We start from the raw sequence: 72,089 nt of genomic DNA, 5'->3' as shown, positions 1-72,089 counted from the left end.
AACATAAAATTAGATATCTATCTAATACAAAACTAAATAAAAAGATATTATATCTTTTGGAAGAATTCTGTCTATATCATTATAAACTTTCATAATTACAATTGTATCTTTATAAAACTTCGAAGTACATGTATATCTTTATAAAACCTATAACCTCGCATATATACTCAAATACCTAATTAAATCATAATTAATTTGTTTAAAATATAAAAATGTTATTTTTAAGTTAAATTATAACTAAATTACTAAATTACTTATATGCAATCATTCCCACAATCAATATCATTATTTTCTATATGGTTATTCAGTACCTGATTCTTTACCGTTTCATATTTTACATAATCGATTAATAAAATCTGTTGATTCTATATTCCTAGTTGATTGCTAGACAATATATTTCATCTTATACAATTGAGTTGGGACACCTACGATTATAATCCTCTAAACAATTTGTTATGGAATGAATTTGTAATTGATTGTTATGCAATTGAGATTTTCATATTCAAACATGTGAAATCAATCGATCCTAAGTCTATTATTGATCTACATCTTAGAAGTAACTATCAATGTTGACATTAGATTTTGGTTGATGGTAGCTCTAACTCGTATTTTGAATTTGGGACCAAAGCTATGTTCAAGTGGTCGATATTATTGCGTGAGTTCATAAAGGAGATATCAACCCTAACTCTATTTTTAATCCGCTACTATTACGATCGATATTTTTGGGATTCTTGGGAGAAAATGTAATGTTATAATGTTACAAGTTAATTAGTTTTTTTAATAATAAGAAATCAATTTAAATATAGCGTTTTTATTATTTAAATAAATTAATTATGATTAAATTAAGTATTTGGGTATATATATATATATATATATATATATATATATATATATATATATATATATATATATATATATATAAGTTTATAAGTTTTATAATATACATTTCAATTAAATTTTAACAATGATATATGCATAATTATAAAAGTTTCTAAGAACATAATTTTTTTTATTTTATGTGAACATAAAGGTCAGACAAGACCACACCCGATTATACATTATCAAATATTTACTGTAATTGCTTAAGTAATCACACTTTAGTATAATTGCAAACAAACCCGACAGTTTCTTAGATATGATTACAAAACTATATTATTATACTCATAATTTGTTTATAATTTAGAATATATATATATATATATATATATATATATATATATATATATATATATATATATATATATATATATATATATATATTCTCTCGAACCACTCTTAAAATACGAACTTTTTTGTGTGATAAATTTTTTTCAAAAAAAGTGAGATAAAACACCAAATCAGTCCTATACTCCTATAGAAACATACTCACAAAAAAAATCTCAAAAAAATGTGCATATACGACTTGTACGTATGTACATTTTTTACAAACTTTGTGAATTTCTGACATTTATGCACATATGCACCTATCATATATACACATTTTTTTCGAGAATTTTTTTGTGAATATGCTTCTATAGGACCGAGTTAGTGCTTTATGTCACTGTTTATGAAAAAAAATATCACACAAAAAAGTTCACATTTTAAGAGTAGTTTTGCGGAAAAAAATGAGTTCGCAAAAAATCCTGACCTATATATATATATATATATATATATATATTATATATATATATATATATAATATTGTATTTTGGCAATTTTTAATCCGTTTAACTTGTCCAATCTATTTGTAGGTCGGTCCAAGTCGATTTGAGGCATGTAATAAAAGCAATTATGAGACTTAAAAATACAGAAAATTATAACTAAATAACTAAAGTTGAAGTATAATATAACTGAACATTTGTAACAATGTATCAATATTGAAGTGGAATCTATAAGATCTCATTCCAATCTTCAAAAAATCTCTTCGATGCTTTTACCCATCTCTTTTCCAATTACATGCCTCACCATATTCGATGAGATTTTAGGATCTTGATCACATAAACTTATTAACTTTTGTATCTATTCAGTTGGGGGCTAAATCAAGCTTCCGAACAACTTGATCAACCTAATCATAATCAAACTTCACATTGCCTTTAGTAAAACAAAAACATAATTATACAATCAACTTTGCATATCCAAATTGAATTGTAATTTATAGTCCATAAATGGAATAAAGAACAATATCTATCAAACAAAATTTTGAAATCATATCAAATTCAAAACTATTATACCATTTCACCTTTTACTGCCCTTCAATCTTACAAATATTCATATGTTTAGTAAGTGACCATGCAACATAAATCAAGAAAACTACAATGCAGACATGGAGCTATAAATAATTATATACCCATGAAATAAAAATTGAAATTAAACTAGTATTCAATAAGAATCCATTAATATCATGTTCATCGTGTCTCTTCCACATTGCCTCTGTCTTTTCTATTTTTAATTCTTTTTTAAAACTAATACAAAGTTGAAATACCTAAAAACTTATCAGGGGAGAGAATACAAATTAAGTGATTGACATATACTTCACTTACTATCATATTCAACCTTAGAGAGGAGCAAATATAGTCACAAAGATCGAGAAATCAGTTTTAGATGCCAATTGAACTTTAGAACTTCATATTTCATAAATCGGTATCTAGAACTTGTAGAACTTCAGAAATTAGAAATTAGATATCATGTTAGAAACAGATTAGCAAATCAGTTGACGAACTGGACAATGAAAAATCAGAAAAATCAAAGAGTAGGAGAGATAGAATCGCAGTCCCGTTGGGGGCTTCACTTCAACTTGATTGGTTTGTTCAATTGTTACACTCCAATACCTTTTTAACGCTCGTAGATCCGGGCTAGTCAATTTAGAGATAATAGGGGTCGAAAATGAATTTTCGACAAAAGATTATTTAGAATAAATAATCTTAACTAAGTTGTAGAATATGTCTTAAGGGTTCCATACATATAAAGAACGCCGAAATCCGAGTTATAACGAAGAAGTTATGGCCCGTCGAAGTTTTACGGCAAAACCGACATGACACCGAGAGACGTAAATAGTGAATTTATGATAAAGTGATTTTTAGCATTAGCGATCTGAATTAAAGTTGTAGAATATGTTAAACCAAGAACATCCATAAAAATAACGCCCAAATCTGACTTCGTATGAGGAAGTTATGAATTTTCTAAGATTTTGCATAACAGTGCACGACTCGAAACTCGAATTATAGTTCGAGCGGTTTTTGGCTTATGCGACCTAAATGAGAGTTGAAGATATAACTAATAGGAACTCAACGGTAAATGTACAGATGAAAACGGAGTCCGTATGAGGGAGTTACGAATTCTTCGCGGTCATTTAGCAGTCTAACCTCCTCGTACTGTTAAATTTAAGATCGGTCCAGAAGAAGCCAACGGAATCTAAATGAAAGTTGTAGATCTTGTTTTTACCTATGCGTGGAAAAAAAAAAGAAAGTCGAAAACGGAGTTCGTTTGCGAAAGTTATGAATTTTTGAAAATCGGCTGATTTCCACCCTGTGTGCGATGCCACATGTCAGCACCAGGCTGCGTCTGGCTGTAGCCAGCCTGGCTCACGACGTAAATATCAAAAATTCAGGACGTGAACCTTCCTCCAGCCTCCTATAAATAAGAGGTGAATCCCTCTTAATTCCTCACACCTCCCATCCGTAACAACTCAAATTTTCAAACAAATTTTTTCATTTATTTAAAATAAAGTATTTCCATTCAAAACAAGGCATAAATAGTTTAAGTATTCTGTCAAGTACAAATAGTCAAAATCCCAAGATCATAAAAGCATTCTTCAGTGTGTATCGATCACGCCGGCGCCTTCCCACGGTCCTCGCTAGTACCTGAAACACATACATAACCACTGTAAGCATAAATGCTTAGTGAGTTCCCCAATATACAACTTACGCACATACGCCTTTCCAGGCCCTGACCTTCCGGTCCATGTGTCTCAGGGGACTTCCGTCCCTGCTGGGTAAACCTTCCGGTCCTACCCACGCCGACCTTCCGGTCCATCACACAACATATTGCCTTCCGGCCCATAACATATTGCCTTCCGGCCCATAACATAATCGCCTTCCGGCCCATAACATACATAACAAACAGCTTACCAAATATAGCATACATATCACATATCATATCTGACCTTCCGGTCATACAGTCAAACCCTTCCGGGTACAGTATAGTGAGAAGACTCACCTCGTGAATATCGAAAGCTAGCAAATCTCGAAATCACTCGTGCTCGATCCGCCGAGCTACAGACTCCCTATAATACCATATACCCCTTATTAATACTCTTATCATTCAAGACAACTGACCCTAAGAATTTACATGCAGACCAACCCTGGTCAACGGTCAGCTTGACCGGACTCGGCGAGTGCCATGGCGACTCGGCGAGTCTAGACGTTCTCCAACTCTCTGAGAGTCCCTATCTACTCGTCGAGTATCCTCCTTGACCCGACGAGTTACTCCTGGAAGAATCGCGGGGCCATCCCGACTCCACTCGCCGAGTCTGAAGAACAGCTCAACGAGTTCCAGTCAATCTCCAAGCTACTCGCCGAGTCTGTTCATCGGACTCGGCGAGTCCATGCCATGCAGTCGATTAAACTGCTTCCTGAGATAAGTTTCGTCCCGAAATACACAAGCATGGGACCTTCTGGACCTCTAAAGGTCCTAATACAGGATTATAGTCGTTGGGTAACAAGGTACTAATTCATCTAATCACCAAATGGGTTCCATAAACCCTAAATCCATGCACACATCAACATAACAGAAGGGAATCCGAAATATTACCTGAAATATGTACTCTCTGTGTCCCCAAACCGCAGAACTCGAATCCCTTGCTGTTCCTTTAGCCAAAGCTCTTCTCCTCCTTGCATAACAATTTCTTCAAAGCCCTAATATCCTTCAATCTTGCTCTAGATGCCCACAGCCGTTTAGGGTTCTTCTCAGTCGACTAAAGACGGACAATGACGGCCTATAAGTGCATTATATACGACCCAAACCTGAACGGTTAGGGTTTTCGCTAAACAGCGTAGACACGCCGAGTCCATATCGGACTCGTCGAGTCCAGTCGCGAACCCGCGACCAAGTCTGCGATCCTACTCGGCGAGTCTAGGCTCCAACTCGCCGAGTCCCCTCTTAACTCACCCCAAAAACATAATTTAGCAATACCTGAGATTCCGGGCTGTTACACCATCACTTCCCCCTCTCTCTAGAACTTCTCTCTAGCCCCTGAAACCCCCGAAAAGCCTAGGGAACCTCCCTAGCACGAGGCGGAAGCCCCGGAGTGCCCGACGGCCCCAAGAAGAAGAGCCTTTCGGCTCGGGAACGCTGCTCCAGCGGCTCCCGTTTTTGAGAAAAACCCGATGTAAGTGAGTTATGACTACCCTATTTTTAGTATAACTTATGTTTTAATATAGTAACGTTATTAGGAACTTATAATGAATATTTGAGTTATTATTATGAGTTATATAAGAGTGTTTCTTAACGCTTATATAATAGTAATAATATCTAGACTATTAATTAGTCGCGGTTAACGTTAGACTAAACTCTAGTGGTAATGATACTAGGTTTTGTCTGAGGGGAATTGTTTTAACAGTAACGAAGTGCTGTCCGAGTACCGAGTCATCACCTTATCAGGTGAGTGCATAGTTACTTTCATCTTACACATTGATATGAAGTATTTTATATGAAATACATGATATGTGTGTATATTGTCTGAATACTTGTTGTCTGTGCTGGGTGAAAGATTTTCATACATGTTTTAAATTATTTAAACTGTATACGTATTTTATATCTACAAAATGTGTTTGGTAAAACATGGGTAGATGAAATAGTTTATGTGTGAAAAAAATAAAATGATGAAGAGGTGATATAGACCATGAGGTAAGGGTGAGAGGTGAACCATGAGAGAAACCTTTTACCCAAGTGATGGCCCCGTCATCCAGCAGAGTATGGATAACAATCACGGACTATTCTAGACAGTCCAGTGGACACTAGCAGGATCGCAACCTGTAGGTGTTTTGAACTTTGTATTCACCAGGTGTACTCTAAAAACCCATCGACATGTATTGTAAGTGGATTATCGGAAACGATACTGTCGATAAACGAGATAAAACCCATTGACCTGTATTGCGAGAGGAGTCTCGGAAACGATACTGTCAATAAACGAGATAAACCTTGGTAACTATGGAATTAGTGTCTGTTGAGTAAACCTTGGCAATGATGAATTTCGTGTCTATTCCTTAGGATAACCCTTAGAAATAAATAAATGAGGAATAGCTGAATTCTTAGGGTAGAATAAAGAAGATAATGGGGATGGGTAATTGGGTTGATTGTCTAAATGTTTAAACATAATAATTATATTATTGTGGGTTGAAAACCCTATGTACTCACTAGGTTTCCCAACCTGACCCACTCAGTTTATTTATATCACAGGTGTTGATATGAAGTCACATTACACTGAGAGATTAAGGAGATATAAATCACTAGTGATAATGAATGTATGTTCTGTTTATGCTTATGTTTCTGTATTGACAATGACATCCCAAATGTTTTAAAATGAATAAAAATATTTTTCTTTGGAAATGCTTTGATAACGTATTTATCATGTTTTACTGGGAAAAAAATTCGCAACATTTTTATTAAAAGAGGTACTCTGACTTTTATAAAGCATAAACAAAATCGGTCTTTTCTGACCGTGAAAATGGGGATGTCACAACCTTTATGCAGGGTCGGCCTTATGTGTTGTTGAGTTAAGTTAGGGATTAGGGGCCCATTTCCTAAAGGGCCCCAACCAATATACCTCAATGTCGATACTTCTCTTCTCCGGACTCCATTTGATGATTAGTGATATGCACGCCTCATCAAAAATAAAAGCGGCGACTTTTGTTCTTCTTCCTTCCTTCTTCACTCTCGCTGATCGATTTAGGCTTCTCCAATCTCGATTCTTGAACATTGAAACGTTGCTTGAACCGCTGATTGCTGAAATACATTCATTGTTCTTCTTCCTTCTCCATTCTCGGCTTCTTTGATCAATTTCTCTGATTCTCCATTGTTCAAAAATTTATGATGATTCAAGGTATGTGCAATGTTTGACTGTTTTCACTTGATTTTTCCATTATCAGATATTGATTTTCCCATTTCATTAGGGTTGTAATGGTAGTAGTCTTATCTTCACATTATTTTTGCAATAATAATCCTAAAACAAGGTTGTATGAAGTGTAGAATGTATCAATACACAAGCTGTATGGTTTCACGAGGAATCCTAATTTTTGTTTATCTACTTTATAGTTCTTCAATATATTTATTTTCTGATTTCTAACATAATAGATACCACTAAAGACCATATTTTTCAAAAATATGGTCCAACTTTATTGTATTCATAATAACATGTGTTTTTGTTAAACACATTGCTGCCCCAAAAAAAGGATTATTGAAATGGTTTTCGGTTGATGAAAAAATGAATTAATTGTTGCCCCCATCTACTTTGACATTGGTGAACAAAGACGATAAGGAAGATCACAGATAAAATGAACAATAAGAGAACATTAGTTCAGCTTCACATGGTATGTTTATTGTTTTAGTGTAAACTTAAATTGTTGAATTAGGTTAGTATGTGATTATTGTGTGTTAGAGTTGAAATGATTGTCCCTTTACTAGGAATGAAAAAAGAACATTGGTTCAGCTTCACATCAGTAATGCAGTTTATCTCAAATTGATAAGTGTTATTTCTTGATTCTAGTTGGACTAGACTTAATTTTTTCACATACATAATGAACTTTATCCAAATATTGCATACATAATGTGCATTCCATACATTGATTCATGCCCTATCATGTGTATACTAATGATTTTAGAATAATACAAGTCAAAGGGCCCCAAATTTTGGTTCATTTAGAGCCCCCAAAGTGATTGAGCCGCCCCTGCCTTTATGAATTTGATGAACTCGATGTAAATGATTGATATCTGGGGCTTTCAAACAAATTGGGTCGTGGACAGTCGCTTTAGTTGCCCCCTTACAGATCGGCTCTGCCCATTTGTCCGGTGCCATTTAGCAAAGATAATAATAATAAATAAATAAATAAATAAATAAATAAATAAATAAATAAGTCAACCTATTAAACACATTGGCTATCATCTATTCCAAAAAAAATCCCTTCACTAATGACAAATACTCGTTTTACAATGAATCAAAAGGTTACTATCATAAACACATGTATGATTATATGTTATAGAACCAATTATGTGTCTCTTCACATACAATCAAGACAAAAAAGTCGTAAATATGACTCATTATGTATATTTTTTTTCACGACAAAATTGCAAAAATGGTCCCTGTAGTTGGCAAATTTCTGTAGTTTTGGTCCAAAACGATACCTTGGTGCACTACTGGTCCAATATTGGATATTTTATTGTTTTTGGTCCCTACACACTTGAAACGACGATTATGCCCTTATAATTTATATTTTTCATTTTTTTAATTGCTGAAATATATAAATTAATTTAATTTATATTTTATTTGTTTTTTCTCCCTCAAAAAAACACACACCACTAAAAGAAACGAAGAAAGAAACAAGGACGACCAAGGATTGCCACCCTCAACCACCCACCGGTGACCCCTCACCGCCATGAACCACCACAAACGGCCACTCTCTATCCCCCTCTTGTATTGTAGAATCCATTGCACCACCCACCCTTCACGTTTTCTGTTTTCCTTCTCCTTTCACTGCCAAGAACAACCACCACCAACGAGTGGTGTTGTTGTTGTTGTTGTGATCACCGAACATCACTAGGAACCACCTCATCTCACCAGTTTTACCAATCAGCAACAACCCAAACACACCCTTTGACCACTGTCACCTCCCCTCTCTCTCCCTTGCTTATTTTCTCATATGACAATAGCCCCACCAGAGGTGGCATCAACCTCCCAAAAACCATCGACTGCCACCCCGTCTTTCCCCCTATGATGATGAGCAAACACCAATCCTCACTATGAGATCTTGAAAAAATGAAAACAATTTGTTTCTTATTGCTATCGATCAAAAGCACAAAGCATCATCCAAAATGATTTGTAACTGTTGCACACACCAACTGTTCGACAGATTGCTCCAAAGAATAATCATCTTCTAAAATGTTGTTTTTTGATTGGATTTGTTGTACAAATTGTAAACCCAAATGTGCATATCGACGCTCTGCAACATCACACAAGAAGCCATGGGAGGGGAGGTGGAGGGATTAGTAGAAGAACTGAGAAGAAATGGAGGGAAAGGGCAAATCGGAAACAACACTGTAGGAGGAGGTTCGTGGGTTTGGTCAGCAACTGAAGGGAGGTGAGAGGTTGACAACCGGTTTTTCCGAGGGGCTCTCTTCCTCGACTGTTAGCTTATCTCACCGGAGCTATGGCTTCGGGGAAAGCAGGGTTCGAGCAAAACAATAATAGAGGGTGTTTGGGGTGATGCGTCTTAATAGGAGAGAGAGAGAGAGGTTTATTATTATTTTTTTTGTTTTTCATTTTATTAAAAGAATAAGAAAATAAATAAAAGAAATTAAAATATAATTATTTAAAGGGCATATTAGTCAATTTAGGTGGGATGTGGACCAAAAACACAAGAAAATACAACTATATGGACAGAAACTACACAAGGTATCTAAAATTGGACCAGTAGTGCACCAACATTTCGTTTTGGACCAAAACTACAGAATTTTGGCAACCACAGGGACCATTTTTGCAATTTTGTCTTTTTTCAATTTTAAGGTGACATTAAACATTAAAAACTTTTACTTAGACCATAAGGTGTGGGCAACTAGATGTAACACCATTTTGGTGCCACATCACATGTCACATCATCAATGGTGTTATAACACCAAGTGGGGAAATGGACAACATGTTGTATCTTGTTATGACACCAACTTTTTTTCCATTTTATAATTTATTTTTTATTTATTTCGATTTTTTTTTTAAATTTAGACAAATATTTTTTAAATATAAATAATAAATAAAACATAATGTTTAAAAATTATAAATAACAATTACAAATTTTTAAAGATTAAAATTAACATAAAGACTAAATTACACATAATATCCAAAAACAAAAAAAGAAATAACATCCAAATTCAAAAAAAAAAAAAATATAACGCTATTCGTTATCGTTATTGTTACCATAAAAGATATAATCCGTCAAGTCCACTCGAAATTGTCTGTGTTTATTTGCGTCATGAATGTAAACAACGCGATGCAAATAATCTATTGTTCCTGGTTGAAAATGAACGTGTCTGGGGTCCGTTGGATATAGTGTGCAATATTTCGCCCTTTATCTTATACTATCATGTTATGCATTATGATACATGCATACATGATATATCGTAGAGTTTCTAATTCCAATGGTCGTGCTGCACGTTTGACTATATGCCACTTCGTCTTCAGCACTTCAAAAGCACGTTCCACATCCTTACGTGCTCCTTGTCTTCTCTTAAAAAAATTGTCTCGTTCTTCAACCGGGTGGCGGAATACCTTCACGAATGTGGAATACTGAGGATATATTCCATCTGTAAGGTAATACCCATATTTGTATTCGTTTCCATTTACCGTGAAAGGAGCATCCGGGGCTTTTCCATTCAAAAGATCGTCGAATATTGACGACTGATCAAGAACGTTGACGTCGTTGTTGGATCCCGCAACCCCAAAAAATGCATGTCAAATCCATAAATCTTGAGAAGCGATAACCTCTAACACCAACGAAAGTGATCCGTGATGACCACTTGCGTATTGCCCTTTCCATGCTACCGGAAATTTTTTTTCATTTCCAGTGTGTGCAATCAATGCTTCCGATCATTCCGGGAAACCCATAGCGTTCTTCATGCGCCGCATACAATTCTTGCAAATCATGCAACGAAGGTTTCTGCAAATACACGTCTCCAAAAGTTTCAACAACACCCCTTAACAATGTATACAAACTCTCTTTTGCAGTTCTTTCGGACATTCTCATATAATCGTCCATGGTGTCGGGTGACTCCCCCATAGCTATCAAACGAATGGCCGCAACACATTTCTGCAACCTTGTAAACCCTCGTCTACCTCTAGCATCATATCTTAATTGAAAAAATTTGTACCTAAACATAAATTTACTACAGTTTAAAAATATATTGCATATGTTGTAAAATTAAAGAAACATGTAGTACATTTTTATTTATTTTGTATACAAATATAGTAAACAAACGATGCCGGCCTTTCAAGGCGTTGACGGTTCGTAAGAACACATCCCTACTCAAAAGAAATCTTCTTTTGAAGTCCTTCGCCCCGTATACACAATTATTCGCAAAGTAATCGCGATATAGATGTTGGTGTCCTTCCTCGCGATTTCTGTTTAACATCGCACGTCTTGTTAGTAGCGGGACTGAGTCTGGTTGTAGCAGGTCGGTAGTATAATAATGATACATCATCCTAAAGAAAATATCGTCATCTGAATCATCGGACGAGTCGAAATGATCCATATTTTTTTTGAAGATAATTGAAAGTATGTAGAGAGGAGAACAGAAAGTGTGTGAAATTTTTTATAAAATGGGAGGTATTTATAGGATAAATTGTTTTTTTTAATAATTAATTTTTTTTTTCAGACCGTTGCAATTAAAAGTTTCAAACGGTAACAATTCATTCGTTTCATCCCGTTGTGACGCCAACGAGATCCACCTTCGACGAGTTGCAAGGAGCAGGGGGGGCGGTGTTCCCCCATTAAGCCGCCGTCGCCAAGCGTCACGTCACCCGCGTTGGTTCTCGTTTGGCCCATACCTATTGCTCTTAAATATATCATAACTTCAAAAATTACAAAAAGATAAATGGTTGACTTTAAATTAATGTAGTAGGTCTAAAAGACACATCGAAGTTGTATGGGGTAGGTATGGCGAGTTGGTTAGTTATAAAGGTTTGTGTTGACTAATCAAATCCAAAATAAATATACAAAGTCAAAAGATATGGTCAAATTCTCAAATCACCAGTTTTTTTAGAGTTTGTGAGTCCAAATCAATATATGATAACATGGTCAACCAAGTTTTGGTGTTGATATATAGGTTGATGCTGAATATTTACATGATTATTGTATATTTCAAACAAAAGCGTATGCATATATTGGAACTTTGGAAGCGTCGATGTTATAAATGATATTCTAATAAACATATTTGTTTAACTAATTTCTCTATAGTCTATAAATCATGAATTACAACAATTGTCCTTAGCCTTGTGTGAATTGACACTTTTAGTTTTTAAAGACGATAGCCTAGCAACCATCGATTCACTTCCTCCTTTAACATGACACTATGACATTGAAGGGGAAAATGGATAATCAAACCCTTTTTTTTTTTTTTTTTTTTTTTTTTTTTTTTTTTAATTTTTAATTTTAAAACAACAAATAAATAAGTAGCTAAAACAAAATTAAATTGTCTTTATTATAAGATATTTCATAAAAATGGGGACTTAATATTTCATATAGTAAAGTATATTTTTCTAAATAGGAATATTGATACAAAAGCTCTTAGGTTAAAATTTTGTTTAGATGATGATGACCAAGATTTTTTATTTATTTATTTATTTTTTTGACGTGCGTTAGACATAGTTTATCTATCAACATTTTCATTTGATGTAGGAATGTTAGAGACTGGATTCGAACCAAAAACCTCACTTAGAGACCCAAAATCTTATCACTAAGTTGAATCGTTTTTCAAAAATATAATGCTGGATATTATTATATATTTTGTATAACACATGATGACTTTAAATTGTATTATTATTATTATTATTATTATATTTTTTATGAGTGTATAAATATATTTTTAATTACGTTTTAAGGTATAAAGATATTTAAAAATATAAAAAATATGCTTTAAAAGGTTAAAATGCATTTTAAATGTATTTACAACTTTGAAAATGTATTTATACCTTTAAAATTTTATCTAAGTATTTAAAAATAAATTTACAATTGTAAAAATATAAATATGTATATTTATGTTTTTTGGAATTATAAAAGATATATATATATATATATATATATATATATATATATATATATATATATATATTAAACTTGCAAAAAAGTAAAAATATCTATTTATATTTTTGAAATATATAAAATATGTTTTTAAATACATAAATACATCTATCTATATTTTTCAAAAATATAAATAGATATTTTTATTTTTTTGCAAGTTTAATATATATATATATATATATATATATATATATATATATATATATATATTATAATTCCAAAAAACATTAATATGTTTTTAAATACATAACTATATCTTTTTATAAATATGTGTTTGACATGCTAAAAGACAAATATGACAAAAAGTTTGTAAAATATTAGGGATTAATGAACATAAATTTGAATTTAAAGTAAAACCGTCCGAATCGACAAACTTAAAGGATTTTGTAGCGATTTCCCTTCTAAATAAGCAAGCCTTAGGACTTTAGAAACACGTTTTCCAACATATTCTTCTTGATCAATCAAGAATGAGATGGTTATTTTTTCTTCTCTTCAACAAATGAGATGGTTATCTTTTATTCTCTTCGATCAACCCATTGAAAATCATTTTTAGGACTTAATCTAACATATTTATAAGGTCTAAACCTTAAGTCGAAGATGGTGTTTGAGATTCCTTTTCAAAATAGTTTATTGACTTGATTTTTGTTTTTAAAGTCGACAAGTAACAAAATATTTGACTATTGTATAAGTGCATTTCAAAATGACTTTTTTGGCATGTTTTAAAACGAGGTTAATAAAAATAAGGAAATTCTGACTTTTTAAATATCACACTCTCATTTTCTTCCCTCGTTTCTTTCCATGTCATTTTCAATCATTTTACAATTATACGACTTTTTCTACCATAAAAGTTAATACAAACATTTTTTTAAAACTCTTTTTGCTACCATAATAAGCATGGTTGCAGAAATCGTTAATCGGTGGACTAGCGATTATGGATTAATCGGCTAGGCGGGGATTAATCCGGGATCATTAACTATTAAGAAATCTATTCAAAAATTTATAAATCTAACTTTAATCTTACAAAATAAGCGATTAATTGGTGATTAGGTCCGACTTTGACCTTTGTTGACTAAACCCGATTAGGTCCGATTAAGTATGGTTAGGTCAAATTAATTCCTACTTTGACCTGTATTGACCAAACCCGATTATAGTGATTGATTAGCAATAATCTCATCGGTGGAGGTTCGATTAGCGATTAATCGCCGATTCTACCAAACCCGATTAGCGATCAGAGGAAATCATTGTTTCGTTGGGCTCAATCACAACTTTGTACTAGACCTATGAACTAATTTATATAACATAACACGCCTGTAATTACTTACAAAAAATCAAGGTTTTAAGAAAAAGAAAACCAGAATAGCAAGGATTCAAACCCCATACCCCTCACACACAAAGATCTACCTTACCCCTAAGCTAGAAGTACTTTTATGCATTTTTTTATGTTGAACTTCAATACATAATGTCCGTTAACCTCGAAACATTAAATAAATGTTGATTATTATTATTATTATTATTTATTTTTATGAAGGTATAAAAATATTTTTAAATATATTTTTAGATATATACATATATTTTTAAATGTAAAAATATGATTTTAAAGGTATAAATATGTTTTAAATATATTTATAAACAATCAAAACACAAATCATTCAAATATACAATGAACAATTAAGTAATTAAAATCCCAACCAAACAAACCAAGATGTATTATGAGATTACTTTATTGTTCATACTAGTGTTGGTTGTTAACCTAAATAAAAAAGAACCTTAAAAGTGTTTCAATTTTATCATTGAGCCACTACTTTAGTCCATAACGTGTAACATCTAAGTTGCTAATGTCAAAATCATTCTCGTAAACGTGTCCATATGAGGGGTACTCCCTACCCCAAATCACTTTGAGCTTTTATGGGACTTGTATATCGTGTTTGAATTCTAAAAGAAGTTCTAAAGCCAATTTATAACAAGTAGAAAGTATTTACTAGACCTTCAAAAAACAATTAACAACAATATTAATTCAAATAAAAACTAGACAAAATTGCAAAAATGGTCCCTGTCGTATGCATTTTTTGGGGGTTTTAGTCCAAACTCCGACTTTTTTGGATTGGTGGTTCTTTTAAACTATTTTGTTTGCATTTTTGGTCGCTGTCCAAACTAAAAAGACTATTATACCCTTAATGAATTTAATTTTTATTTTTCTTTCACTTTTTAAAATTATTATTGTAAACCGGACCCACCTCTCTCTCTCTCTCTCACATCGTCTTCTTCCTTATATCTGCTTCCAATATAATAAAATCACATACATATACATTGAAGTTAAAAATAATACATGTACCATCAACTCAAATACACATACACCTCTTGCCCTTCGTCTTCCTCCTTTGCCCTTCGTCTTCCTCGACAAAACATCACTATCTTATTTGAGCATTTGATTGATAACCTTACGTGCATCTTCTAAGTTTCCATAATTACCACTCAGTAGAATCATTGAGTTCCACAAGATGAGCTATTTGACAAGAATTTCATCAAATACAATGAACAAAGTTCCAACAAAAATATGCATACATTATACAGATTAAACACAACCATCACTTTTCTTGATCCAATCTAATAAAAATATGCAGACATTATACATATTAAATACAACCATCACCTTTCTTGATCCAATCTTGAAAGATAAATATTGAACAAAGATTTAGAAGGGAGATAGGAGAGTATGAGAGAGGAAAGGGGAAAGGGGAAACATGACTGTAGTGGCGGCAAGGTGGTGGTCGGAACTCCACAGCAGTGGCGTTCGGCGGCAATGGGTTGCTCCGATCAACAGAAAAAACGAGGAGGGAGGTGTTTCTCGGTGGGAAGGTGGCAGTGGGTGGCGGAGGGAGGAGCTCCGACAGCCTCTGTTGCTTCTGTTTGGTCTTCTGCTGGCGGAGACGAAGGAGGGAAGAAATGGCTCTAGTGATGGCTGGAGTGACACGACAGGAGGGGGTAGAGGGAGGTGGTGGCCGGTGTCAAGTTCTTCGTTCTTTTCCTTTGGCCGGTGAAGATACGAACGAGAGGGATTGATATTTGGGTGCGTTGTGATATATATATATATATATATATATATATATATATATATATATAAATTAGTATTTATTTTCTTTTTCTTTTAAATTAAATAAAAAAATAAAAAAAGTATATTAGAAAGGGCATTTTAGTCTTTTCAGTTTTTTGAGGGACCAAAATTACAAACAAACATGATCAAAATGACCACCAATCCAAAAAAGTCGAAGTTTCGACTAAAACCCCCCAAAAAAAATGAATACCAAAAAGACCATTTTTACAATTTTATCTAAAAACTAATGTTATAAGATAATAATTTATTTATCTCGGTACTCTTTAGCTTTTGTAGCCATCGAGGTTGGCCCATAGTGAATTTAGGGTATGAAACATAACTCAATATTTACAATGGAATATTAATTGATATGTGAAAAATGACCCGAAAATCCTTGTCAGGAAGTTTTTGTTTTTTAAAAAAACTTATATATATTTGCAATTTTGCATATTAACCACTATATCAATTGACACGGCTTCCTATTTAAGAATTCACACATATCTTCTCTGTTAATAACATCGAAACATGCACCTATAAAATGGTCCATTGCTATAAAAAACATAATTTAAAGCAGCGTGGTTTGGGAATTTGGATGTATTTACAATTGATTGGTACCAAACACTATAAATTAATTACCAATATTGATTTGAAAGGTGTATTGCCACATAACTACTTATTAAATTAACTTGTATTTGACGATTGCCTATTCTAATAAGCGCTAAAAACTAAACATTTTACGTTACTAACATATATTATAAACTTCTTAATGTCATTTTATCATAGTTTTGCTCTATAAATTCCTTCATATGCAATACAAGTATAATTCTACCCTATTTTCCCATATTCATTTACTTGTCACATATTAAGCTTAAGAACCATAAGTTACCTTTATTCGTCAATAGTGCCACATAAACTATTTTGTGAGGATGTTAACGAATTATTCATAACTATAGGGGGTCTAACTGTTATTAATCTTGTCATAAATATGTACACTCCTCTCCCCTTTCCTTTCTGATTTCTGTTTCTGGACAGTGCTATCTAGGGTTTCTTAAATTGGGTGACAATAGAGATAAATAGGCGAACAAAAGCATCACACCTGCTTCTCATCTGCGAGCAATTCTGTTTATATCCACCATGCTGTCTAATTATAGTGAAATATTCGATCGTGATTTCTGAAATTCATACTTTGAGTAGGATCCGAGGTTCTTTTTCCATAGATTCCATTGTTCGTACACGATTTGTTTTTTTTGCTTCGCTATTTAGCTTCAATCGACCGAGATTTTGTTGAAAATTGCGATTTTTGTTGCTGGCACTGAGTTATATCTAGTTCGTTGTTTCGTTGATTAAGAAGTGATCATCAGTGTATCAAAAAATCCGATCGTCGAAGTTACATGATCAGAGGCTTTATGTAGATTACTTGACTTGGGATGAAGTTTTATTTCCCAAAATAGAGTATGGCTGCCGGCACCGGTTACTCGCCGTCATATGTAATGGTAGAAGATGGTTTCACTAATGATATTATCTCCGGCGAAGAGAAATCGCAGAATTCAGAGCAATTAAATGAACTGGATATCGGAAAACCTCCAAGGCATCTTTCATTAGTCCGTCATAGCATGAGCACAGCTACACTCCTGACACCTACAGATCCGGTATTTAAATCATTTCTCCCCTTCAATACTTGCTAGTTCATATTTCACATCGTAAATTCATCATTCAGTTACTTATTGAAACCCAATTATAAGCAAATTACAAGTGTTAGAATGACTAATATTGCGCAAATCGTACTTCCCTAGGACTTTAACTTTGGGATTGTTGATGGGAAATCGGAATATATGCCTATGATTCGATCAGGAAGCTGTGCAGAGAAAGGGCCAAAGGAATACATGGAAGACGAACATATATGTATAGACAACCTTCTTCAACATTTAGACAGAACAGAAGGTTTTCCTTCCCTCGGAGCTTTCTACGGGGTATCCATCTTTCCAAAATCCATCTCTCTTCTTTTTTCTTCATCTAAACTTCCACCAATTAATTAATTCAACAGGTTTTCGATGGTCATGGTGGCACAGATGCTGCATCTTATGTTAGAAAAAACATATTAAAATTCATAGTCGAAGATCCCCAGTTCCCAGGTTGTTTAAAAAAAGCAATAAGAAACGCATACATGAAAGCCGATCAAGCATTTGCAGAAAACAGCAGCGTCGACATTTCTTCCGGAACCACTGCATTAACCACCTTCATATTCGGAAGGTAAGCTGGTTGGTTCTGAATTCTGATTCCCTTCTCCTTTTCATTCTCTTCTTCATCTGGTAAAAAGAGTAATCCGAATTCTCAAACATGATGATGATTATAGGAAGATGGTGGTTGCAAACGCGGGCGATTGTCGGGCAGTTTTAGGAAAAAGGGGCAGGGCAATCGAGCTCTCAAACGACCACAAACCAAACAGTGTGACCGAAAGACACAGAATTGAAAAACTGGGTGGTGTAATATACGACGGGTATCTAAACGGGCAGCTATCGGTTGCCCGGGCACTTGGGGATTGGCATATGAAGTTCCCAAAAGGGTCAGGGTCAGGCTGCCCGTTGAGTTCAGAACCAGAGTTGCAAGAAGTTTTGTTGATGGAAGAAGATGAGTTTGTGATCATGGGGTGTGATGGGTTATGGGATGTGATGAGTAGTCAATGCGCTGTAACAATTGCTAGAAAAGAATTGATGATTCATAATGATCCTGAGAGGTGTTCTAAAGAGCTTGTGAGGGAAGCGCTTAAGAGAAACACGTGTGATAATTTAACGGTTATTGTGGTCTGTTTCTCACCGGATCCGCCCCCCTGGATTGAGGTGCAACCGCAAGTGGGACATAGGAGGAGTATATCTTCTGAAGGGATTAATTTTCTTAAGGGCGTTTTGGATGGTAATTCGTGAGAGAGAGAGGATATGTGTAATTTGTGTTTATAACCTTTTTTTTTTTTTTTTTTTTTTTTTTTTTTTTTTTTTTTAAATGTTAATTTGTGTACTAGTTTTGGGAAATAAGACTTGAGATTATTGGTGTTTTTTGTTTTGAGATTTTGTACATTTTGGTAAGTCGAGTACTCTTGATGATTAATTAGTTTCCCCATTGTACACTATTTCTTTGAGTAAATTACAGTCTCTGCAGAAGTTTTATGAATGTACAATAGGTAAGGGTGTACTCCTAGTTTGTAGATATGAATATTTTAAAAATAAAAATAAATTTTTTCATATTTTTAGAACCTTATATTCATGAAAATAAATACGTATGTAAAAGCTGAAAGAAAACTAAATTTGAAAACGAAAAAATCTTTATAAAACATGTATCAAAATGAATTTATAAATAAATTGAATAAATTTTTTTTTTTGTAAAAAGTATTTCGTAAGTCTGTACCATGCCGATGCTTAGGAATTTTTTTTGATATACAGTGGGTTAACTTAAGACATTTTTAATCGATTAAGTTTAGCAATACATAAAAGTGCCCTTATTGTTTGTAAAAAAATATGTAAAGAAAACGAACTTTTAAATGTTTTTTCAATCCAAAAAATTAATAAACTAATTTATATATACTAGAAAACAAATATGTAAAAAAAAGGTAAAAAGGAATTCATAAAAAACTAAATTGTAAAATAAGATATAAATTTTTCATAATAAAATAATTACCAAAAATAGTAAAAATCAAAGATTTCTTAAACATGAACATTAGAACCATGTTATTATGATTTCAAAGTAGCAATGATTATATCTTTCATGATTATTATGAATTCGAAGTAGCAATGATTATAACTTTCATACTTAATAAATCTTAAGATTAATACAAGACGGAATTCGATTTTGATTTTGAATTATTTTTTATAATTAAACTTTGATTTTGAACATACATTTTTAAATTTTATATTCGACTTAACAGATCCAATGCAATGAAGAATACATTAAGGATCACTTGTCCAACATGTTTCTTTGTTGATGATAAGCATTAATTCCAACAAAAATTTTAAGATACAAAAATAAAACAAAGTTCATCTCAATTAATATCCGTATTAGTATGCTTCCATCCCCCATCCTTGTTTGGGTTTATTCAATCAAAGTTCTTCATTAGCTTCATCATCTTCATCATCATGGGTTGACTCATGTTGACCACTACACAAAAATGTCAACATCAAACACAACACAATACAACATATTCTGTTATATCATGTCATGCGTAACAGATGAGAAATGGGATGAAATATTCAAAATTACCTTGTTTTCTTGCAATGTTTGCTAAGATCTTGACACAAAACTTTGCTCACTTCTCCTACTTTGACTGATCCTTTCTTTATCAATTCCGCTAGCTGTATTTTATTTATTTATTAGTTTTAACACTATTCTATATATTACTTAAGATAATCATATAATTTATTATTTAAAAAACTGAAAAAGATTATATAGAAGTGTAGCTCATTAAACCCTAAGTTCAAGAAAGCTTTGGCGCACCTCATCTTCGGTTTCCTCAAGTAACCTGGAAAATAAGTATACACAAATAAATACAATTGGTGTGTAGATTTTTTCAAAATAAATAAAAATACCAATACAAAATATTAAATATTTTTATGGTGTAAATTAGTTTTCTCATCTCACCTTCCACAATAAGATGATATCTCTTTCGAATGAGCACGTGATTCTTGCTTATCTGTAAAATATAAATAACAAGATTTGTCACATAAAACCTCAAACTTACTTGAAATCAGTCAACATTTTTTTACTTAACTCTTTTTAATTTTAATTAACAAATAAACCATATAAAACAAGCTTACTGAAGGAAGTTATTCACCAATACATACTACTAGTCATGTCATCCCAATCATCCACTTTAATCCATGTTTTTTTGTTTGAATCTATCTGCATAATTTCCAAAAAAATAATGAACAAAATGAAAGAATAAAGTTTTTACTTCATTATTCAGATATAAGAATAATAATACCTTCTGAAGAGTATAGTCTTGCATTTTATCACAAAGTCCATCTAAGAGGTCAACAACTCTCAGCTCACTGACTCTGTATAACAGAAATTGATTATTGTATTATGTTGTCATATAAAAAATTTTGTGTGGGAAAAGTTGATTTTAATAAATAATAAAGAAAGGTGAAAAGTTATTTAAAATTTTACCTGTAATCTATTACCTTTCCTCTGCGTTGACCTGTGGAATCCAAACGATGCCTCATATCTAGATGATTTTTTGGTTTTTCCTGGAATAATATAAAAGTAAGACATGATTGTAAAAAAAATTTACAGAATAGATAATTGAATAAGTTTTAAGTCATGATACAGGAATGAAATAATGCATTGGAGAAAAAGGAGAAAAAAAAAGTGTACCTTCATCATTTCAAGTTCCAGTTCCTCCTGCAAAATGTGAAAGTACTAATCAATTTCAAATCCATGGTAGTGATCAATTTATGTTTAGTTAGTTTATAGTTTATTGTTATTCTAAAAGAGTTCTATAAACAGTTAGCTTCCTAAATAAGAAAATTTAGTAAATGGGTTGTGTAAATGTTCATTTCATATATGATGTTTTTATAAAACAAGAAAGAAATTACAAATTACTAACATAATTTGCATTGCAATTCCTTTCAGGCTTTCACATATTTACATATCATACTGAAAAAACTTGAATTCCTTTTGATCTCCTACAAACAGAAATCTCTTCCTTCCAAAAAGTTTCTACCAACATAAAACAAAATGTTAGAAATCTAAGGGAAGATAATAAGGCGTTTGCGATAATCATATTCCTAGATATCTTTAAGATCATGTTTCTTCACATTCCTTAAACTGTATTTCCACCCTTTCCAGGGGTTTCACGAAATCAGGTGCTTGAGAATCCAAAGATTAGCACTTCCAGTCTTAGGCACAAAACTTGAAGTAAAGTACTAGAAACCGGAATCATAGTTCTTGTTTACTAGAACAAATCACAAAGGCTAATTAACATATATCCTCATAACTCTAAATTTAACAGAAAATAGCTAAACATATTTAGGTTTTCAAGCTAGGATAGAAGTTCCAATTACCCCAAAACCAGCACAGATTTCAATACATCACATATAAAATCACAAATTGGATGCACCATAGCAAACTACAGATCGAACAATTTCAAGATCAAATGATGAAAAGGTTGATTACTCACAGCTACGGCATTGCAAGCTGCGCATTTGTCATGAATGGAATGAGCTATAGATAAAGTGATAAATATAGCCGCAACGAAGATCAACCGTCGCAACGCCGCCCTCATCGTCATCTTCTGTTCTTCTCTACGGCGTACACCTACTATAAACTCCTTTGATAAGCAGCGATCTAAACTAAAATATTGACCGCTGACCGGAGAGTTTGGTTACGTGGAAGAAGAGTGTTGTGACCAATCGGGAAGAGCCGCCTGGCGCAGGCTGGAAGGGCTCCGCCACATCAGATTGATTGTATTATCCATTTGCCCCCTTTGAGATTTAGAAATTGCATATGTGCCCTTTTAAGTGTTGACTTTTGTAGAGCTTTATTATTTTTGTCTTCATAGATTGTTTACTAAATCACATGTTTAAATGTCAATCTATTTCCCAATATTTCTCCATTCAACCAAACAGTAACTATTGATTCATTGTTCTAACTAAGGATAATTCGTTATAAATATATATACATTTAATTAGTGATCACGATACAATTAATGATCACAATAACAACCAAGTTCTATAAATATTTTAGTTTGAACGGTGAACCACAAACTTCATAGTACTAACAACATAGTATGCAATGTTTTGCTCAACATAAACAATTTTTTGACAAACATCCTTTAGATACAACATGTTACCAACATATCTAAATGTTAAACTAATCATACTTATTTTAAATACCATTAAGTATTAACTTATATATTTTCATCATAGATAAGAATAAACATCTAGATAAAAATATGCATAAATGTATGCAAAAAGTGAAAAATTAATAAATAAATAAACATATAAACCATGCTAAGAGCATCCATAATGTAAATTTCAATGAGAGAGTTGAATGAAATAACATGTCTAATTGACATTTAATGGATTAAACTCTGTCATTGTGGGATGTCATGTTGGCATTCAATGGATATGGAGTTCAATGACCACTGAACTCTTCAATAGGGAACAAGAAATCTTTTAACTAATAAATATATATTATTAAACTCTATTGGGTTCAATGTATTGTAGGAAAATTAATATAAAATTGTATAGTAAGTAAATGATGATGTACTAATCCATTAAACTCTAATAAGTTTAATGCATTATGGATGCCTACAAATATAGTTTAAATAAAAGGAATCTTTATAAAAGTCTATATTTTAGACTAATTAGTGATAAAACAAAATTTTCATTTCCTTTTAACAAAAAGACAAAGTCCATAATTGTTAATGGAAAATGATAAGAAATTGAACAACCCTTTATATGTTTGAGATTTTAGTCGGTAACCTTCAAAAAGTCATTATATTCACTAATGATAAAGTAATAACTTTTTTTAACATAAAAAAGTATTATATACTATATTCTTATTATTGTATTTTTTTTTTTTTTTCTAATAGAGAATATTATATTACAGTTGTTGGTTTCTTGTAACTTTTAATCAACGATTGTTAATTTTTGTCATTTTCTTTTACATAAAAAAAGTCATGACTTTATAACCTGAATATAATAATACATAAACTTTTATAAATACTTCATTTGTAATAATGTACTAAATAAACTAGTTTTTTAGGAATAGTTTTATATTTATATAAAATGTGTCTTTAATAACTAAATTAATGATTTTTAATATAAATAATATTAACTCAAATATTTTTAACACATTTATAACTAAAATCAACTAGTCGTTTTCTTTGCAAGTCAACCTAACCTAATTGAATCAAATTAAAAAGTTTTAAGGCAACCATGTTTGACTTGTTACATAAATGAAGTTGAAGATTTTGAAAATAAATAAATAAGTTTGAATGATATATTTCCCTATATAGTTATTTTAAAAACTATAATATACTTGCAATCAAGTCGGATATCATATACTTTTGGCAAATTTTTAGAAAAAAAAAACATATTTTCATTAAATTTTAATACACATGTAAAATACATCATCTCAAAAACTTTTATTTTTAGAAAACATATTCTCAAAGTCAACTTTTAGATAATGACTTTTATGCAAGATAATACATAACTACGCTTGTTGGAAAAAAGTTACAGTTTTTAGCATCCCCTACCCCCGCTCCCGCCCCCGAAATCTCCATCATTTCCACCCCCGCACCCGCCCCCGAATTCCCCTTCTGACCCCCGCCCCCGCCCCCGTTTTATTTTGGGCTAACTTATTGGGCTAAAATAAGTTCTTGTTTGAGCTAAAAGAAACTATTTTTTTTGTAACAAATAGATATTTATAACATAATTTTACATGTTACAAACAACTTTAAAACATGTTTTTGTTGAATTTTTATATGTAAAAATCATTTTATTGTTTATTATATTTATATAATTAATATATGTCAAATTATATAATTTATTAACGGGCCCCCACGGGAGTTTCGGGACGGGACTACCAACCCCCACTCCCGCCCCCGAAATTAAAATGGGGGTTAACCTTGCCCCCACCCCCGCCCCCATCCCTGATTTTTTTCAACAAATGCCCCCATACGGGACGGGGCCCCCACGGAACTTTTTGACATCCCTATTTGTTTTTTGTCTTTTGTTTATGCAAAGACGCATAAACAAAAGAAACAAATACCCCCTCGTTTCATCATCGAACAAAGCAAATACCCCCTCGTTTCATAAACAAAAGAAACAAATACCCCCTCGTTTCATCATCGAACAGAGCACAAAAAAGCTTGTCCAATCCATTCTAAAACCAAACACAACCTTATGAACCACTATAATCAAATAATAGACAAGGTAACTACAATAGAATTGACCTTTTGGTAACCAAGTCCCATATATTATATCATAATTCGTTCATTGTTGCCTTGTTGAGTTTGGAAACACATTCACTAAAATAAAATCAACTTAAATTACATTTTTTTTATGTTACAATTCAACAACTCAAACGACATACACACGCTTCAACTTCCTCAACAAATTCTTTTAAGTAAAGACAACAAAACAACTGCACAATTTTACACCCAACATATCCTCGATTCAAACAACAAAGCAAAAAATCAATTATACACATCTAATGAAAAAAAAACATCATATCTGTTTTCTATATACACTATCCAACGTAAAAGAAATCACAAAAACGGCTAAAAGCCATTAATGTCAAAATCCCTTCACACCAACAGTGTATAATGAAAACAATATGAAGAAACAAAAAAAATAAAATAAAACATAATACAAAACCACATATCATACAACAACATCGACAATTGTTTCTAGAATCTTCCATTATGTGTTGGGAAAGATCCCCGAAAAGTTTGGAATCTTGTCAACATGTTTCAACGCCCGCTCAGCAATCTGACGTGTCCGATAATCGCCATGCTGGAACGCCTGCACAAGAGCTGTACTAACATTCGGATCACCCGAAACTTCATACGCGATATCTTCAGTCCTTAAAAGCCTTTCAACAACCCAAACAGCTCGCCTCCATAAATTATCAGTCTTTTTTTCAACTAAAACATCCAAAATCGGCTTAATCCCTTCAGACTCACATAAAGCAGCAACCCCTTGTTCTATATTCACTCCATCATCCAACAAAGTTGATAAAGCAGCCAATGCAGCTTCAATCACTAACTCATTCGTATGATCCAAAAGCGCCACAAGTCTAGCTAATCCGGGACCTTCTAGAAGACAAAAAGTATCCCTTCTAGAACACGCCCCACGGTGGACCCTACATAGCCCCGTCATCACCGGTTGTTTGCTAAAACAAGGAAACATCACCCCACAATAGCCAGGTGGCGGAATCTCAGGGAGTTGAGTCAAATTCTTCGATTCCTGAGATAAATTCTCTAAAGAAAAAGCCGAAACCATTTGCACGTTATCAAGCCCGTTGACTTGAAGTAAGTCAACAAACAACCCCGCGAGATCATGTTCACGACATAATGAAACAGCCTTCGGTTCCTCGGTCAACACAAAAGTCAACCTCGAAAGGACTCTCACAAGACCTTCTAAATACGGTGTTACAAAACGGGATCTTCTGGGTTCCCCTTGTCTTATCATTTTGATTCTAGAAACTACCATTTCAAACGCGCCTTCATCCAACATTTGTCTTGTAAGTCCCATGTCACGTTCCGGAAGGTCCGCCAACAACCCGACAGCCGCCGCTTGTTCCTCGGTACTCGCGATGTTTTCTGAAATCACTTTGATTAACCCACCGAGTTGACCGGCTGCCCCACGTAACGAACTCGCCAACTCTTGTCCCATGTTCGGGGACAAATTATGTAAAAGTTTAATCGAAGCTAAACGAAGATCTTGTTGTGGGGCCTCGATGAATTGCACTAAACTATTAATAGCACCCGAGCTTTTGATTGCTGACACAACACTTATTAAAGTAACGGGTGAGTTTGTGAGGCCCACGAGGACGTGTAAAAGTTTGCATTCGATGGCGGGGCCCGTGTTGCTGATGAGGTGGAGGAGGTTATGGATTATGTCTTCGGAGACTAAAGTTTGGTGGTTGGGGCCCACGGGAATGGAATCGAAGTCGGAATCGGAGGCTACAATGTTGGCAAGAATTGTGGCGGAGATTTCTTTGAGGCGCATCGGGAGTTGACTTTGACTTGTGAAAAGGTGTTGGACTAATGGTGAAAGGATGCCTTGGTCAACTAAGATTTTGGCACTTGGTTCGCATGAGGAGACTTGGTTTAAGGCTTTTAAGGCGGCTTCTCGTGATTGGATGTTGGTGGTTTTCATTAGGTTGATTAATGCGGGCCCCACGGATGTTGCCACGTAGACTTTTACATCGTTGCTTAATGCCAGCTCACCGAGGTATGACGCCATGGAGAGTTTCAGTTCTGGTGAACCTTCAAGAAGAAGTGTCAAAAGAGGTTGCAATCTACCATTTTCAGCCATTTGTCTCACATTATTCTCGTTATTCTCCAAATTTTCAAGAATTTTATCCGCTTTCTCAACTGTCGACACATTTTCAGATTTACTACTTGTCATTCCAACTAATATCAAGATTGCTCCATTAACAGATCCGATCTTTTCAACCATAGCTTCGGATTTTGAAAGCTCAAAGAGCAAAGATACAGCTTCTTCTCTCTCTTTAGATTGTTCATGAGACAAAAACTTCACTATTGTCCTCACGTTGTCTCCTTCCGCCATTATTTCCTGCAAATTAGCAAAAAGAATCACATACATGATACAACTTTCGTTCAAATTAACGAATTAAAAATCAAAGATTAATTAATTAGTCACCTTATTATCATCATCATCCTCCACCACAACATGAAGAGTCTTCAAAGTTGTACACCTCACTCTTCGACTACTACTCTTCAACATATCAACAATCATTGGAATCAAATCAGCATTACGAATTATATGCTTATTTGAAAGATTCCTTTTGCAAAGATCTTGAACAAATCTCAAAGCACGCAAAATATCAGTCTCGGGACAACCGATATTTAAAGATTTGCGGGCCATGTCCAGCTGGACAGCTTCGTTTCTAGCATTCCATTCTTCAATTGTGTTCCTCAAAGCAATACTTGGATTCATATCGGTTGTTTTTAGTTCTTTTAACGTTAAGGGGCAAATGAGTTTTCTGTTGTTTTCTTTACATTCGTTGAACCAATTTTCAATGGCTTCACGTTCGAATGTTTGTCCATTTTCTAGGGTTACAGGGTCTCTCATAATTTGTTTTGTAAGAGGGCATATGAATGCGTCATAAATTGGCTCTATGTGTTGTCTTTCGTATTGGAAGCTATCATCTGATTGGCTACCAAGTTCATGACTTTCATCCCAGCTCCCTGCCATTTGACTGAATGCAGCCTGTGAAAGATTTAAAAAGTCAACAATCACATTATATAAATTGCAAACCAAAATTATAAATATAGATAATTAGCTACAAACATGTAACATTTAAAAAGGAAGTTCACCTTCAAATGTTGCTAGCTTTTTGGAAATTCTGGAAGTGTGACACTTCTAGCCTTGGTATTGACACATTGATGCAAGGACGTCTTCTACAGTAATAATAAAGATCAACTATTAGTCAATTACATAAATGACCCTCCTCAAGAACGATAAAAGAGATAATCTTTTGGATTAAAATCAATGTCATCGATACTTTGTAAGGGCAAGAAGACAACTCTTATAGAAATGTTGTCAATAATGGAACTTGTTACATTCATATCAGAACATCCGAATAGGAATATAGGACATATTCCATGTTACTAATAAAGGGTAATTTAGTCCATAGATTAATAATCAAACCTTCATGTTGCAAATTTCATTACAAGCAGAAGTAATTGTGTGAATTTCAGAAAAATTTCAAAGACCACCAATTCACTTTATAATTTGACCTATCTTAGAGATGTCATCTTATAACATCAAGATTTCTACTACAATTTCCATTGGCAAAAATCAATGCAAAACCCCAATATATAAAAAGCATAAAAGTAATCTCAAAGTCAAAATGAAAAATGAAGAATCGCATATTTGGTCCAGTAGTATCCACTCTGGATCAGAAGCTCACAGCAAAACTTAATTACTAATTGCAAATCATAATCATAATAACACCTACGCATAATTTATAGAAAAACAAGCAAAATTACCTTGTATTCTGCAACTCAATTGAACTTCTGCAGAGGTGAATTCATCCTTCGACCTGTGGTATCAATTATTGACGCAAAAAGGGTTTTATCAACAATACGAATAACATATGAGAGGAGAGGATTTCTTAATTTGTTATCGGATGAAATTTGGGGTTTTTTTTTCTGACAATTTCTCCGTCGAATCGAAAGAAAAGAGAAGGAAGGTGCCCAAGTGATCAAATTGAAAGATGACAGAAATTCAAAAGTCAAAAATGAAAGTTCTGTAAAATTTTTAATACTCATACAAAGGTTTTAGAGAGAGAAAGATGAGGGAGGTTTTGAAGTCAATGATAATAGTCGTCGTATTAGACCGTAGAACATAGTGACACAATTGTGGAGTGTATGGCATACCGTTTGACTCGATAACATGGAAGGATTTTCAATATCCAAATTAAAGCGTGTCTTTTTGATGATTGATCAACCTTTTCAACTATTGTTTTTAATTTTTTTTTTTTATGCTCATAAAGATTCTTTTTATAATATGATTAAATAATATTTGACAAATATTAAATATACGATGTTTTATCATATATTTTTGAATGCATGTTATATGAAATAATATATCTATAAATATGTTCCAATGTTTTTAAGGATATTAGCTTTGAGTTTTGATTTGTATGTCGACTCTCTAAGGTTTCTTCGGACACAATTTTAAAGTACCGGTAGCATTGATTGTGTAACATCATCAATTCTATACTAAATGAGTATATTGTATTTTGTAACCGAGTGCGTTATAAACATTGTTTAATTGTAATAAAAATTCGATTGTACAAGTATGATGATATTGGTGCATTAATTTTCATCTAATTTTACTCGTAAAATTGTGAAGAGTATAAATGATAATGCATGAGCTAACAATGAAAACGTTACAAGTGCACCACAGTGTTTTTGTGCGTATTGGCTAAGAACAATCGACACAACAAAGGGCATCATGTCTAAGTCACATAGGCGAAGCAGACATACTGGCACAACATTCAAGTCATGTGGCAAGTCGTGTGACACCTATGATCACTTGTTGAGATGCACCGACTTTCATTGACCAGTAGGTTTAAATTTCACATACTTTGTTCAGTCCCATTTCTTCTCTTGAAAAGCTGAGGCGCGAACTTGGGGGCATGTAAGACGATCTATTGAGGCTTGAAGTTTAAAATCTTTTCATTCTAATTAAAGGTATAAAAATGTAAGAGTGTTGCTAAATAGACACACTATGAACATCGTTTATCAAAAGATTGACTACTTGTAACTAGTTTTTTTTTCCAAAAAATAATGCAATTTCAACAAATAAAAATAATTTAATAAATTAGCAGTGTCTATATGATAAAATAGGGTGTTTTTTAGCGAACCCCAAATGTAATCCCATGATTAATTCACTTTATGATCCATGTCATTAAACTAGGGTTTATATGATAAAATGGGGAAGATGATTATATGAGATTGATGAACTTCATGTTTGTAGTTGGTTAAGATATTATACGTATTGATTGCATATTAGTGGTTACTTAAGTTATAATACGTATTAAAGTAATTATCATATACTATGCAAGAATTGGAGATTATACTCACCCTTTTATACCAAATTGTCAAAGGATTAGAGTTAATATCCGGTGTTATTAGCTCCCTCGTGTTAGTTTTTTTTTTAGAACGATGGAATTTTATTAATCAGAAAACCTAGCAAGAAAGAAACAAACACATAAGGTAACAACTAGTTTAGGGTTTTGAAGCCACCCAAACCAATTAAGATTAAAAAAGAACTCTATTTTGACACTAGATAAGCTAATAAACATTTTATTAAAATCATAAGTTGTTTTAAATAAGCAATCCCAAATACCCTTTAAAAACATGACACTGAAGTGGAGATGGATACCGAAAAGAGCAATAAAGAGCATCATCGAGTTTAGAGAGCTCGAGAGACATCAAGGGTACAATTAATGGTACAACTGGGAAGAGGGAGTCTATATTTCTCTGGCTGTAATTTCGTTCTCGAGTTGTTCTATAACATACAGATCCCAAGGTATGAATTTTATTTAATTATAAGAAAATCTGGGTTGCCAGATATAGTGATGGCATCACCACGACATGACAATTTAATTTGTAGCTGTGTGTTTTAAGGTTGTGAGATCATCTTGGCAAGCTTGGAACTTCTGTTTGAGTATCTTCTGGATTCTTGTGAGTAATCAAGTTCAAATCTTCATGCATTAGGGCCTTGGATCTATGCTTCTTATCCATTTTCTCATATTTTGGGAATGTTTGGATAGTAGGATGTCATAAAGTTGGCAACTTTATGAATCCTTGTGGTGCATTAAAGGTTTTATTCAATGGATTTGGAGAGTTAGTGAGTTTTGGGCGTCATACATGGGATTTGATCTTATTTTCCCTTCATTTTGACATAGCTTATGTTTAAGACATGCATTGGACATACATGTCTAAATAACAATGATTTTTATCGTATTCTGAGATAAGGAATGCCTCCTAGAAAGTTTGGTTGTTTGGCTTGAAGGATTAAGAGATTAATGCATTAAGTTGCCTTTTTTGGACTCTAGAACCTCGATCTAGACTTATACGAATGTCTTAAGGGATAAAGTTAGAAACTTTATCCATTAAGACATTGGAAAGGACCAAATCTGAGCTTTGGAGCTCTTGAAATCGGAAGAAAATGGATTAAGCTTGTTTGAGCTGTTTAGACCAGTCCCCACGACGTGGCCTTAGGCTGTCACGATGTGGCGACTGGGGGATCATCGACTGTTTTGACATTTAGTGCCCATGACGTGGATGGTTGCTGATTGACAATTTTAACCTTGATTTGACTATTGACTTTGAGGATTGACTTTTGACTTGTTGACTTTTAGTCAAAGTTCTAGTTTACAAAGATAACCTAAGAGTTTATCTTGTGTGGTAATCTAGGTAGCGTTTAGTACATATTTCCTGATTGTGTGGGTTTTTGACGTTTGACTGCATTAGCGATGTGACCTCTTCACTATAGTCATGAGTCGAAGGCACCAATGCCGACCCACTGGATTGTGTTATGTAGGATGCTAGCTGTCTTTGTGACTCTTTGTCACACCCAGAAACCGATGACGGAAACGTTCCGGGGCGGAGGACATCATTAGTAGTATAACAACCATTGTACATAGTAAGCATAGTAAACACAACCATTACATTACATAAGAATATTTACATTTATTTGAAAGTGGAGAAATACATAGTTTATATACATCAGTATAAACAAGAGTAAAGACGAGACTTCTATATGCACCGTCTTCTCCAAAAGTAAGCAAGATACCTGTCTAACATTGACCTGAGAATACAAGCAGTTTTAGAAATATCAGCATAAAGCTGGTAAGTTCATAAGTATGTTTTGTAATGAAAAATTGGTTACTAAATCTTATGAAAATACTTCAGTTCCATTGATAAAGATTTCAGTAAATATCGAAAACCATTATTATTGAGTTATGAAATACATATGCATGTTTTCCCAGAAAATCCCATATTTTCTAACATGTTAGTTGATTTCCATGTTTGTCGATTCCCATTCGGTAAGAAAACCCTGGTTACCACCAGTAAGTATAGTAGTTTTACTACTTAAGATAAAACCATAAGTCGTGTCCCTAGAATACCCTCCAGTAAGTAAGTAGGTAGTTTTATTACATAAATAAAAATATAGAAGAAGGAAAGTAATCCATGAACAAAGTTAGTTTATATGTATTGTGAGTCGTATAACCATACTAATTTGACCCGTGACCTTCTTGACGTTCTTCAGGAGTCGTATGATTTCCAAAATTTGTCACCACATGCGTGCCCGCCTAACTGTAGCTAGCAGTTTAGGTGTGAGATTGTCAGTCCCGAATAGATCTATCCACAAATTTCACGCTCTCCCTCCAGGAGACTCTGGTTATACTACCGGAGAGGATTTATTGGTACCCCGTAGGGCATAACGCAGATAAGTCTCAAGTTTCGAAGTCGTTTGGAACAAAGTAGAGTATAAATAATTAAACACCAGGTAACTATTTATCATGATACTCTAGGTTAATAATGGATAAACTAAATCAGACATAGTTTATATATTGACTTTGCATGGAATTAGAATCTGAAAGCAAGTAATGAAGATCCCAAATTATTCCCATAACAATTTGAATGGTTTGATAACTTCCCATGTTGTTTAGAAAACTATGTAATTATATTTAGAAAGCGTCCCTTATGCTTTGCATAGTACAAAAGGGATAAAGGTATCTAAAAGTTTGATCGAAAATCGTTATAATTACATTAGTTTTTGAATTACGAAATCCTTTATGATATGCTTGTATTCCCCCCTGAAAACATGAAAAACTCGGAAAAGTGTAGGGGTATGAATTCACCTGACTTGGGTGATTCGGATGAACGGACTATATAGGATGCTATGTGCCAACTGAGGACTTGAACACACACTCGTATCCTATGTAACATGAAGTGATACATAATTGTATCTAATTAGCTATTTAATCACTAATTAAGTAAGTAAATACACTCTAATGCGTGAAAACACTTTATTTCAAGTGTTAGGAATGATACGGGTTGCATCTACGGAGTGTATGGCCTCATTATGGAGTTTACTCTTCAAGTGGATGACTTCTAGAGGTGTTTACAGCCCAAAGACCACTTCCCCATGAGTTTATGCCCGTAAACTCATGGCTATGGTGTGTTTGTATGCTTCAAGGTCTTATATCACTTAAGGAAGTAAGCTAGACTCAAATCTAGGGCATAGGAAGTGACTAGGGCTCCAAATGGACCCTTTTATGGAGTTTACGGCCAAAGGACCATTTTCTTTTGGGTTTATGGCCGTAAACTCTAAGAGGACTTGGTTTCTTTGATGTTTAAGGTCCCTACTTCAATGGTGGTTGATTCTATGTTGAGTTCTAGGCATAAGGAAGGAAGAAAGGGCAACTTTTCACCCTTAAAGGTAATTCACGGCCCAAGAACATTCATTGGCCGTAAACTCTCATTCATCCTTGATTCATGGTGTTTTCTAAGTCCAAAACATGTTAATCCTAGTGTACAATGAGTTAGGATAGGAATACTTACAATCTAGGAGCTTGAAAAGGGTGATTCTTGATCAAATCCGAGTTTGAAGAGAGAGAGTAGAGAGAGAGACTTCTAAGAGTGGAAAAAGAGTGAAATGGAGGACCACTCATTCCTTATATAGGGTGAGTTTACTGCCCAAGTGAGTTTACCGCCCAGAGTTTTCCGCCGTAAACTCCACGTTTACGGCCGTAAACTCCATCTTATGGAGTTTATGGCATGGTTTTTGATGTTAAGACTTTAGTGGCGGTTTTCTAACAGTTGATCCTTAAGTGTAGTCGGCTCGGAATATTAATATGGAATTTAAATTAGGCTAAAAGATGGAGGAAATGAATTTGATTTTCAAATAAAGTTATAGATTGCTGAAATTATATATACGAAATATTCGGGTTGTCACATCATCCCCCCATTAGAGGGAATTTCGTCCCGAAATTAGAGTTCAAACAACTAATATTTTACACAACAACTAAGAAAATAGATGAGGGTATGTAAGTTTCATTTGATCCTCGCGCTCCCAAGTGAACTCCGGTCCTCGTTTGGCGTTCCAGTGGACTTTCACAATTGGGATGCGGCTTTGTTTCGTACGTTTGATCTCCCGATCCATGATTTCGATTGTCTCTTCCATGAAGTTGAGGTTCTCGTTGATTTCGATCTCATCAAGAGGGATCACAAGGGTTTCATAGGATAGGCACTTCTTAAGATTAGAGACGTGGAAAACAGGGTGGATGTTGCCAAGTTCTTGAGGTAGTTGGAGTTTGTAGGCTACGGGACCGATCCTAGCGAGGATCTCGAAAGGTCCTATGTACCTTGGGTTCAATTTCCCGTGCTTTCTGAAGCGTATCATGCCTTTCCAGGGCGAGACCTTCAACAGGACACAATCTCCAACCTGGAATTCCAAGGGTTTTCGTCGTTTATCGGCGTAGCTCTTTTTTCTGTCTCGTGAAGCTTTCAGTCGGTCACAGATTTGGATGATCTTTTCGGTGGTTTCACAAATGATTTCAGGACCAGTGAGAGTACTGTCAGGGACTAGACCCTTGGCTAGCTGCGTGTCCCCTACCTCGACCCAGCATAGAGGGGATCTGCACTTGCGACCGTAGAGGGCTTCGAACGGGGCAACCTTGATACTGGTGTGGTAGCTGTTGTTATAAGAGAATTCAAAAAAGGGTAAATGAGTGTCCCACGACTTTCCGTAATCGATGACACATGTTCTCAACATGTCTTCCAAGGTCTGGATAGTTCTCTCATTCTGACTGTCTTTCTGAGGATGATAAGTTGTGCTCATGTCTAGCTTAGTTCCAAGAGCCTTCTGTAGGGACTGCCAAAATCTCGAGGTAAACCTGCTATCTCGATCGGAGATAATGGACACAAGCACACCGTGCAGTCGGACTATCTCTTGGATGTAGATTAGCGTGAGTCTTTCCATTTTAAATGTTTCTTTAATCGGTAGGAAGTGAGCAGATTTTGTCAATCGATCGACAATTACCCAAATGGTATCCTACCCACTCGGAGATTTGGGCAATTTGGTAATGAAATCCATAGAAATCATCTCCCATTTCCACACAGGTATTTCGGGCTGCTGGAGCAGACCTGAGGGTTTCTGATATTTGACCTTCACCTTGGCGCAAGTCAGACACTTGCCCATGAAGGTAGCGATTTCGGCTTTCATGTTTGGACACCAGTATAGTTTCTTGAGGTCCAGGTACATCTTATCCGAACCTGGGTGTACGGAGTATCTAGTCTTGTAAGCTTCGTTCATAACAACCTCCCTGAAACCTCCGAACTTTGGGGTCCAGATTCGATCCATGAAACAATAGACTCCATCACCTCTGGTCTCAAGATTCGTATCCATTCCCCTCAAGGCTTCATTCAACACGTTCTTTGGTTTTAGGGCTTCCAACTGAGCCTCTCTGATTTGTGCGGATAAGTGGGAATGGATGGTTATTGCCAGTGTCTTCGCCTTGTTGTTTGAGCTTTCCTTTCGGCTAAGGGCATCTGCCACCACATTGGCCTTGCCGGGATGGTAGCGGATTTCGCACTCATAGTTACTGAGCAGCTCTACCCATCGCCGTTGTCTCATGTTTAAGTCCTTCTGATCGAAGATGTGTTGTAGGCTTTTATGGTCAGTGAAAATCGTGCACTTGGTTCCGTAGAGATAATGTCTCCAAATCTTCAGTGCAAAGACCACTGCTCCCAACTCTAGGTCGTGAGTAGTATAACTGACTTCGTGTGCTTTCAGCTTTCTTGAGGCATAAGCAATAAATTTTCCTCGCTGCATGAGCACACAGCCTAAGCCCTGATTGGATGCATCACAGTAGACAACGAAGTCCTCCATTCCTTCGGGCAGGGACAGGATAGGTGCGCTACACAAGGCTCGCTTCAACGTTTGGAATGCATCATCTTGCTTTTCATTCCAACAAAAGGGTACACCTTTCTGTGTCAGAGTAGTTAAGGGTTTGGCAATTCTAGAAATTTTTTGGATGAACCTATGATAATAGCCGGCAAGACCCAAGAATTGACGGATTTCTGTGGGTGTCTTCGGTTCTGACCAATTATCTATCGCCTTGATTTTGGAAGGGTCTACGTGTATGCCCTCCTCGCTTACCACGTGACCTAGGAAAGTTACCTTCCGAATCCAGAATTCACACTTGGAGAATTTTGCGCACAACTTCTCCAATCTAAGTGTTTCCAGCAGTAATCTCAAGTGTTGTTTGTGATATTCCTCGCTTCTGGAATATATGAGTATATCGTCAATGAACACAATAAAGAACTTGTCAAGAAAAGGACAACACACCCGGTTCATCAGGTCCATGAACACTGCCGGTGCGTTGGTTAGACTGAAGGGCATCACCACAAATTCGTAGTGACATTATCGAGTCCGAAATGCTGTCTTGGAAACATCACTCTCATGAACTCGTAGCTGATGGTACCCTGATCTAAGGTCTATTTTCGAGAAGTAACTGGCTCCCTAGAGTTGATCGAAAAGTTCATCTATTTGAGGAAGAGGATAACGGTTTTTGACGGTCAGCTTGTTCAGTTCACGGTAGTCTATACACATCCGAAAGGATCCATCCTTCTTTTTCACGAATAACACCGGGGCTCCCCAGGGTGAGGAACTCGGTCTGATGAACCCTTTGCTGAGTAGCTCATTAAGCTGACTGGATAACTCTTGCATTTCTACTGGCACTAAGCGATATGGAGACTTGGCTACGGGGGTAGCTCCAGGAATTAGGTCGATGCAAAACTCGACTTGGCGTTTGGGAGGAATTCCCGGGAGCTCTTTGGGAAATACATCAGGAAAGTTGCAAACTTTGGGGATGCTCTCGAGGTCTTTAACTTCTTGTTTCTCGTTGATTACATGAGCTAGGAATGCATGACACTCCTTTCGCAGAAGTTTTTGAGTTTTGATGCATGAAATGATGCGAAGATTTGAACTAAGTTTATCGTCGTAGATCATGAGAGTCTGGCCAGAGGGAAGATTGAGACGGATAGATTTTTCGCAACAAAGGATATCAACATGATTGGGACTCAACCAATCCATGCCAATGATAACATCAAAGCTCTTTATGGAACCTGGCATAAGGTCGATGGGAAAGGAATGATCGTTTAGGGTAAGGGTGCAGTCTATGAATATATCGTTAGCGTTTTCTTTCTCACCGTTAGCCATCTCGACGGTAAACATTTTGGTTAATGGTTGAGGATTATGTTTAAGAAGATGTTTGAATGCATGAGTAACAAAACTTATTTTAGCACCAGAATCAAAAAGGATGCATGCATAAGAGTTGTCGAGAAGGAACGTACCCGTGACAACGGTGGGATCGGCGACTGCCTCCTTTTGCCCCATCGTTAGAACTCTCCCAGTATTGTTAGTCTTTGTAGCCTTGGGACAATTTCTCTTGTAATGCCCGACCTCACCACAACCATAACAGGCTTGACTGACACCTGCTCCGGATGCTTGATTAGTTGGTTGGGCTGGTGCTCTGCAGTTTCGAGCAATGTGACCCTTCTTGCCACAGTTGTTGCAAAGCATTTCACGACATGGGCCATGGATACGATGGTGGTAACTACACTTATTGCACCACGGGAGGGTACCAGTATATCCACTGGTAGGTGCTTGAGATGTAGGAGTGGCGACAGGAGTAGTAGCAGCGTGGACTGCCACAGTTTGTTGTTTCTTGGAGGATCCTTGCGAACTCTGACCCTTCCACTTGTTCCAAAATTTCTTTTTATTCTCCCTACTCTCCTTTGCTGGTTTTGAAGCGGTTGTTACTTCATCAAGATCGACTCCATGATCGATCAGAGTCTGTGCTAGGCATTTAGCGCTATCGAAGGTGTTTGGCCTAGCAGCCAAGACATTTCCTTTGGTTGGCTGGGTCACCCCCAGATGAATCTTTCAATCTTTTTGCTTTCCGGGGTGACCATTCCCGGACAAAGGAGTGCTAGGTCTTCAAACCTAGAAGTGTAAGCAGCGATATGGGAACCCTTCATCTTTAGGTTCCAGAGTTCATGCTCCAGTTTCTGCATTTCGCCCCGCGGGCAGTACTCGGCAAGCATGAGCTCCTTCAAGCTCTCCCAACCCATAGCATTTGCTACAGGCAGGGTTAAGGATTTGACTCGGCCATTCCACCAAGTCAATGCTTTGTCGGTGAAAGTGCAGGTGGCGAATTTCACCTTGTTGTCTTCCGAACAAGAACAAATTTCGAAGATAGACTCGATCTTTTCGAACCATCGAGTCAGGGTAATAACACCTCCAGTGCCATTGAAAGATGTGGGTTTCGCATTCATGAAGTCTTTATAGGACCACTCCTTCTGGTGTCCCTGACCACCTTCTTGGTTTTGGGGATGAGTACCACCTCCTGGCCCACCAGAGCCGCCAGGGTTCATCTGTGACATTGTAGCAACCACAACAGCAGTACCGGCTGCTTGGAACATGGCGGGATCAAATGGAGGAGGTGGCGGAGGAGGATTGTTGTTCTTTGAGTTGGGTCTTTTCCTTGGAGGCATCTTGATCTAAAATGATCAGGAAAGAGAGGATGGTAAGTCCTCTGGATATAATCAAGAGATATGAAACAAGAGATATCTCATTATGGCAGATAGAGTGTTCTACTAAGCGATAGAACAAGAAAAAGTTATTAAAGCAGGTAAACTATCGCTAAGGAAAGAATGAGTAACAACACTTGAAATGAATTTCTACAACGTATTCGGCTTGACTAAAATACTCCCATAGTATTTTATGTTTTGTTTTGACGATGACTTGTTGTATGGATATTTGGTAAGTTTTAGGCCTGCTGTACACTATAGTCACTCCCAAGCACATGTTGGCCGCGTCTCAAATGAATATAGTTGATCAGGCTATATTGACCCTAGACACGACTACATAACTGCCCAGGTTTAACCGCAGTTCCCAACACCCAATTACTTTTGTTTTGTTCTACTCGTGGTTACTGTTTCTGATATTTAGGTATTCTTGTATACTTTTTTGTAAAAATACTTGTATTTTAAAGTATACTTTTAGTTCAGAGCACTTCGGCCCCTTAGTGTTTATAGTTGTATACCATGTAAGGTTCGGTATACTTTGTTCACTATAAACAAAAGCTCTGATACCAATCTGTCACACCCCGAAACTGTAACATCCTGATTTCCCAGGTATATTATTTTATTTATTTATTTTAGAATTTGTGGAGGAACTCGGCGAGTTGGAGCCAAGACTCGCCGAGTAGGGTCGCGGATGTTCATCCGGGTTCACGTCCGGACTCGGCGAGTCCACGCTGTTTAATGAAACCCTAATTCGCCAGGTTTGGAGCCTATTTAAGGGCACTTATAGCCTCCCATTGCGGCTACCAGTCCCTTTGAGAGAACCCGAAGTGAGCTAAATCGTTGTGAGAGAGAAGAAGTCACTTTTTGATCCTTGAACCTTTGGTTTAGCAAGAAGAAGGTGACAAGAGCAAAGAGGAGGTGCGATTCAAGCAACTCCAGAGTTCATAGACTTCATTTTGAGGTAATAGTTCAAACCTCCTTCAGTTTTGGTGTTGATCTTTAGAGTTAGGGTTTTCTAACCCCCTTTGGAGAGTGATTATGTGGAGCAAATAGTCCCTCTTTGAGTTTGTGCCTTGGATCTGGACTCAAAGAGGTCTAGAGACCTTAACCCTTGGAGCTTTATGGATCAGTTTGGGGTTATTGGACTTAGGTTGCCATTTTTGGGACTAAATCTCCTTTTGATGCCTTGTTGTGGTTGTACAAGCATCTTGACGTGACATTCATGCTTGGGGAGGCCAGATCTATGGTTTGGGGAAACAGATCTGACCTCAGGAGGTCAGTAGAGTTTGTGCATGGCATGAACTCGCCGAGTTGTTCTTGGGACTCGGCGAGTAGGGTTAGGGTTTCACGTAAATTGTTCAGCGAGTAGACTTGCCGAGTTGGGGGATGACTCAGTGAGTCAGGAGGGAATTAGAGAACTGGAGTTCAAGGCGGTACTCGCCGAGTTGTTCTTGAGACTCAGCGAGTTGAGTCGGGGTGGCCCCGCGATTCATGACTGGTATGACTCGTCGAGCATAGGGAGGGACTCGGCGTGTCAAGCGGGACAAAGAGTTAAAGGACATGTGAGAACTCGCCGAGTCACCGGTGCACTCGGCAAGTAGGGTCAAAGTGGGACCATTGACTTTTGTTGACTTTTAGGGTTTGGTCATCAATGGAGTCCTTGTGATAAGAGGGGAGGGTAAAATAGTCTTTTACCTTTCTGAGGGTGCCAATGGCAGGTTGAGTCTAGTCTCGAGAGTTATATTTATAAGAATATTTAATTATGTGAATAGGCGGAGGCTAGGCAATATTTTCCATCGAGTCAGAGATTTACCGAGACGCCTGAGGTGAGTCTTCTCACTATACTTTACCTAGTGTGGTAATAGAGTTATGTGATAGAGTACTATAGAGTTATATGCTAGTGTATTTGCATGTTATTTATGTGTTGTGATTTATTGTGATATGTGCTATGCATGATTTAGATTTACAAAGTTGGGACTTTCGGGTCCCTAGAGTTAGGGCCAGAGGGCCCACAGAGAGTTGGGGCTGGAGGGCCCCACTGAGACACAATGACCAGAGGGTCGACAAAGTTTCAGCCTCGTGTGGCTATTATGTGCTAGAGTGGTATTTTGGGGAACTCACTAAGCTTATGCTTACAATGTTATGTGTTATGTGTTTCAGGTACCAATGATGACCGCGGGAAGGCGTCGACTTGATTCGTATACACACATGGGATTCTATGTATTGTGATCTTGGGAGATATTTTGTGAAACAAAGACATGATATTATGACATTTTATGAATGAATGAATTTGTAAAAATGTGATTGAAAATGCGAAAAATTGTTTTAAATTTTCACGGTGTTACAGAAACCGATGGCAGAAACGTTCCGGGGCGGAGGACGTCATTAGTAGTATCACAACCATTGTACATAGTAAGCATAGTAAACACAACCATTACATTACATAAGAATATTTACATTTGTTTGAAAGCGGAGAAATACATAGTTTATATACATCAGTATAAACAAGAGTAAAGACGAGACTTCTATATGCACTGTCTTCTCCAAAAGTAAGCAAGATACCTGTCTAACGTTGACCTGAGAATACAGGCAGTTTTAGAAATATCAGCATAAAGTTGGTGAGTTCATAAGCATGTTTTGTAATGAAAAACTGGTTACTAAATCTTATAAAAATACTTCAGTTCCATTGATAAAGATTTCAGTAAATATCGAAAACCATTATTATTGAGTTATGAAATACATATGCATGTTTTCCCAGAAAATCCCATATTTTCTAACATGTTAGTCAATTTCCATGTTTGTCGATTCCCATTCGGTAAGAAAACCCTGGTTACCACCAGTAAGTATAGTAGTTTTACTACTTAAGATAAAACCATAAGTTGTGTCCCTAGAATACCCTCCAGTAAGTAAGTAGATAGTTTTATTACATAAATAAAGCTATAGAAGAAGGAAAGTAATCCATGAACAAAGTTAGTTTATACGTATTGTGAGTCATATAACCATACTAATTTGACCCGTGACCTCCTTGACGTTCTTCAGGCGTCGTACGATTTACAAAATTTGTCACCACAGGCATGCCTGCCTAACTGTAGCTAGCAGTTTAGGTGTGGGATTGTCAGTCCCGAATAGATCTATCCACAAATTTCACGCTCTCCCTCCAGGAGACTTTGGTTATACTGCCAGAGAGGATTTATTGGTACCCCGTAGGGCATAACGAAGATAAGTCTCATAAGCTATTATTAGCTAATTCACGAAATATTTAGCTGTTATCAAGTTTCGAAGTCGTTTGGAACAAAGTAGAGTATAAATAATTAAACACCAGGTAACTATTTATCATGATACTCTAGGTTAATAATGGATAAACTAAATCAGACATAGTTTATATATTGACTTTGCATGAAATTAGAATCTGAAAGCAAGTAATGAAGATCCCAAATTATTCCCATAACAATTTGAATGGTTTGATAACTTCCCATGTTGTTTAGAAAACTATGTAATTATATTTAGAAAGCGTCCCTTATGCTTTGCATAGTACAAAAGGGATAAAGGTATCTAAAAGTTTGATCGAAAATCGTTATAATTACATCAGTTTTTGAATTACGAAATCCTTTATGATATGCTTGTATTCCCCCCTGAAAACATGAAAAACTCGGAAAAGTGTAGGGGTATGAATTCACCTGACTTGGGTGATTCGGATGAACGAACTATATAGGATGCTATGTGCCAACTGAGGACTTGAACACACACTCGTATCCTATGTAACATGAAGTGATACATAATTGTATCTAATTAGCTATTTAATCACTAATTAAGTAAGTAAATACACTCTAATGCGTGAAAACACTTTATTTCAAGTGTTAGGAATGATACGGGTTGCATATACGGAGTGTATGGCCTCATTATGGAGTTTACTCTTCAAGTGGATGACTTCTAGAGGTGTTTACAGCCCAAAGACCACTTCCCCATGAGTTTATGCCCGTAAACTCATGGCTATGGTGTGTTTGTATGCTTCAAGGTCTTATATCACTTAAGGAAGTAAGCTAGACTCAAATCTAGGGCATAGGAAGTGACTATGGCTCCAAATGGACCCTTTTATGGAGTTTACGGCCAAAGGACCATTTTCTTTTGGGTTTACGGCCGTAAACTCTAAGAGGACTTGGTTTCTTTGATGTTTAAGGTCCCTACTTCAATGGTGGTTGATTCTATGTTGAGTTCTAGGCATAAGGAAGGAAGAAAGGGCAACTTTTCACCCTTAAAGGTAATTCACGGCCCAAGAACATTCATTGGCCGTAAACTCTCATTCATCCTTGATTCATGGTGTTTTCTAAGTCCAAAACATGCTAATCCTAGTGTACAATGAGTTAGGATAGGAATACTTACAATCTAGGAGCTTGAAAAGGGTGATTCTTGATCAAATCCGAGTTTGAAGAGAGAGAGTAGAGAGAGAGACTTCTAAGAGTGGAAAAAGAGTGAAATGGAGGACCACTCATTCCTTATATAGGGTGAGTTTACTGCCCAAGTGAGTTTACCGCCCAGAGTTTTCCGCCCAGAGTTTACCGCCGTAAACTCCACATTTACGGCCGTAAACTCCATCTTATGGAGTTTATGGCATGGTTTTTGATGTTAAGACTTTAGTGGCGGTTTTATAACACTTGATCCTTAAGTGTAGTCGGCTCAAAATATTAATACGGACTTTAAATTGGGCTAAAAGATGGCGGAAATGAATTTGATTTTCAAATAAAGTTATAGTCTGCTGAAATTATATATACGAAATATTCGGGTTGTCACACTCTTGCATGTATGTTTGGGTTGAAATATACCCCAGGGTTGGGCCCACTGTTGTATGTTTGGATTGAAATATTGTGACTACTATTGTATGTTTGGGTTGAAATATACATCAAGACTGGGCTCACTATTGTATTTTGGGTTGAAATATACCCCAGGGTTGGGCCCACTGATTTGAATGGTATATGGTATTTTGGGGAACTCACTAAGTTTTGTGTTTATGGTTTCGTGGTTTAATATTTTAGGTACTCCAGTTCGAAAAGAAAGGATCTGACATGATTGCACAACATCCTTTTACGATTTTTGCATTGATGATTATTCTACTATAATGTTTTTGATACATTGTTTTATGACTATTTAAGGCACGATGTTTTGATGATTTAAAAATAAAAATTTTTTATCATTATTTTTAGGTCGTTACATGTCCTCTATTCTTTATTTTGACAACTTTTTGTTTACATCTTTAAACTTTTGTTGCTTTCATTTTAGTTTATATAGCTTAATTTTTCCTATATAATCCAGTTGAGAAGCTAAACTGTTTTCCATCATTTAAGCAAATCTGTTGTTGAAATTTTTTTGTTAAAATTTCAAAAGGCATATACCCTTGCATAGATCCAAAGCTTCATACTTTCATCAAGTTTGTTACATTCAATTTCATCTCGTGTAGTTGGGCTAGATGTGTCATCAATGTGATCAAACACTCCAAACATGTAGAATGTGATTTCGAAAGCTGGCGTCAAACATTATTATTGTTCAACTCATCAAGTTTAAGGGCAACACGAATGATAGCTTTGATGTTTGTAATGTCAGAGTATTTTTCAGCAGATGATTGGGGTTAAGGACAACACTTGCCTTTTTTTGTAGGAAATAGAAGGGTAAGTATGGCCTAGGATTTAGGCTGTCGAGACAACACAATAAAAGAAAGGAAGGGGGCGATATTGAAGAGAGATGAGAGATTTTCTTGGAGGACTTTAGGCTCCCGTACCATGAAAAAAAATCTCATGATTGACAAGTTCTTACCGGAAAACATATATATATAAAATACAAGTGGATATGAGCCTACATTACACATAAGATGACCTAACAATGATGTTACAAATGCAATAAAAATACATCTAGAATATGCATGCATCTACAAGATACACACTAATTAACATAAATTGCAAAACCTTGATGATAATTCCATTGATATTATTCAGATGGGTAATTGATCGATCCACTCCATGATTACCAAACCTTTTGTTCATGGTTGGGATCCTCGAGTACCATGTCTTAGCCTCTTGACTTCCTTGGTTATAATTTGATTGTGTTGATCTCTTCTAAACATGCCGCCACTTTCTCCATTGAAGGCCGACACACTGGATCTGGCTCAAGACAGTTTAGGATGAGTTTCGCTACTTCCATTGCACCTTTTGATGGATAAAACTGTTCCAACCGTGGATCCATGATTTTCTGTAGTTTTTTGATACTGTTTAAGGAAGGTCTAGCCCACTCCACCAAATGTTGTGAGTTAGGCCGGCTTTTGTCAACTGCAAATAACCCGGTAATCATCTCTAGCATCACCACTCCAAAACCATAAACATCACTCTTCACATATAAACGACCTGGAGTTGAATCAAAAAAACGCTAGATAAGAAATCCCAATAAAAAGTGAAAAACCGTAAAACCAACAAGTTGTACTAGCTTGAACAAGGAGATTAGAGAACTAACCGGTGGCTATGTACTCAGGAGCTGCATAACCGTAGGTGCCCATAATGCGTGTTGACACATGAGATTCTCCATTGACTGGACCTAACTTTGCTAGTCCAAAATCCGAGAGCTTCACATTAAACTCCTGTAACATATATAACTCACTATAACAAATTGCTATGATACATATTTATTCTTTTTATTATATAATATGTAATAGAACCCCCCAAAAAATTGCTTAAAGGTTGCAATTATAATCATGGATTGTATGTTCAGAGTAAAACTTGTCTGTTTTTTACTTGCCTCATCCAACAAAATGTTTGTCATTTTCACATCTCTGAAGATGATGCTCTTTTCTCTAGTGTGCAAGAAAGCAAGGCCTTGTGCTACTCCTATTGCTATTTTAATCCTCATGTCCTACGGAAGTGGTTTTACAGTTTCTAAAATCCAATTTAAAACGGAAATATATCATTTACAAATTTCACAGATACCATTGATCAACTTTCCATATTTGTTGATATATATTTACATACTTACTTCCGAAGAGATGACTAGCTAAGGTTCCTCTTTGTATATATTCATAAACAAGAAGAAACTCCTTATTTTCCCAGCAATAGCCAAGGAGTTTAACAATGTTTGGGTGGCTAAATGTTCCCAAGAAGTTCACTTCTGCCTGTCATGAAAACACACAAAATTAACATTTTGATTTTTACTTCCTTTGTACCGTCCGTCAGCTAGCTACTAGATAATATTGCCACTTTATAATATACTTCTTTTAAAAATCTATTTATTTAACAAGAATGGTTACACTAAGAGGAAAAATAGGACACAAAAGGTTCCCGCAATTCATGTACAATATTCCGATCTCTTTACCATAGTTTCACTTTTACCATATTTCGATCTTTTAGTGCTGTTTTACATCAGACAACACTTTTCAGTCAATTATTGAGCGGTTCTGTTAGATATAGGGTATTCACAACACTCTATATGTACTTGTTATTTTGGTTAGATTCAAATGATGGCAGTCTACTTTTTAGTTCGATTCCCCACTTCAGTCAATGTGCTATTTTCCCATCCATTAATTTTAGGCAATGTAATTTTTTCATCCAAAAAAAAAAAAAAAATCTCAAGTTCTCACGAATCATTGAGTTCTCAAAAGAACTTGAACGTACGTGCATACATTGCCAGGATCAACATAGATTAAGAAGATCAAGGGATGAGATTGATTCTAAGAAGATTAGGTACGTTCCATAATTAAAGGAATAATTTAAGGGATTTCAATAAGGGATTTTCTAATATGTGCCCTAAGGCACATATAATAAGTATTAATTAATGACAAATATTACCATAATTAAATGTAAACTATATTAATTATAACGAATATTACCATAATTAAATGTGAAACGCATTAATAATCTCCATAATAAATGTATTTTGAATTTAATTATGGTAATATTTTTCATAATTAATACTTCTTATATGTGCCCTTAGGGCACATATTAGAAAATCTCTTTGAATAATGCAAAATAAAAAATAAAAAAAACATTGCCTAAAATGGGATAGCTAGGGACCTACAATAGATTGCTAATCCATATTGAGGGTTACAAATTGTGCATATATGTAATATATATGTAATGTTAAGAAGGTAAGAGAATAATAAGCCAATTACGCAACTCGATCATGCAAAGCAAAAAAGTATTTCAATGCAAGAGCATGGAAGTAAAGTAACAAAATAAACATACAAACCTGCCACTCAGAGAAACCTTGACCACTTTCAGGGTTGAGTCTCTTGATGGCCACAGCTAACCCAACACCAGCCTTCCGTGGGACAAAAGTCACACTGTCCAACCACCCTTTATACACCCTCCCAAAACCACCCTCCCCAACCAGCATGTCAGGCCGAAAATTCCTAGTGGCACTCCGAAGCTCAGAAAACGTGAACATCTTCAAGACTGGTATCTTTGTCTCTTTACCAGGTAGCACCACCTGCTGAGAAGCAGTTGCAACGCCACCCTCAACAAACGTGGTGGCATGCTTTTCCATCATCATGCCTTTCTTAATGTTGTTGATGCTTTGCCCAAGTTTCTTTCTAGCACCCACACGACCTTCTGAAACAATAATTAATTAACATTTAGAAACAGAATTAACATGAGATTATTTATGGGCTTTTTAAATAGAAGACAACGACATGTACATGTACGTGTACATGATCATAGCCATCTTCCTATAGGTCATTGTATCAGTGATATATAATGATCAAATTTTTTGGTGAGTACTGGCCTTCGAGATGGAATATATATCAACCTAAACATAAAACTTATAAAAATCCCAAACAGTAAATAAAAGAGTTTTAACTTACTTATTGGAGCTTTAATCAAGAACAATGACCATGCCTTCTCAATAAATATAGATTTTCCAATGTCTTTTTGATCACGAGAACTCATCTCACTTTGCAATGTCCACGATAACACAAGCTCAAGCTTAGCTAACACCTTAGTCATTGTAGGTCGATCCTTTGAACATGCAAGGAGACATTCATATGCAATTTTCCCAAAGTCCTTCAAACATTTAGCTCTCGTTTTCCCCCTCAAATAGGGATCAATGATTCGATCAATCTTACCTTTTCTGATGCACTTTTTCGCCCATACAGATAGGCTGTGTTGCTCCTCACCCAATGTAAAATCCAGAGCAGGTCTACCACACAGCACTTCCAATAACACCACACCAAATGCATACACGTCAGACTTTCGTGTCAGTCTCTGAGTTGTGAAATACTCGGCATCCATGTACCCAAATGTGCCTTTGATCTGATCGGTATAAACATTAGTGGTCCCCACCAGCTTAGCTGGACCAATCCTGGACAACCCGAAGTCAGAAATTTTCGCTACCAAATTCTCATCCAGCAAGATGTTTGAGCTCTTGATGTCACGGTGTATGACTCTAGATTCAACACCTGTACCTGTATGGAGGTAGTCCAAACCACGAGCAGCATCTATGCAAATATTGAGTCTCTGGATCCATGTCAGCTGAGATGAATTACTTACATTACCTTTTCTTTTGTGCAAATGATCCCCAAGACTCCCATTCCGCATGTATTCGTAAACAAGGATCATCTCTTTTTCCGTAGATCCTTCATAATATCCTAGTAGAGACACGATGTGACTATGGCGAAACTTGGAAAGCATCTCAATCTCTGCCCGAAACTCGGTTGCCCCTTGACTCGAATATTCAAGATTCAACCTCTTAATGGCAACATCAATTCTTTTCCCAAAGTCAACTCTACCTTTGTATACATTCCCAAACCCGCCCTTTCCGATTACAAATGCATCATCAAAATCATTGGTGGCCAACCTAATTTCAGCAAGTGAAAAACGTCGACACTGTTTATCCAGCAAGGGTGATGAGAATGAATCGTTCCTCTGAACATGTTCTTCTTTGTGTAGGGATTGCTGACTCGATGGTGCTGACATGGATAAATTCTTGTGCTTACCATCATCTCCATCCTGTTGTTTCTTTAGAAAGTAAAACACAATACCCAATACAGTAAGGAGAAACATAAGGACTGAGAAAAAGTACATCTTTTCCGGAGTTATGGATTACAGTTTGGAATGGAAGAACCGATCCTTTAATCAGAAAGCTGGAGATGGGTTGCCTTGAATGCTGGAGTTCACTTTGATCATCTAAATTGACCATCCAAATAGAAACAAATGTTGGCTAATAATTGTTTAACCCTTATCAGTAAAGTATCCAAATTAAACAACTGTTGGCTAATAATTGTTTAACCCTTATCATTAAAGTATGTAGGGCCCGACAAGACATGAGTGGGTTTGTGTTGGTTTTATCCGATATAGACTCAACACGAAATAAATGAGTTTGAGTAAGATATATCAACTCGATTAAATAAACGGGTTGACACAACAAGACAAGAAAATTAAACAGATAAGGTTAGGGTTGAAAAATTCAACTTAAATATGACTTGAAAATGATCTGTTTATTGATATGCAAGTATTTTGAATTCTTTAAATAAACTAGAAAGATACAAACCCAAAATCAGAAGTAAAAGAAAACCTTTTGATTGAGTCGTTTTATAATGTTTAAATGACTTAATCGTCTAGATCACGACTTCATTTTCAATTTTTTCGTTCTCTTCCAAACTACATAGTCACTTTGACCACTCTCTCATCCTCATGATATTGTCTTCCACCTCCCCATCTCATACTCTTTTAATTTTGTTATCTAAACTTGCTATGACTTCATATATTCCACCTCCAAACTATTAGTTTTTCATTTCCGCCTACCAAACTCCTACTCTTTCAACATGCTTAATCTTTTAGCCCACATGACACGACATATTTCAAGGTATACCCCTAACACGAAACCCGACATAAAAATAACAAAGTTTACAGAATCAAATAATACAACAATACAATAAACAAGATAAAGAAATAACAAAGTTTCCAAAACTATAGACTTTACAGAATCAAAACAAATGAATTTATGCTATTAAACACCCCCCCCCCCCCCAAAAAAAAAAAAAAAAAAAACGAAGTAGGGGAAGGACTGACATGAAGCTTCGTGCAGAAATCCTCAAACAAAGGTCATGGAGGGCTTTTTATGAAGATATCAAACTAATTGATGTCAATATGCTTAGCACGTTTGTGAGCAATAGGGTTTTGACTTAAAAACAAAGCGCTTTTATTATTATACAAAATGGTCGGTCGTGAGGGAGGTAAGATGTGAAGTTCTTTGAGAAGATGTGTGATCCAGATAATCTTAGCATCAGTGTTGGTCAAAGCTCTACATTCTAATTCATAACTAGAACAAGAGACCGTTGGTTGTTTCTTAGCACTCCAAGATACTAAATTTCCACCTAGAAAAACCGAATAGCAATAAGTAGAATGTCGTGTCTCAATACATCGGACACTAATCGAGGCTAGAAAACACTTGGGAAGGCTATAGGATGACTCGTGGAAGCTCACGACGTGAGCATGTGAGGCTCACGATGTGAGAGACCAAAAATCAGCCTATAAACATCAAGCTCGACCATTTCATTTCTTACACTAAATTCTTTTCTCTCACTCTCTCTCTCTCTCTCTCTCTCTCTCTCTCGTTTACTGAAGGCGTTCCGGTTCCCGAGCTCGACGATCACGAACCGCTAACGGTTTCTAGTTAGATTCTAATCGCAATCACACTCAAGGTGAGTTCTTACCCCTACACTTTTCTATGTTTTTTCTATGTTTTAGGGGGGGGGGGGGGGGGAATACAAGTAAAACACAAGGAAACCCATGTTAAAATACAAACCATTATTTATGTTTTCTTACATTTTATGTATCATTTACGTGAAAATATCAAATATCCAAAATGACATTACTACCAAATTTACAAACATTTACATGCAATAACATGTTAAAGCGCAACCGTTTTCATTTCAACAGAACATACATTATAATTATACACTTAGAAATCTCTATGGAAAAGTTACATTTTCATTCACTAAAGGGTATTACATTTTCATTTACTAAAAGGGTTTTGAGTTCATTACTCGTAAACTCGTTGAAGCAATAAATTTGTGAGACGTCTTCAAGTACTTACCTAAGTACCAGCGAAAGTCCTGACTTATAACTAGAGTCTCTTGTAGGGAGAGCAAGATATTTGTGTATAGATCTATATGGGACTGACAATCCCACACCCTATTTGTTAGCTATAGTTGGACCGGCCGGTCTGGGGTGACAAATGTTGTTAATGTTTTGGAAGCCTGGAGAACGTCGTGTTCAGGCCATCTTAGGTCACAGTATGGTTATAAGAACTCACATAGAGAAAACAACGACAAATTTACATAGTAATATATTTTCAAACAATCTTAACGGGTATTAAATCTATGATTACTTAGTGTATATGTTAGGGTTATATACAATGAAGATCCGATAGGCAGTTGAATGTGTGATTTCCGCCTTACTTCCTGTTCCTTGTTTGGTTGTGGGCTTAGGGTAGTTCCACCCATTCGATTGTCCGTTTGATCCTGATTATATATAGATTGTATACACTAAGTGATCATAGGAGGGTATTAACTTTACATTTAGTTTACGGGGCAAACACATCTTCAGCTGGTTTTACTTAATAATAAAACTACATTACATGATTTTCCAGTACAATACAGGTTACAACTTCTAGAAAAATACATTTAGAAAAGGATTACATACAAATACAATTACAATATACTATTTTCTAGTACAGTACAACTTACATTTCTGAAAGGACCATTATTGTTAACTCTATGATTACTTAGGGTAGACATTAGGGTTATATATAACTTGTATACACTAAGTAATTATAGGAGGGACCATTATAGGTCATACCACTTACACAAATTTAGAACTTTGTATTATAAATTCTAAGCATAAGAAACTTATACAATTTGGTCTTAAGGTACTAAGGCTACAACACTTTTACAAAGAAAATATTGGGTTTTCTGGAAGAACACACTAACATTTTCAAAGGAACAAATAACATACCTTTTCATACAAAATGCTTATGAACTCACCAACTTAAATGTTAACACTCTTTTCAAAACCACTTGTATTCTCAGGAAATCAGTAGACAGGTACACACACAGGTTTCGAGAAGACATAGCATAGTAGCTTTACATCTTAGTTTTTTGTTATATACTTTTGGAATCAAACATACAAAGATTCGAACACAATGTAAATTATATATTTTCAATATGATGGTTGTTGCTTTGATTACTATTATCATTGTTATGATACTTTACATGACGTCATTCGCCCCCGAACGTTTCCACCATTCCGGTTTGGGGTGTGACAGATTGGTATCAGAGCATTGTTTATAGTGAACCAGTATATCAAACCATATAAGATATACAACTATAAATACAATGGGACTAAAACACTCTGACTAAGAGTTATACTTTTTAAATATAATACAAGTAATATTTTTATAAAAGTATACATGCATACTTATATACTAGAACAGTGTCATAATAAGAACAAAACAAATGTATTAAGATTGTTGAATATCATGAGTAGACCTTGGTGTATATAATCAAATCTGGGATGAATATAGCCTGGTCAACTATATTTATCCGAGAAGTGACTAGCATATGCCTAGGAATAGTCGTGGTGTTGCAACAAGTCTAAAACGTACCAACTCTATATACCAAGAAATTCTAGGACCAAACATAAAGTTTAAAATAATATAAGATCATATTATGATACTATAATTAACTTATGTGGAAACCATAGACCCTTACTGGTAGATATATAATTGCTTAGTGTATACCCTTACTGGAAATCATAGATTCTTTATATACCTCTACTCTTGCACAAACGACATACCTAGACATCATAAATCCATTGCAACAGCCAACTGAGGAGTCAAGGAAGAACTAGAAGGGGTTCATGAGGAGGATTCCGAGAAGGGATCAAACAAAGAGAAAGGCGCTGTAAAGTTCGTTAGTGAACCTTACCCTATTAAGAGCATACTTGAGAAGTCGCTCGGACATTCGGGTTCAGACTCTCCATCATGAAGTAATGGATATCATTGTCAAAAACCCAAAGCGTGATGGAACGAATATTCAACACATCTACGAGGAACAAGAACACCATATGGATGCCATGAGACAGCAAATCTTTACAACTAAAACTAGGACAATCATAGAAATGACAGAGAGCAGAGGAGACCACTCGCGAGATGTGCGAGGTGGCAGAGCACCATATGCGTCACTTTAGTAAAGTAATATAACCTAGTGAGTTAGTGATTACACTACTCACACTATGTGTTAGACTTATCACATCTTTCGCCGCAACTAATAATAGTAAATCAAATCACAAAATTTCATTGAGGGTATTACTATCAGAATTCATAAGTTTATTTTTACATAAACTTCTATTATGAATTGGTTACAAAACTCTTTACAAGTCGGCACATGATGCATATAGTAACTAATATAGTTAGTTCATTTACACCCGATTTTATAACCATTAGCAAAGACTTATCGTATTTTCAATTTTAAATTCTACGACAGAAAGATGCCGCCAAGTAAATCAAACAGGCATTTCAACAACACACCACCAACTCCACCACCTCCACAGTATGACCCTGCTGTTTTCCAAGCAGCAGTAACAGCTGTTGTGGCAGTCGCCATGACACAAATCAACGCAAGTAGTGCTAGTGGGGCGGGTAGTGGTGCCAGCTGTTCTAACCACGAAGATAGCCATGGACACCCTAGGGAGTGTTCCTACAAAGATTTCACTAATGGCAAACCAAAATCCTTTAATGGAAGCGGGGGAGTCATTTCCCTAACGCAATGGTTCGAGAAAACGGAGTCAGTTTTCGAGATTTGTGCATGCCTGGAAGGGAATAAAGTAAAGTTTGCCGCTTGTACCTTCTCTGACAGGGCCCTTACTTGGTGGAATGGCCATGTCAAGTGACTGACCCTCACAGTGGCTAACTCAATGGGCTACGAGAACTTAAAGGCAATGGTGATGGAATAGTACTACCTGAGGGGTGAAGTACAAAAGCTAGAGCAAGAGCTTTGGAACCTTACCATGACAGGCTCTGACATAGCAGCCTACACTACTAGATTCAGTGATCTAGCAGCACTATGTCCCAGGATGGTTACCCCGGAGAGTAAGAAGGTAGAGAGATACATCTGGAGACTATCTCCTCAAATTCAAGGGAATGTATTGGCTTCAAACCCTGTTACTTTCGATAGCGCCAAACGCTTAGCCTAGAGAATCATCGACCATGGAGTCCGCCAAGGCGTGATGAATCTCGTTCCCGATTCAAAAAAAGGGGGTGACTATAAGCGAAAGTCTTGGAGAAAGAAAAAGGGACATCCAATGCAAGAGCCCTCGAAGAAACAACAAATTGTTGTTGTTCATGCTGCCACAACCCCTGCCACTCCAGCACCCACCAATCGATATGCTGGAACCCTTCCAAAATGTAACAAATGTAACTTCCATCACACCGGAGTTTGTTAGGAGATGCATTGAAAAAATTGCAACAGGAAGGTGCACACTACTCGTTTCTGTAAGGAACCGACATAACCCTTCACCCAGGTCCCTGACTTTGGAGTGAGCCCAGCTTGTTACTAGTTTGGTGAAACTAGACACTTAAAAAGAGATTGCCCAAGAGCAAGGAATGCTGGTGGTGATGGAAGGGTACTTACGATCACTGAAGGACAGACTCTCCCGAAACCACCTATGAATATCGGTACGTTTCCTAACAAAAATGTTTAGGCCTTAAATTTTTACTAAAACTAGTTCCAATTAAATACGACATATCATAGTCATAAATTGTTGGGTTTATGTACTCTAACATCCCTATGGTGCACATACAACCCTGATGCTTTGGATCTAAGTTTTCTCTAGTTATACATGAAATAATATTATCCAAAGCATAAAGTCTACAACTAGCATACAATTTGATATTTTAATCATAATTTTGATTAGATGATTACCTCTTTGTTGTAGCTTGATGTATTTGGCCTTTAAGAACTTAGCACCTCAAATGTGACGCCTCAAACAAGTCACAAACACCATGAACAAAGGAGGACTTTGAGAGAGAGTTTCTAGGCACCAAAATTCGGCTATAGTATCTCCAAGATCACTAGTGTGTCAATTTTTATGCATAAAGGGGTTACATATATAGTGTAGAATCCAAGAGTCACATGTAAACCTAATTCTTACACTTAGGTTTATGATCCATAACTCATGTGGACTAACTCTTTATGGATTCTTACATAAACTTAGCCCATCATGGATTAATAGCCCAAACATGTGTATCACTAATTTACATAATTAGTCCCTGTTAATTTAATTAGTGTCTTTTGGTCACTAAATTAATTCCAAATTAATTCTTGATCAATACTAATTAAATAATATGATTTCTCAATTAATATATTATACTTGTAATATATTAGTAATCATAAATAACCTCTTTTTCAAATATCCATCCTATCAAATTGTCCTGGTGAAGGAAATGCTACTATCGGGTCAAGTACATATCAATTATAGTTACTGGCTTAGACACCTAATCTAACAGTCACCCACTTGGATAAGTCTAATAATTATAACTGCAAGTACAACTTAAACACTGACTAGCAATCGTAGCTCTTAAAAGCCGATGTCGAACTCTGACCTAGTCAATGATGCGTCTATTAGATAAGGGATCATATATTCTTCCATTCTACAAAATATCATATGGCCTGAGACATGGATTATAATCATTCTCTCTATCCATCTGTTGTTCCCGATTTCCGATTTATGACAACTGAATAATTGAACAAATCAAATCAGTCCAAGCTTAGCCAAGCGCTTAGGGTGTCATCACTAAATCATCGAGGGACCCACAAATATCACTTTTATCCCACATTGGGTAAAAGGAATGGATAAACTTCGACTCATATGCTTGCTCTAGTTACTCATCAAATCACACACATCAATACGTTTTATAACACCGAGTTACTGGTGCGTTTACATATCATCAATGTGCAACCGAATTGTAAACTAAAACTCACACGTCTTGGTTTCTAGAATATAAGATATTATCGTCTCACAATCACTCGTGATAAAATCCATAAAGTGATTCATATGAGCGTGGGTTTAATCTAATACTCTAATCTTATTACAGGAGTACTCATGAACACTGCATCAAACTTGTGCTATGTCTAACACATTAGACAATCCTACATTTAGATTCATGACAGTCTTACCTCATTACTTACTTCCAATGTATGATTGATTGTGGATGTTTGAATAACCTAGTTATTCGGTAAGTAAAACATGCAAAGTGAAACACAAGAATAATTGAATCCAATATGGTCTCAACACTTTTGAATATCAATAAAACAACTTCTATTTAATCACCATATTGATTACACATTATTCATTGTATAATCTTTCGACTAATCAACTTAATACTTAAATTAAAAAATAGTTATCCCATGCTCTAAGCATGCATACTATGTTTACATATGGTCCTTACTTTCTAAAATAGATCAATTGTAACCATTTCCAATGATAATCATTTCACAATCCAAATCCTTATAATAAGTGTAAGAATACCAAATTCTTGCCATTTACTATAATCTGTTAGATTCAAAAATTAAATGCGATAATCCTTTCATAATTCTAATGCATAAAAGTCACCGAGACTTTGGCAAAAGATATTACAAAGTATTCTAATGGATAACAATTCCATGGAAACGAAATCTCATATTCAAAGTACATTCCTTTGAACGCCCTTCTTGCTTTAAGATTTCTAATCTTATGCAGATTTTATGATTACCTTACACTTATGGAACATTTCTATATTTCCATGTTGACTATCACTTCTGAACAAGAGTTACCTCTTCTTGTCAATGTAGACCTTCCAAAACTTATACTATACTTCCAACTGTCCATAAGCAACCAATCTTTAGTAAACCTCAGATTATCCTCGACAATTTCTTAACCATTTTAGTCATATCTCGTTCTATTCCTTTTCCCTCTTAATGCCCTAGGCATTTGGAAAATTAGAGCAAATTAATATTATAGCATATTTAATCGATCCTACATCCGAAGCATATGGGATACGATTCTTAATGTCTTACATAAAGACATGATACTTGACCAGTCTTTTGCTATAACATTTCCATATATGGAATTTCCTTATGTTGAATCATTTCAACATAACATTCATATATGTTCTTGACTAAATTTGATTAAAATCTCAATCTAAGCTTTTAGATTTGAAATGAAGTATGAATTCCTCTCCCTTAATTATAACAAAACAACTTTTCAACCCTACAACTTTGCGAATTGAAACTTTTGTTTTCTATAATTAACATTGCTAACTCGCAATACTTAACGTAATTATTGTGCTCCCACTAGCATACTAATTACATTATTATTAGCATAACACTTATGCTCCCACTAGCTTTGACATGTACTCAGAAATCAGATAGACTTCTAGAAATCAATACTTATTGACTTTCTTACCAAAGTTCAGATTTCTGATACTTGGTGCTTCGATAAGTCTTTTCCAGACTTCTCAAGCTCATACACCTTTTAGATTAAATAGCACAAGTGTGTGTTTGAACCTTTCAGAACTTAAACTAATAAGTCTCGAATGTTCAAACTATCTGCCATTTCTCACAATTCGAACTATGAAGAGGGATGTCGTAATCATAATCGAATTTGAGAATGCAACTATCACAACTACTAACTCTAATCCTTAAAAATCTACTTAGTGAAAGTGTTTCCTCACAATCATTTTCATGAAATGGAAAGAAACCTTATGCCACTTAGATTTTATAGTGTATGTGTTCCTATCCATGTGAATTTGTCATTTCTGACTACTATCAAAAGACAAGGTTTATGAGAAATCTAAACTCATATGGATTGAACTTGCTTAATCTTAATTTCTTGCCATCTGGTAGCACAAGGGCCTACCATGTCTTCCAAGTTGTTTAACAACTCACCCCTAGAGATCAATCTACTTTCCATTGATCAAGGTACTTTGCCTTATGCGTTCAAATGAGAACTCATAGAACTTACATACATAATCAACTTAACCGGAATAGGCATAGAAATAAGAATATGTCAAACACGATAGGTTGTAAACCTCAAGTCTTGTGCTAGCGATAAACAATAGATTTATTTTTGATCTGTTCTTGAAACTTTTTCAACACCACTTGAGACTCCCACTAACCTCTTGACATATAAGATTCTTTTGTCCTTGACAAAAAAATATTCAAGAGTTAGTGCAGGTTCTTATCAAGAAAAACACTTCATAAGATATGTCGCTCAAGGTACAATCTAGGAGTATGACTCTAAGACTTGATATTGGAACGAAGTATGATTCATCTATTTGATTTTAACCATTTCAACAATTTATGATTCCTTTTCTTAGCCATACAAGTGCACTAAGGTGTCCTTAGAGGATCAATTGTGATATGATTTTCATAATCATTAGAATGATCATAAAACATGATACTAAAGTACTCTCTTTTCCTTTCAGATTGGAGAAACTTTTTATCTTTCTGCCTAATTTGATTTTTCTTATTTGTTATGCTATACATTGAAACTTTTTCAATGATTCAGAATTATACTTAATCTTGTAAATATAATCATATTTACTAATCTTTTAGTAAATTATAACGAATAGTCTTATCGTTCTTTGTGGTGGACTAGACCAGTGCACAAGAATGTATATTCGATCCCTTAATCCTTCACTAAACTCACATTTACATGTGAACAAGGAATTAGTCTTAATTTCCCAAAGATGAAGGTTCTCATACAACACACAATACAAGTTGCATGATTCCAAGTTTCTGTCTAATTGAAACTTGGATGATGGGAATCTTTCCTTATTTGGTAAATTTTGACACTACCACAAACGAATGAATCAAATCCATTTCCCAGTTTTGCTAAAATATATAAACACCAATTTTCACAAATGCCATTGGAAGGAGATATAAAGTAAAACAAAAACAAAATTTTATTTATTTATAAAATGTGGAAAAAACTTCTCCTTACAATGCAATTACAAATGAAAACTATGTTTCTAAATATTTCTAAGCAATCTATCATAACTCTTAAGTAGCCGCTCAAAAATCCGATCATCAAACCATGCGATTGAAATCCATTTCTTCGCGATCAGACTCAGCCTACTCATCCTTTAATCTTCCTTTCTTTTCTTTGATCCTACAAAACATCTAAATACAATTTTATCACATCATTTATTAAGAATCATCCATTAGAAACTTAATAGAGTTAGGTGCTGTTTGTTTTTTGTGAGGAAAAATATCTGCAGTCTGCGGACCACATCTGTAGACCTCTGCAGCAGAAGAGGTGGACCAAACGTCTGTAATCTGAAAAAAGAAGATTGTTTGTTTTTTTAACATCTGCAGGCTACTAAGATAAACTAAAATCTAAATAAACTGATTTTTTTAAACTACAAAGTGATTTTTTAATATATTTATGACTTTGTTATAAATAATTAACAAATATTAAATAACTTTTATGTACTATTGTATAAAAAGTGAAAATAACAATGATACAAATTTACGTATATATTTGATAAAAACCAACAATTTTGGTTGCAAAGTTATGCATAAACATTGTAATTAGGAATTAAAGAATTTGGTATATAAATGAATGGAAATAAACTTAGATTTTTTCAATTAAATTAATTAAAAATGTGCCATAAATATTTTTTCTAAGAAATTGACGATGCTTTATTAAATAATGTTTTATAAAATTTGACACGAAATATATATATATATATATATATATATATATATATATATATATATATTCATATTTATATAAACCACTTCAACAAATATTATTGTAATAAACTTTTATTTATAAATTTATCAAAAATATCATGTTTGTGTCGTCGAACTTTTTTTTTAAAGTATTGTAACTTTTTTTAAGTATTGTAACTTTTTTTGTTCAAATTGTTTATCACTAATAAAGTTGGAATAAATATATATTAAAAAAAACTTAAAAAATAAATAAAGTATATGTCTTTTTTTTAGGCTAGAAGATGTCTGAAGATGTTAGAAGACTCTGGTCCTCGTCTGCGCCAAGAAGAGGGCGCACATACATTTTTAAGTCTACAATCTTCAAAAAAACAAACAGTCTGTGAAGGCTAATGTCTGCGCGTGGTCTGCGCCGCACAGACAGAAGAGGTCAGGAAGATCTGCGGACAAAAAACAAACACCGCCTTAGATAATGAATGTACCTAAAGTAGAGCCACACAATTTGACTTTACTATCTCTTAGATCTCTCAGGTAGTCAGGGTAGCTTCGCTTCCAATGCCCCTTTTCTTGGAAATAGAAACAAATGGCTTTTTCGCATCGAAACATGACACAATCCCAGAACCAGCCTTTCTCTTAAGTTTAAACTTTTTGACTTTAGCCAAGTTCTTTCTCCTAGGAGAAGAAATCATTTCTGGATTATCACGGTTGTCAATGGAAACTTGGGAAGTAGATCTTCCAATCAAATTTGCTTTACCAGTGTGACAAATCATTGTTGATTCAGCAGCAATAAGAAAATGGGTAAGATCAATAAGGGTCATGTTGTGGTCTGTCATATAGCAGTCCTTAATGAACCCGCTATATGACTCAGGAAGTGACTGAAGAACCAAGTCAACAACTAGCTTCCTTGAGACTTCGACACCCAACATTTTCAGCCTGTCAATATGCAACTTCATCTCCAAGACGTGAGCACATACTGACTTTCCATCTTTGTGTTTGCTTGCCAATAGGCTTGAGTGACCTTGAACTTTTCAAGTCTTCTAACAGGTGGGTTAGGGAGATTAATTGGAGGAGGTGGATGAAGTGAAGTATGATTTCCATTTCTACTAATGCACGCCAAAAGGATTGATCTTTCACCTCGATCGCCATGTGGAATATCATCTTCATTAGGAAAGCATTTTTCAAAAGGATAAGGAAGACCATAGTTGTCAAAATTAGACATCTACAAGGGAGAAATTTAAGTTTAGTTGATTTAAGTCCATAATATAACACCCAAATGAAATATTAAGGCTAGGACTGTAACGCCCCATTTCTGGTATGTTATTTAATATTTTTTTTCAAGTTTCAAGAGGAACTCGACGAGTGAGTTGCCCGACTCGTCGAGTAGAGACGGGATTTCGTGCACGTTTAAGTTGGCGACTCGGCGAGTCCATATCCTGGACTCGGCGAGTCCATCAGTCTGAATGAAACCCTAAATCCCCGGGTTTGTATCCTATTTAAACGACCTTTTGGGCATTTAGTAGCCTCCCTCGCCCACATAAGAGCCTCACACGAAAACCCTAGCCACCCTTATCATTTTGGTGTGTTTTTCTCACTTGGTGAGGTTGTGGTCCATTTGTGGAATAGAGGAAGAGGAGGAATCAAGGGAGAAGGAGTTAGATATGAGTTTGTGGTGGTATCACAGTCTTCTTTGAGGTATCAAGCTCAAACCTTTGTCATTCCTCGATTAGATCTCTCGTTTGGCCTGTTTTTATCATTTTTGGCTTGGTAGTAACATTGAAAGCATGTGTTGTCTAGTAGCCTTCAGATCTATCTATGTTTGAGCTTCAGAAGCTCAGATCTTTTGCCTTTATGTAACCCTTTTCGCATGAACTCCATAGATCTATCCTTTTAGTGAATTTTGAGCCTTTAAACCCGTATTGATGCATATCTACACGTAAAGTTGGAAACTTTACGTGCTAATCAAGCTTTAGGAACCCAGATCTGTAAGTTGCATGCACCGGTTTTGATCAAAATCATCGGAGTAGTGCTGCATGCAACCGACTCGACGAGTTGTTCTTCAGACTCGGCGAGTCGAGTCGCGAGTCCCCGATTTCTTTCCCTTTTATGTGTTATGCCAAGTGGAACCAGTGATCTTTAGGTGGACTCAGTGAGTCAGAGGTCGGAGTACTCATTCATGAAGGGACTCAGTGAGTCAATGCCCTGACTCGGCCAGTCCAAGACACTCTTCATGCCTCAAGAGCAGACTCGACGAGTTGTTTATACAACTCGGCGAGTAACAGTCAAGGTGTTCATATGTCGAAGGAGGACTCGACGAGTTGTTCATACAACTCGGCGAGTCGGATGCAGATTGACTGAGTGTTAGTATCGAAGAGGAACTCGTCGAGTCTATGCCAAACTCGACGAGTAGTAGCGAGCAGAAGCAAGAAAGTGAGAGTAAGGACTCGACGAGTTGGTGACCCAACTCGACGAGTCAGGTCAATTGAATGATGACTTTGACCAATAGGTTGACTTTTTCCAGGGGTAACATAGTCATTTTACCCTCAGTATGATTATCAGTATTTGATTGAGGGTACTTATGGAATTTGTAGCCGGGGTGAAACTGGAGCCGCAACAGACAGATCCTGGAGCAGTTCTTTCAGTAGCTAGACTACGAGGTGAGTTTCCTTCCAGTAGGAACGGGTCTGCGGCCACAATTCCGACCCGATTAGCTAGCAATAGTTTCCGGACATCGGTCCGACGCAGCAGATAGTGTTTTTGATGCCTTCGTGGCTCAGGCAGGATTTATGTGTTATGTCTTCCGGGCTATGGCATGATGCAGTATGCAGTATATGTGTTTATGATGATATGTGTTATGCTAGTTGATATGTGTTTATGCTATGCTATGATCAGTTAGTTCCGGACTTCGGTCCGATGCTGTCAGTTCCGGACTTCGGTCCGATGCAGCTGGTTCCGGACACCGGACCGATGCAAGGGACAAGATCCCAGTCAGTTCCGGACTTCGGTCCGATGCAGTTTCCGGACTTCGGTCTGATGCAGTGGGAAAGGCCCAGTACGTGTTTATATGTTATTGTATGGTATGTGGTAGTTTGGGGGAGCTCACTAAGCTTCGTGCTTACAATTTCAGTTTTGGTTTCAGGTACTTCCGCAAGTAAAGGGAAGAGCTCGGGATGATGGCATCGCACACACCACAGCTTCAGTCTTTATCCTGGGAGTTTGTTTTGATTCATAGTTTGATTTGATACAGTTGTTTCACGGCATTTTATTATGAGTTGAGATATTTGACGTATGGTTTTTATGATATGACGATCAGTATATGATTTTTATTATTATTAAAACAAAAATTTTATGGTCGTATTTTTGGATGTTACAAGTTGGTATTAGAGCCTTGGTTTGAGGGATTCAGATACACTCTTTGGTGTGTCTGAACTCAAACTAAGGAAATGGTAAAAGGTTTTAAAAAGAAAAACATTTTTTTTGAAAAGAACTTAGAAAGAAAAGAGTTTTGATAAAGAGAAAAGGGTGTGGTGCATGCGATCAGCCGAGCTCAAGTAAGTACTCCCACATTACCCATACAAATTTAAGATTATCATTTTCAGTTTTAGTTTTAGTAGAACAGCATGCTAGTATAGGACTAAGGATCTAGGAGGATGCTTTATGTGCCTGCTTTATGTGTTTCAGCCTTCTGAGAATTGCATGCTAGAAATTGATTAGACAGTAGTAGGATAGCCTATTTAGGTTATGCCTGATAGCATGAGCTTAGCATCGTATGCTAGTACAGTTTCTCATTATGAGGATAGAATTGTTTGAGTAGTTTCCGTGTCCGAATGTTGTTTGCTTCGTGCTCTGTAGGACTCTGGGTGATGGGAGTTAGCCATTAGGTGAATATGCCACATCATATGTGAATAGGGTTGAATAATCTCAGAGTGTTGGATTTGTCCTTGCTGCACAGCTCTTGTCTGAGTCTAACTGTTGTGGGGACGAGTCTTTTACTCGAAGGATTATTTGAACCTCGCCACATGTGATGGTATTTAGGTAATGGTTAATTGGCATTAAAAGGAGGCATTCAGCAGCTGAGGACTGGTTGGGTTGAGTCCAAGATTTCCCTAGGGCAAGCCTAGGATGAGAGCAGTAGAGATCAACAACGGTAGTAGTGGCTAGGTGGAGTCGAGGCAGTTCTTGAGGAAAGTACGGATAGATGTGGAAGGTAGTAGGGGCCCATACTACTGGAAGCAGAGGATCCGTACTTGAATCGAGGAAGGCTGAGATGATATCGAAAAGTCGGTAGTAGTAATGGTCCCTCGAGTCATATCAGTGTTCCGACGTTTATTGTGATATGTTTTCAGAATGGTGGTTTTACGTCCTAGACCAGCAGGCGGCAGATTAGGTGCCGGAGAGGGATTGGGATCAGGCTCGGGAGCCGAGCAGTTAGATGAGCAGGCTAGAGAGTTCTTCACTTCAGAGGTTACTCGTATCATTCTTGAGTAGACTCCAGTGATCCTTGGTTCGATCAAGGAGGGTATATTAGAGTTGATGGAGGAGAAGCTAGGCACATTTCGTGCTGAGGTGGCGGCCATGATGGGGTCGCGCACGCTTACTTTCAGGGAGTTCCGGGCATGTAGAGCTTCAGATTACCACGGGGCGCGGGACCCCATAACGAGTACCATATGGTTGGCGTGTTGGATTAGTGTCTAAGTCCATAACTATTTTGGTATGTACTTGACCCGATGGTGCATGGTCCTTTTGGGTTGCCTTCACCAAAGCAACTTGATAGGATGAATAATGGAGAGAAAGGATTAAATATGATTTATTAATATATTATGAGGATAATATATTAAAGGAGAAATCATATTGTTTAATTAATATTAGTCAAGAATTAATAAGAATTAAGTTTGTGACTAAAAGACACTAATTAAACTAAGAGACTAGAACTGTCAATTGTATGATAGTTGAATATTAAGCTAATGGACTCCATATTAAAGGGGTGGATGAATTCTATGGGGAAACCCATTAGAAATCGTCCAAGGCCTTTAAGGAAGGAGCCCATGTGTTGCTTAGGGCTTAAGCATCCAAATTAGGGTTTCCTTGTTAGATAACCCTAATAGCCTCACTATTTAAAGAACCCTTATTCCCCAAAAACGTGGCCAAGCTTCTTTCTAGGGTTTCCACACGTTTTGGGCAGCCTCCTTCTCTTCTCTTCTTCATCCTCTTGCTCTTGGTGTTTGTGAACCATTAGAGGAGTGACATTTGTGACTCTAAGCTTTCTAAAGTCAATACAAGAAGGATTTGAGATTGTTATTGCTACATAACAATCAAGGTATGATCTAAACCCTAATTTATATGTTATATTGTTTATCATATGCTAGATCTAGGGTTTATAGCCTTGGATGAATTGCATGTACAATAGAAAAACCTAGATCCAAGCATTAGGGTTTGTATGAACACATAGGATGTTCCTATGGCTAAAACCCATCAGTGGTATCAGAGCCTTGATTGGTTTCTATTGTATTGATGCATTATGTGTTTGTTCAAGTTGCAAAATCAAGTTTTGAGCCCCCTGCCTGATGAACTCGGCGAGTACCACAGTGTACTCGGCGAGTCCAGTGTGGTACTCGACGAGTTCGAGCTTTAGAAGAAGCTATTTTCGGGATTTCTTGCTGTTTTACTCATGAATACTTGCCTTATCTGTTTTAGATCATTAAAATCCGATTTTATACATATTTATGAGTATATCCTTGATTAAAAAAAAGATAATTACCAATTGATTAGATAATAACTTCCTTATATGATAAAGTTTGATTATTTGTATTAATTGGGTAACTTATTTTGCAAGAAATTGAAATTAGGTCAAATATAGATAATGATGAAATTAATTGTCTAATTTATATTATTTGTTATTTGATCCTTGTGTTATGAAAAGTTTCAATTTTCCCCCTTTAGGTTTTATAGTTTAAATTTGAACTCAAAAGTTTTGTTTTGAAATTTAAATAGTTGAAACTCTAATGTTTTGAAAAAGTTTCAAAACTTGCCCTCAAGTTTTGGAATTTAAATTTTGATTAAAATTTTAATTTTGATGTATATTTAAATTCTAAACCCTAATGTTTTGAAATGTTTCAAAACTTGCGCTCAAGTTTTGGAATTTAAAAGCTGATTAAAAGTTTAATTTAGGAATGTTAAATTCTAAAACCCTAGTGATGTTTTTGAAAAGTTCATATCACATCCTTATGGTTTTATTAATTAATTAAGGTGTATAATTAAAAGAGGTTTAATAAATCCATAAAGTTTTGGTTTACAATTTAATTGAATTAAAAGTATAATTGTTAAATTTGACCACATAATATTTTAATAGTGTAAAATACACCCTATACGATATATATAACATTAAAAGTCTAACATTATATATATGTATGAGTAAAAGTCAGTCTTACCGTTAGTAGGCCTCATTCACGAAGCTGGTCTATAAGGGGTGTTTAAGGAAATTGCCTATAAAATGACGATTGAATGGGTATCCACTCTTACCCACCACACTCTTGACTAGTGGAGGGTCGTTAGCTGAACGGGTAGGATAGGACAGAAACCTTCCATTATAAGTATAATGAAGTACAAAAGTAACTAAATGTTTTTCAAATTCCCAATCTTAGTTACTTAGGCAAAAGTGAATTGATGCAATTCCATGAAATTACACTTTGTGCCCTTGCGAAGAAGTTAGTGGAGTATGTGTGGTTTACCGACACACTAACTGGTTCTAAGCAAAGGTAGCAAAGGGTGACTCAATGTTTGTCATAGTTCGGTGGAGCGTGTGTGGTTTACCGGCACATCGAATGGGTGACTGTAACATGTGAGGGCACCATGTAAGTTTTCATGGTTATTCACACCCGCTTTGTGATCCTCGGCATCCCAGTCACAAACTAGAGGGGCATATCGAGATTTAAACATGCCATTGAAATGTTCAATGAATCTCATAGGATCTAGGAGTTTTCATAAATTTAAAACTTAAATTTCTTTTTCGTTTTTCATGGTGGAAATTAGTGAATCGTCATTCACTTACCTTCAAATATTCTGCAACAAGATTACGACATCCCTTTTCTAGGTTGTAGCGTATTGTGTTGGGTCCTAGCCTTAGTATCTCATTTGGGTGATTTATTAAGGACTCAATCAATCAACTAACTTGAATGTGTTTTTCTCCCATTTTGTAGATGTCAAGGTACGAAAACTATGGTCTTCCCAATTCCCATGGAACAAGCATTCCACATGAAGATGATATTCCATGATTCGATCGAGGAACAAGAAATCATGATTCACTTCCTCCTCCTCCTCCCGTTGTTCTCCCTAACCCACAAGATCGAAGAATTGAAAGGTTCAATGTCACTAAGGCCCTATTGGAAATGAAACATGAAGATGGTAAACCCGTGTGTGCCCACGTTCTAGGAATGAAATCACACATCGATAGGTTGATAATGTTGGGTGCGTCATTCCCTGATAAGTTGACTGTGAACTGGGTTCTGCAGTCACTTACTGAATCATATAATGAGTTCAAAAGAAAGTATTATATGATGGATCATGAAGATAACCTCATTGACCTAACTTAGATGCTCATTGCTGCTGAATCAGAAATGATTTGGCAAAGCAATGGAGCATATTTGTTGGGAAAGTCAACCAACCATGATTCCGAGGACGTTCTAGGAGAACCTACCTGCGTTTGCTGCCAAGAGAAAGGGTGTTGGATACAAATCTGCCCTAAGAGCCTGAAGAGTCCAGAAGATGGGAGAGTCAAAACTATGGCTGTGCTTCAGGTAAAATCCACTATCTAACTCCATTAAGTTCCTATTCGTTGATTCTTTATACATGATGTGATAAGATTACATTTGAATGTTTTGTAGGTCAGTGAAAAGAGAGGAAGCTTGATGAAAGAGCAAGATGAATCTAATCACAAAGAAATGGATCTCGATCGCATGGATTTGAAGATTAGATTTTGAGCTTAGGAAGTTATGATAGAGTTGTTAGGAGTTTTTCTTTTTGGCTACATAGTTTTTCAGTTGATTTTGCATTGTAAGGACAAATGTTTTCTGCTGCTTTTATGAATAAAATAAATTTTTGATTTGACTCATTTATTTATTTATTTATTTCCTTGTAATGAAATCGTTATGAAAAATTGATGTTTGCATATTTCTACAACGAATGGATAAGATTCTTAATTATGTTAATAGTGGAAATGTCAAGAATTTACCAAATAGGGAGAGTTTCTCATCGCCCAAGTTTCAATTGGACAGAAACTTGGAATCATGCAAATTGGTTGCACGATGAATGAGAAATTTCATATTTGGAAATTAGACTAATTTGTTGACAAGTGTCAAGTGAAGGACTAGGAGATCGAGTACACAAAGTTGTGTGTTGATCAAGTCCACCACAAGAGTAACAAAGATATTCGTCATGATTTACTAAAGGATTAGTAAATATGATTATACTTATAAGATTAAGTGTAATTCTGAATTGATTGGAAAAGGTTTAATCAATAGCAGAACGAATAAAAGAATCAAGTAGGCAGAAAGATAAAAGTTTCTACATTTTAAGAAGAAGGGAGAGTACCTTTTATGCTTTATGATATGTCTTAATGATTAAGAACCATATCTCAATTGATCCTCTAAGTAAATCTTAGTACAATTGTATGTCTAAGAAGAGGAATCAAGAATTGAAGAAATGGTTAAATCAAGAAGTCAATCATACTTCATTCCAAAAACAAGTCTTAGAGTTAAGATTGTAATATTGAGTGACAAGTCTTAAGAAGGTTTAAAACATTCATCAAATGTAGAATTTGGAAAAAGGCTTTCCTATTCTCGCACATTTGAAATTTGAAAGTTGTGATGTCTTGGATAAGAGAAAGACCAACTAGGACCAATTTTATGAAATATTTTGTCTTGATAAAGGCTACACTAACTCTTGAATATTTGTTTGTCAAGAAATGTTTATTGACAAGAGAATCTTATATTTCAAGGAGTCAGTGGGAGTCTTAATGGTCTTGAAAGGTTTCAAGAACAAATCAAGAATAAACCTTTTCGATCATCACTAGCACACGAGTAGAGGTTTACAACCTATTGTGTTGACATTAACTTGTTTCTGTGCCGTTCCAATTGAGTTAATTATGCATGTGAGCCTATGAGTTCTCATTTGAATGCATAAAAGGAAAGGACCTTGATCAATGAAAAGTACATTGATAGGAGAGGGTGAGCTGCTTAACTACTTGGAAGACATGGTGGGCAGCCGTGTTACCATAAGGCAAGAAATCAGGATTAAGAAAGTTCGGTCCATATGAGTTTGAATTTGTCGTAAACTTTGGTTGTGACAAATTCACATGGATAGAAACACATACACCATTAAAATCTAAGTGTCATAAGATTCCATCCTTCATGAAAATGACTGTGAGGAAATACTTTCACTAAGAAATATTTTAAGAAGATAGTGATTGTGAAATTGTATTCTCAAATTTGATTATGGTTACGGCATCCCTTTCCATGATTCGAATTGTGAGATTTGGCAATTAGGCTGAACTGTTTAGACACACATATGAGCTATCTAAGACAAAGGTGTATAAGTTTAAGAAGTCTTGATAAAAGATTATCAAAGCATTAGAAACATGAACTTAATAAATTCAATAGGTATTGTTTTTCTGAAAGTTAAGCTGTTTCTGAATACATGTCAAAGCTAGTGGGAGCATAAGAGTTATGTTTATAATAATCATCGTGATAGTGGGAGCATAAATGTTATGATTGTATGATTATTAAGGCAAGTATTGCAAGTTAGCAATATTAATTATAGAAAAACAAGAGTCATACTTTGCAAAGTTGTAAGGATTGAATAGTTGTTTTGCTATAATTAAGGGAGAGAGTATTATGCTTCATTTCAAATCTAAAGGCTTAGGTTGTGGAATGTTAATAAATTTAGTCAAGGATACATAGTGTGTTCTTAAATTTCGATTATGATTACGACATTCCTCTTCATAGTTCAAATTGTGAGAATGTAGCACACAAAATATTATGGCAGAAGATTGATAAAGTATCGAATCTTTATGTAAGACATTATGCATCGTGTCCCACACGCTTCGGGTATAGGATCGATTGCAAATGCTATAATATTTGACCATTCTAAAATTTTCCAAATGTCTAGCGAATTTAGAGGGAAAAGGACAAGAATCGGTTTTGACTAAGATAATTAAACAACTATCAAAGGACAATCCAAAGTTCGCCGAGGATTGGTCGCTTGTGAGTAGTTGGAAGTATAGTATTGGATGGACCATATTGACATTATTATGAATAGAAAAGATTCTATTGAGAATGAGTTGTCATATGGTAAGTATGGAAAGGTTTCCATATTGGGAGTTGGATATTGAGAATCAATGTCTATATTAGAAACTTTTATGCAAAAGGATGTTCAAGGAATGTACCTTGAGTGAGAGACATCACATCTATGGAATTGTATTGTAACAATCACAAATAGAGAACCTTGTAATTTCATTGGCAATAGTCATTGTGACTTTAGTGCAGTGATATTATGAAAGGATCATTGGCAATAGTCATTGTGACTATAATTGGCAAGAATTTGATATTCTTTCACTTGTGGAAAGGATTAGGAGTTGTGAAATGATTATGATTGGAAATGTGTTCATTTGATCTATTTCACAAAGTAAGAATCATAGGTAAACATTGTGTGCATGCTAAGAGCATGGGACAAGTGTTGTAATAATTCAAGTAAGAAGTTGATTACCCGAAACGACGAATAATGAGTAATCGATATGGTGATAAATAAAAGGTGTTTTATTTATACTCAAAGGTTTGAGGCCATATGGGATTAGTATTATTCTTGTGTTTCACTTTGCATGTTTTGACTTCCTGAATAATTTAATTGGTTAAGAACAGTCAAATTATTCGAACGGGCCACAGTCGTTCATATGTTGGAAGTAGGTATGAATGAAGACTGTCGTGAATTGGTGTGTGGATTGTCTAAAAGAGCATTAGACATAAGCAAATGTTTGCTGCAACATTCATGAGTGCTTATGAATATGATTTGAGCATTGCATTAAACCCACGCTCACTTGGATCACTTCATGGATTTTATCACGAGTGATTGGTGAGACGATAACATCTTATATTCTTGAAACCGAGATGTGTGAGTTGTATCTTGCGAGTCAGTTGCACATTGATAATATTTAAACGCACCAGTAACTTGGTGTTATAAAATATATTGTTGTGTGTGATTTGGTGAGTGAGTGCAAGCGAGCATTGAGTCAAAGTTTATCCGTTCCTTTTATTCAAAGTAGGATAAAAGCGATATATGTGGGCCCCTCGGTGATTTAGTGATGGCACCTAAGTGCTTGGCTAAGCCGAGACTAAATTGATGTGTTCAATTGTAGTATGTTGTCAGTCGTCGTAAATCTGAATTCGGGAAACAACACATAGACAAAGAGAATGATTTAGATCCATGTCTCAGTCTATACGATATCTAGTATGGAGGAATATATGATCCCTTATCTAAAGGACACGCGTATCTGATATGATCAGAGTTGACAGCAACTTTGGAAAGCTACGATTGCAGATCAGGATCTGAAATCATACGCAGAATAGTTATTAGACTTATCCAAGTGGGAGACTGTTGGATTAGTGTCTAAGTCCATAGCTATTTTGGTATGTACTTGACCCGATGTTGCATGGTCCTTTTGGGTTGCCTTCACCAAAGAAACTTGATATGATAAATAATGGAAAGAAAGGATTAAATATGATTTATTAATATATTATGAGGATAATATATTAAAGGAGAAATCATATTGTTTAATTAATATTAGTCAAGAATTAATAAGAATTAAGTTTGTGACTAAAAGACATTAATTAAACTAAGGGACTAGAACTGTCAATTGTATGATAGTTGAATATTGAGCTAATGGACTCCATATTAAAGGGGTGGACGAATTCTATGGGGAAACCCATTAGAAATCGTCCAATGCCTTTAAGGAAGGAGGCCATAGGTTGCTTAGGGCTTAAGCATCCAAATTAGGGTTTCCTTGTTAGATAACCCTAATAGCCTCACTATTTAAAGAACCCTTATGCCCCAAAAACGTGGCCAAGCTTCCTTCTAAGGTTTCCACACGTTTTGAGCAGCCTCCTTCTCTTCTCTTCTTCATCCTCTTGCTCTTGGTGTTTGTGAACCATTAGAGGAGTGACATTTGTGACTCTAATCTTTCTAAAGTCAATACAAGAAGGATTTGAGATTGTTATTGCTACATAAAAATCAAGGTATGATCTAAACCCTAATTTATATGTTATATTGTTTATCATATGCTAGATCTAGGGTTTATAGCCTTGGATGAATTGC

General features: G+C 35.6%; 4 protein-coding genes across 7 annotated transcripts; 1 reads left to right on the top strand and 3 right to left on the bottom strand.

Annotated features, from left to right (window-relative positions):
• Positions 1–17,133: 17,133 nt before the first annotated feature.
• LOC111889345 (probable protein phosphatase 2C 27) lies at positions 17,134–19,103 on the top strand. The gene is made up of 4 exons (XM_023885487.3): positions 17,134–17,777; positions 17,922–18,098; positions 18,173–18,378; positions 18,482–19,103. The coding sequence occupies exons 1-4, from the start codon at positions 17,583–17,585 to the stop codon at positions 19,047–19,049; spliced, it is 1,146 nt and encodes a 381-aa protein (XP_023741255.1). The 5' UTR covers positions 17,134–17,582; the 3' UTR covers positions 19,050–19,103.
• A 942-nt stretch (positions 19,104–20,045) lies between these two features.
• Positions 20,046–22,499, bottom strand: LOC111889351 (uncharacterized). Its single transcript, XM_023885495.3, has 9 exons — positions 22,295–22,499; positions 21,490–21,516; positions 21,283–21,362; positions 21,098–21,170; positions 20,958–21,015; positions 20,755–20,806; positions 20,611–20,635; positions 20,377–20,468; positions 20,046–20,274 (listed from the first exon to the last, which is right to left on the bottom strand). Exons 1-9 carry the CDS (start codon positions 22,403–22,405, stop codon positions 20,217–20,219), a joined length of 576 nt encoding a protein of 191 aa, XP_023741263.1. The 5' UTR covers positions 22,406–22,499; the 3' UTR covers positions 20,046–20,216.
• A 2,652-nt stretch (positions 22,500–25,151) lies between these two features.
• LOC111889350 (U-box domain-containing protein 44) lies at positions 25,152–29,233 on the bottom strand. Of its 2 annotated transcripts, none has more exons than XM_023885494.3 (4): positions 28,865–29,233; positions 28,190–28,273; positions 27,513–28,082; positions 25,152–27,425 (listed from the first exon to the last, which is right to left on the bottom strand). In XM_023885494.3, exons 3-4 carry the CDS (start codon positions 28,065–28,067, stop codon positions 25,545–25,547), a joined length of 2,436 nt encoding a protein of 811 aa, XP_023741262.1. In that variant the 5' UTR covers positions 28,068–28,082; positions 28,190–28,273; positions 28,865–29,233; the 3' UTR covers positions 25,152–25,544. The 2 variants fall into 2 exon arrangements, with proteins under 2 accessions (XP_023741262.1, XP_042753380.1); XM_042897446.2 differs by having other exon boundaries at positions 28,190–28,270.
• Positions 29,234–44,761: 15,528 nt separating this feature from the next.
• On the bottom strand, positions 44,762–49,181 carry LOC111889332 (probable receptor-like protein kinase At5g59700). Of its 3 annotated transcripts, none has more exons than XR_006186035.2 (6): positions 49,040–49,181; positions 47,823–48,966; positions 47,210–47,571; positions 46,001–46,136; positions 45,485–45,608; positions 45,354–45,378 (listed from the first exon to the last, which is right to left on the bottom strand). XR_006186035.2 is itself a non-coding variant. In XM_042897644.2 (5 exons), the coding sequence occupies exons 1-5, from the start codon at positions 49,154–49,156 to the stop codon at positions 45,068–45,070; spliced, it is 2,058 nt and encodes a 685-aa protein (XP_042753578.1). In that variant the 5' UTR covers positions 49,157–49,181; the 3' UTR covers positions 44,762–45,067. The 3 variants fall into 3 exon arrangements, 1 of the variants encoding a protein (XP_042753578.1); XR_006186034.1 differs by lacking the exon at positions 45,354–45,378 and adding an exon at positions 45,767–45,903; XM_042897644.2 differs by lacking the exon at positions 46,001–46,136 and having other exon boundaries at positions 44,762–45,378.
• Between the last annotated feature and the right edge of the window lie 22,908 nt (positions 49,182–72,089).

The sequence above is a fragment of the Lactuca sativa genome, chromosome 8 (assembly GCF_002870075.4).
Source record: "Lactuca sativa cultivar Salinas chromosome 8, Lsat_Salinas_v11, whole genome shotgun sequence".
Lineage (NCBI taxonomy): Eukaryota > Viridiplantae > Streptophyta > Magnoliopsida > Asterales > Asteraceae > Lactuca > Lactuca sativa.
This window is presented reverse-complemented; position numbering and strand designations above follow the sequence as displayed.

What these genes read in the sequence shown, in the direction of transcription:
- LOC111889350 (XM_023885494.3), bottom strand. Translation starts at nt 28,067, where the DNA reads ATGGCAGGGAGCTGGGATGAAAGTCATGAACTTGGTAGCCAATCAGAT. An exon ending in AGGATGATGATGATAATAAG is followed by an intron (nt 27,426 to 27,512) that starts GTGACTAATTAA and finishes GCTAATTTGCAG; the next exon opens with GAAATAATGGCGGAAGGAGA.
- LOC111889351 (XM_023885495.3), bottom strand. Translation starts at nt 22,405, where the DNA reads ATGACGATGAGGGCGGCGTTGCGACGGTTGATCTTCGTTGCGGCTATA. An exon ending in TTGGGATGACATGACTAGTA is followed by an intron (nt 20,807 to 20,957) that starts GTATGTATTGGT and finishes TATATTTTACAG; the next exon opens with ATAAGCAAGAATCACGTGCT. An exon ending in ATATCATCTTATTGTGGAAG is followed by an intron (nt 20,636 to 20,754) that starts GTGAGATGAGAA and finishes CTTATTTTCCAG; the next exon opens with GTTACTTGAGGAAACCGAAG.
- LOC111889332 (XM_042897644.2), bottom strand. Translation starts at nt 49,156, where the DNA reads ATGGTCAATTTAGATGATCAAAGTGAACTCCAGCATTCAAGGCAACCC. An exon ending in CTTGATTAAAGCTCCAATAA is followed by an intron (nt 47,572 to 47,822) that starts GTAAGTTAAAAC and finishes TTATTGTTTCAG; the next exon opens with AAGGTCGTGTGGGTGCTAGA. An exon ending in AAGGTTTCTCTGAGTGGCAG is followed by an intron (nt 45,609 to 47,209) that starts GTTTGTATGTTT and finishes TATATGTTACAG; the next exon opens with GAGTTTAATGTGAAGCTCTC.
- LOC111889345 (XM_023885487.3), top strand. Translation starts at nt 17,583, where the DNA reads ATGGCTGCCGGCACCGGTTACTCGCCGTCATATGTAATGGTAGAAGAT. An exon ending in TCCTGACACCTACAGATCCG is followed by an intron (nt 17,778 to 17,921) that starts GTATTTAAATCA and finishes GTACTTCCCTAG; the next exon opens with GACTTTAACTTTGGGATTGT. An exon ending in CCCTCGGAGCTTTCTACGGG is followed by an intron (nt 18,099 to 18,172) that starts GTATCCATCTTT and finishes TTAATTCAACAG; the next exon opens with GTTTTCGATGGTCATGGTGG.